Below are 72,089 nucleotides of genomic sequence, written 5' to 3'. Positions count from 1 at the left end.
ATGGTAAAATAAATAAATAAATAAATAAATAAATAAATAAATAACATGGTAAGAAAAAGAAAAACTTGGATAAAGTCAATATATTTTCTTTTTCCTCTTCAGTTTTCAAAATTACGTTTGATGATAGAAGAAAACTTATAACACTGTCTGATGCAGTTCTAAATGTGAATACAGGAGATATTTTAGGCAATGAGTTAGAAGTGAGAGAAGGTACCTACCTAGTAAATGAGTTCAACAAGGGTATAGGATATAGGATCAACATACAAAAAATCAACCATATTTCTATACTAGCAATGAACACACAATCATAGTGAAAATACAATACCATTAGCCATCACTCAAAAAAAAAAAGTAAATAAATTGCATTAAATCTAGCAAAACACGCACAGGGTTTATTTGATGAAAACTACAAAATGCTAAAGAAAGAAATCAATGATGATTTAAGTACTTGAACAGGTACCACGTTCATGGACTGGAAAATACAACATAGTAAAGATATGCATTCTCTCCAAACTGATATACCGGTTTAACAAAATTACTATCAAAATCCTATCAAGATATTTTTGCAGATACAGAAAAAATAATTCTGAGATTTATTTAAAAAAAAGAAAGAAAAGAAACTAGAATAGTTAAAACACTTTTGGGGAAAAAAAGAATAACATGAAAAGAATCATTTTTTCCCAATTTCAAGATATTGTATAACTATAGCACAGGCCTCTGTGATATTGGTAAGGGGTAGATATACAGATAGATTGTCTAGAGAAGTTGGAACTAGATCCACATAACTTCACCCAGACGATTTTTGAAAAAGTTACAAAGGGAATTGAATGAGGGAAAAAATAGCTTTCTCAACAAATAATACTGGGGCAAGTAGACAGCTGTAAACAAAAACAAAAAAATCTCAAACTAAGTATAACAATTTATACAAAAAATGAACTCATAGCAGATCACAGGCTTAAATATAAAACTACAAACTATATAGAGGAAAAAAGAGGAGAAAATCTTCAGGATCTAAGGCTAGGAAAAGAATTCATTAACTTAAATACCAAAAAAAAAAAAAAATCCTTAAAAGGAAAATGTGGTTAATCGGAGTTCAACAAAACTATACAATTTTGCTCTGCAAAAGACTCTGTTAAGAAGATGAAAGGCAAGCTTTAAACTGAAGAAATTATGTGCAAACCACACATCTGACAAAGAACTAGTATCTAGAGAAAAATAAATTCTCAAATAACAGTAAGAATAGAAACAATCCAAGTAGAAACAGGCAAAATTCCCCAAAGATATTTCACTGAAAAGGATGCACAGATAACAACTAAGCATATGCCAAAAGTTCAACATAATTAGTCGTGAAGCAATTGCCTCCTAAGACAACATTGGGATATCACTACACATCGCCAGACTCACTAAAGTAAAAAATAGTGACAACACAAAATGCTGGTGAGGATACCGAGAAACTGGATCATTCATACATTGCTGGTGGGAATATAAAATGTTACAGCCATTCTGGAAAAGTTTCTCAGTTTCTTTCCAAATTGAACATGCAACTACTATACAGGCAGGGAACTGCACTCCTGGGCATTTACCTCCCCAATTTAAAACTTATGTTCATAAGAAATCTATAGATGAATGTTTATAGCAGCTTTTTATATTAGCCAGAAACCAGAAACAACTCAGATACACTTGAACGGGTGAACGGTTAAACTGTGATATAAACTATGATATATTCGTGAACCATGAATACGACTTAGCAATAAAAAAAAAAAAGAAAAAAGAAGAACTATTGATACACACAGAAAACAGGATGGCTCTCTAGAGAGTTATGCGGAGTGGAAAAAGCATAAAATCCTGAAAGGTTGTGTACTTACTGTTTGATTCCGTTCACGTAACATTCTTGAAATGTCAAAATTAAAGATATGTAGAACAGATTAATGGTTGCCAAGACTTAAAAAGCAGATACAATAGGAGGGATATGAGTGTGGGTAAAAAAGTGCAATTTAAGAAATGCTAGCGATGATGGAAATGTTGTGTATCTTGACAATAGAAACTTCAATATCCCAACTGTGATACTGTACTATACATTTGCAAGATATTACCATTGGGGAACCTGGCTAAGGGGCTCAAGGCATCTCTCGGTGTTATTTTTTTACAATTGTATGTCAATCTCAAAATAAGAGGTTTAATTTTTAAAAATCTACTTGGGAGAATACGTAAAACTTTAACTTTGACCACACACTGCAAAGAGTTCTTTGTGGGGACAAATCATAACACAAAGTATAAACAATATATTACCTATTTTTTGTACATTTTATCGATCACTATGTCTTTGTGTACATCTCATTTATCCCCATGATTGCCATATAAAATGACGGAGGAGGGTCATTTACGCCCATTTTAAATTTAAGGAAATTGGCCCAGATTGAGAGAAATTGCCCAAACTGAAAAAGCTACGAAATAACTAAGTTCATGGGATAGGAAAAATCTTAAAATCTCTAACCAAGAGTACACTTGAAAGTATCAGTGGTTCCATGGAAATGTCTCAGGACCATCACTGTGGACAAGCAGAGCATCAGTAAGAAATACTCTTGGAACTCAGCTCCATTTGCAAGAGAGCAATGCTTAAAAACAAACCTAGGGGCGCCTGGGTGGCTCAGTCAGTTAAGCGCCAAACTTAGGCTCAGGTCATGATCTCACCATTTGTGAGTTCGAGCCCTGCATCGGGCTTGCTGCTGTCAGTGCAGAGACTGCTCTGGATCCTCTGTCCCACTCTCTCTCTCTGCCCCTCCCCTGCTCACACGCTTTCTCTCTCTCTCTCTTTCTTAAAAAAATAAACATTTTTTAAAAACTACATTACATAATAGGCTTTGTGTAATGGTTGAATAAAAGACTTCCTGCTGAAAATGTACTACGCTACCGTGTACTAATGTAAAGCAGCTGTTTTCTGAGATTCCTATGCTGCAAAGTTTTATTCCAGCAAAAGTAATAGTCACGTCAAGAACCCTGCTTTCTTGTCACCAGTTTGCCTTCCAAACACATGCCACAATGAAGATCTCTGAATTACACCTGGTAGCCAGGGTGATTACTGAGGAAGTCTTCTCACTGATTTTAACCATCGTTGAAAGATTTAAATTTCAAAAGAAAGAATAAATAGCATTGCCAAGGAGTTGCTCTGTAGCTTATGGAACTATACACTTTAAATACTGGCATCAAGTCAGACATTTGGGGATCGAATGGACATCACGTATGTCCCGGTCATCATGTACATTTGCCTTTTGCTGAACTTCAACCTTTATAACAAGGAGAGGCTTCCAACATGCACATACAGACAGATTTATAGCAAGCCAACAAAGAGTTCTGTCCTACCAGCATATTTGCATTCAGGCTCCAGAGTATATGAAGTTCACAGTATATAAAGCATATTAAGTTCAACAAGACCAATTTCTTTCCAAGGTGATTCAAAAATGTTTAGTAATAGGGGCACCTGGAGGGCTCAGTTGGTTGGGCATCCAGCTTCAGCTCAGGTCATGAGCTCAGGGTTCGAGCCCCGCCTCAGGCTCTATGCTGACAGCTCAAAGCCAGGAGCCTGCTTCGGATTCCGTGTCTCCCTCTCTCTGCCCCTCCCCAGCTCATGCTCTGTCTCTCTATCTCTCAAAAATAAATAAAAACATTTTTTAAAAATGTTTAGTGGTAATTATAACTAATATTTCTTAGGCACTTCCTTTGTGCCAGTGTTCCAAGCACTTTAAATGTACTAAGGTATTTAGTCCTTACCATAATCCTACGTGGGAGGTACTATTAACATTTATTTATTTTATTTTATTTTATTTTATTTTATTTTATTTTATTTTATTTTTTGCCATTGAGGAAACTGAAGCTTTTGGGAGCCAGTTTTCAAACCCAGGCAATCTAATACCAGAGTCTGCGATCTCAACCACTAGACTAAGGCAAGAGAATGCCTTTCAAAATTCATTAGATTTCATTAGAATGAAGTTCAAAACTGTCACAACAATTAAAAATCACCTGTTATTATGTAACCTTATTTACACAAAAGCTAATGAAGCACAGAGTTGTCAGACGACACAGGGCACATACTGTAATTTTTGTAATAGTGCATATCAAGATCAGTGGATGAAAAACATGAGGAGATTTGGCTCATAGTAAACGGACAATTTGTTTAAAGAAAAATCAACAATCACAATGTTACACTAGAAAGAAACTTATGAAGCTCCAAGTGACTCCCATGCTATTTTCACAGTAGGTTTTGCTTCAGTAAAGAATGTTTGCCATTGTTCACTTGTGATGAGCCCTGCATGTTATATGAAAGTGATGAATCACTAAATTCTACTCCCGAAACCAATACTACACTATATGTTAACTAATTTGAATTCAAATAAAAATCTTGGAGGAAAAAAGAAGAATGTTTGCCATTGTTGTTAGTTCTCTGCCTAAACAGATTCCTTCCATAAACACTTTTATGGGAAATAAAAACAACTAATTGATTAATGATCATAATTAAAATTAATGGTAACAACTAGTCTCTATTGAATACTTATTAGTGCCAGTATTCATTGAATCTATTCCCTAATTTTAACCTAATGAGAATTTTAGACAGTATATACCATTATTCTCTATTCCATTTTGTGGATGAACTTTTCCAAAGTTTTTAGAGTAAATAATTTCCCCAAGATGAGAAATCTAATAAGCAGAAGAACGTAAATTCTGTGATCTAAACCATGGTACTTCTCATTCAGAGGGCTATTTCTTAGGTATCACCTTTTACCCTCCCCACAAAACTCTTCAAAATACATTGTTATGAACAGGCCACCAAATACAACCTTATACAAACAAGTCCACTTTATACAAATACTATTTTTGTACAAGGCATTGATCTAGGCGGTTGTGTTTAATTTTTTTTTTAAAAAAAGAGGGGCCCCTGGGTGGCTCAGTCCATTAAACACCCTACTCTTGATTTCAGCTCAGGTCGTGATCTCACGGTTTATGGGATGGAGCCCCACCACTGAAAGAGCCAGCCTGCTTGGGATTCTCTCTCCTCTCTGCCCCTCCCCCACTCATGTGCTTGCACTCTCTCACTCTCTCTCTAAAAATAAATAAGTAAACTTTTTAAAAACTAGTGAGAACATAATTAAAAACAAAAGGCAACCAGTAACATATTTTTCTTTAAATATACATTTAATCCAGTGAGGGACATAAATAACCACAGAAGACCATTAGTCCTTGCCGTTTGCAGCTTTTGACTCTTTATACAGAGTTCCAAAAGTTCATGATGTGTAACCATGTTTTGGCTCTATTCTAACAGACTGGGTTCTCTTCGACATTAATTTGTACGTATGAACTACTCAGATAGTGAGTAAACCTAAGTGTCCTTCTAGCACACGCATCTCTTAAAAAAAAAAAAGTCCAAAGAAAATCAGCTGCTAGGGTTGTGATTAAAGGGCACAAAAAGTACAGAGGTCTAAAAAAGCTCCCCCACCTCCACCCTTTACCAGGAAATAGACGTTTGAAATAAAGTACTAAATGGTAAATTGATTGAGAATATGGATATCTCCAGGGGCGGCTGGGTGGCTCAGTGGGTTAAGTGTTTGACTTCAGCTCAGGTCAGGATTTTGTGGCTCATGAGTTCAAGCCCCATGTCAGGTTCTGTGCTGACAGCTCAGAGACTGCAGCCTGCTTCAGAGTCTGTGTCTCCCTCTCTCTGCCCCTTCCCCCACACGTGCTATCTCTCTTTCTCTCAAAAAATTAAATAAACATTAAAATAGTGGGGTTTTTTTAAATCTTAAAAAAAAAAGAATATGGATATCTCCCATTATCTTATGTGGAAACAAGAAGAAAGAAAATTTGTATAGTATCTTCAATCACTACAGCTGCAAAAGAAAAAATTGTAAGCTAAATTGTGTTTACACATTTCATGACTTTTAAAGCCCTAGGATGTACTTTTCCTGAATGTCAAATGTCATTTACAGAAAAAGGTTTTTTTGTTTTGTTTTTAAGTGATACAATGTGCTAAAGGATCATACAAGATAAAAGAAATACTTCTGACTCAGGAGATATCTGGAAAAACCACAGAAGGGAAGCACAATTTGAGCTGACCTTTAAAGATAAAAGAATTTTGACAGAACCAGAAGTTTCTGTTGTTTATTTGTTTTCTGGGAGTACAATCCCAGAGTGTTAATAAAGACACTATTCTTCAGAGGTTAAAATAATGGAAAATAAGAGTAAGTAAGTAAATGGAAATCACATCAGTCCATGTCATAAAGAGCAAAAAATAAATAAATAAATAAATAAATAAATAAACTAATTTAATAAATTCTAACAAGGAGATAGCAGTAAGCTGGCTATAGAACAACAGAGTTCCCCACAGATCCCTAACAAATAAAAATAAGTTCAGTGAACTAGAGAATGTCACCAAGATTAAAGACACCTTTTGTGCTATTGGTAGATAGCTCTCCCTAAAAGAAAACACACACACACACACGCACACACACACACGCACACGCACACATATCATGAAAGAAAAAACTATTCAATTATTTTAGAGATGAATGAAAATAAAATACCTAGTATATACATCTTTCTCTGCCTTACATTAAAACCAAACTAATTGTGACTTTGATAATAAATGAAACAAATATACCCCAGAGAAAATTATTTTTTATTTTAGGTAAGCAACTGAGTATTCGTTTCACCGTGCTAAGTGTAGATGTGGTTAGCGGTAGAAGGAAAGTTTCTAGTGAGCAAGTAGCTTTGAAATCAATGGCAAAATGAGCTACCATCAATCCTGTGTAAAACAGAGGCTGTCCACATACACTGCCTCCCTTTACTGTCAATCCACCACATGCTGTTCTCGTGAGAGCTCCTGAGAATAAAATCTGGAGCTGTTTAAGAATGGGTTCAGTCAGGGGCGCCTGGGTGGCTCAGTCAGTTAAATGTCAGACTTCGGCTCGGGTCATGATCTCACTGTTTGTGGGTTCGGGCCCCGCATCGGGCTCTGTGCTGTTAACAGCTCAGAGCCTGGAGCCTGCTTCAAATTCTGTGTCTCCCTGTCTCTCTGCCCCTCCCCTGCTCACACTCTGTCTGTGTGTCTCTCTCTCTGTCTCAAAAATACATAAATGTTCATGGGTATTGAGGAGGGCACCTTTTGGGATGAGCACTGGGTGTTGTATGGAAACCAATGTGACAATAAATTTCATATATTTAAATAAATAAATAAATAAATAAATAAATAAATATTAAAAAAAAAAAAAAGAATGGGTTCAGTCAGAGCAGGAAGAAAGAAAAAGGCTATTAATGCAGAGGCAACTTGGCAGAGCTGACCCCAGAGGATCCTTGCTGGAGACGACTCTTCCTCTCCCATAGGCTTCAAACTCCAATGCAGTCCCCAGCGGATGCTGAAGAAGAAAATTGACAAGTCCTTCCTGTAGCTACAACCCAACACAGGCCCCAGTTTCCTTGTCAGAGCCAAATGTGAGTATTTGGTTTAAGAAAATACAACACACATTTCCATGACTACTGTGCTAATTTATTTCTTGTGGTTGTTCTTGTGAAGTTTCTGAACCTTTCACTACAAAGACCAGATCTATTTTTGACATTTAGATCTTCCAACGCTGAAAATGAATAGCTAATCTAAGTAAACAATTTTCTCTTCCTTTCTTTCCATTGGCATTTTACTTTTGCAATCACCAAGTTGAACAATCAAACTACTTTTAGTCAGCCCTATAGCCAAATTCCTCCAACCCCCCCAAGGACTTCACCATATTCATACTGATTCTTGAGCTGGTTGTAAACCACTTCATTCAAAAGAGTTTCTCACAGCAGAGCTTTTGGAGATTTCTTACCTATTTCACAGACTTCCTTCTTCCTGTTAACATCAACATTTGGGAAAGAAAGGGAGTGTCTGGCTAGGGGGATAGCAATGCACAGCCTGACCTTATTTCCCTCTAAGAACCAGGCCGTGCTGGTCAGTCTGGCTCAAGCTCTATGGCTCTGTCCTTTGTCATTACTCACAATGACCCTTTTGGTTTTCTTCCTCACGAGCTGGTTTTCCTGTCCCACAGTATGGCTTTCTTAAGGGCCTCATCTATCCAAGGGCAAACCCCAATTGTGGAACAGGGTGAAGCCCCTCAGAGCTCCTTAAACTCTTCCAAATTTGGACATGTGTCGGGCCTCTATATTTGCATGTTCGAACTTTCCGTGACTGCCAAACATTCTTTCGGGACATGATCTGACAGATAGGAAGCTCATCCACCATTGCAATCTGCTGTTCTCTAAGAGGCTGCTTATTAAATCCTTAGACTGACACAGACCAGTAAATATACCCAGCCAAATCTGTAAAGGCTAGAATATTCCCAGTGAACTCTTCTGAAAATGGCAAATTCGAGGTCAGAAACTGCATACAAAGTATTCCCAGTTTCTCAAAATGATTGACTCTAATAATTATCCCTTCTAATTCAGCAGCATTGAGTTTTGCAATTACCAATTATTCTGACCCAAGCCTGACCCTTCTAGTACTCAACATTATAAAAATAACACCTCTGCAGGAGGTACATCTTAGTCTAAAAATGAGGTGGCAATCAAGAGAAAACTAGGAGATCAAAGGCCAACAGGGGTTCACACAACTCAATTAGGTCCATAAGTTGTGGAAGCAGATCAGAGCAGTCTGCAGGCATCCAAGAAAATGCAGCATATAAAGAGCTTTGTTAGTTTTATACTCCCATACTGTGTTCCAAAAGTTTATACCTCTATTATACTAATGCGCTACTCTGGTATTCTCCTATCTCTAGCCAAAGGCTATTTTTCTATTTTTCTAATAGAAAATCTTTTTCCAATTCCTTGTGCTTAGCTCTCCCACTATTGTTTAGACTGATTTTAATTTCTGGGTCAACCTATCTATATTTTTCTTCCTTTGATCTGAATTTGTTCAAAATCTACTCTTACACACCAGGCATTGAGGAAATCATAACAAAAATACAGACAGTGTGACTGCCCGCAATTGGCAACCGACAGAATGGGAGAAGATATTTGCAAATGACCTATCAGATAAAGGGTTAGTATCCGAAATCTATAAAGAACCTATCAAATTCAACACCCCCAAAACAAGTAATCCCGTGAAGAAATGAGCAAAAGACATGAATAGACACTTCTCCAAAGAAGTTATCCAGATGGCTAACAGACACATGAAAAAATGCTCCACATCCCTCATCATCAGGGAAATACAAATCAAAACCACACTGAGATACCACCTCACACCTGTCAGAATGGCTAACATGAACAACTCAGGCAACAACAGATGTTGGCGAAGTAGCAGAGAAAGAGGGTCTCTTTTGCATTGTTGGTGGCAAGGCAAGGTGGTGCAGCCACTCTGGAAAACAGTATGGAAGTTCCTCAAAAAATTAAAAATAGAACTACCCTAGGACCCAGCAATTTCTCTAGTAGGTATTTATCCAAAGGATACGGGTGTGCCTTTTCAAAAGGGCACATGCACCCCAATGTTTATAGCAGTGCTATCAACAATAACCAAAGTATGGAAAGAGTCCAAATGTCCATCGATGGATGAATGGATAAAGAAGATGTGGTATATATATTCAATGGAGTATTAATCGGCAATCAAAAAGAATGAAATCTTGCCATTTACAACCATGTGGATGGAACTAGAGGGTATAATGCTAAGCGAAATTAGAGAAAGACAAATATCATACGACTTCATTCATATGAGAACTTTAAGGTACAAAACGTATGAACATAAGGGAAGGGAAGCAAAAATAACATAAAAGCAGGGGAGGGGACAAAACATAAAGACTCTTAACTCTAGAGAACAAACAGAGGGTTATGGGAGGAGTTGTGGGAGGGGGTATGGGCTAAATGCGCAAGGGGCATTAAAGAATCTACTCTTTAAATCATTGTCACACTATATGCTAACTTGGATATAAATTTAAAAATTAATTAATGGATTAAAATATATTATATCTACCACCTAACAAAGAATACTGGTAAGTCACAGACAGTTGTTAATAATTGCTGTGATGAAGGACACAGTGACATAGAGCATGGCCACATATCGAATGACATATGTAGCACTTAACCTGGACTGCTTGCATCAGCAACTCCTGTGAAAAGGACTGGTTTATGCTTTCTATGTCCTTGGAACCTACTGTGACTTCTCCCTCTCACAAGTAGTTTAAATTGAGGACTTGAGCATCAGAGTGTATGTGTAGCTATTATTATACTGATGGAAAACAAGACTCGCCTTCTGCCTTTAACAATTCCACCATTGCTAGGGACAATATTTTTACTGCTTATGTGGTGTGATAGTCCATTGTGTGTGTCAACTTGACTGAGCCACAGGGTGCCCAGGCATTTGGCCAAACATTATTCTAAGTGTGTATGTGAGGGAACCATGCCTAATACACGTGGTTCTGTTGAGACAGAATGGTGTGCTCTTTTCTGCCTCCAAGGTAGTCTCTACCTTTTGAAGAATATAAAATATTTTTATGATCATTATTTATATTCCCTAACCCCTACTTCCCACTGACCAGTATTGGAATGATTGTATTAATGAAAATATACCCACTATGCTACTTGGTTGCTTTTTTGCTTGAGGCAAACAGAATTCTGGACCCCAAATGAAAGCAATTAGATGGGTCTTTGTTTTGGTCATGCAGCATCTGTCATATTTATTTTCAACCGCATGGCATAAGCCAAAATACCCTTTTGTTTTAGGCAGCCTAGATCAGAAAGATAATCAGCAGCAAGATCAGAAAACTAAATACTGTTGTGACATGATGACAATTCTATGAGACAGAATTGTACTCCATATGTAAATATTTAATAATAAACATACTTGATCCATCGCTGCTGGAAAAAAAGAATTTGATCTGGAAAACAATATTTGATCACTTTTAGAAGACGCAGTTATATTTGTAACACTCAGTTTTTTCATTGTTAAACTTTTTCCCAGTTTTATTGAGAAATAATTGATCTGTATTGCAGCATAAGTGTAAGGCATACAGCATTATGGTTTGATTGACATATATTGTGAAATAAATTATTACCACAATAAGTTCAGCTAACATCCATCTTCTCGTATGGATATATTAAAAAGGAAAGGCAATTTTTTCTCCTTGTGATGAGAATTCTCAGAATTTCCTCTCTTAACAGCTTTCCTATGTATCATAGAGCAGTGGTGGCCCTAGTCTTCATGTTTTACATTACATCCTGAGTCTTTATTTATCTTATAACTGGAAGTTTATACGTTTTGACCAACTTCCTCCAATTTGTTTTTAACCTTTAAAAGATTTCAGCTGCATTTATTTGTTTTGTTTCCAGGTAAATACTAATACTAGCCTTTTCTATTCATAGAAATTTACAAAACAAAAAATAATAAAATAAAATGGGAAGAAATAAAATAAAATAATAAAATAAAGTAAAATAAAATAAAATAAAATAAAATAGTATCCCTTGAAGGCACACTATTCCTTGAAGTCAGGCAGAACACTAACTTTTATGATTTCCTGTCTTCATAACACAATTCCTAGAGGTGAAATGAATTCTGCAAACCAAGAGAAAATTTGCATCTATAATATCTTCCTTTTACCTAAGAAAGCTTTGCCAATATTTATCCTTACAGTGGAGATTTTTCCTAAGAAAAGTTTCAAATGGAACTTTGATGGTATCATTTTGACCAGATAGCGGTCCACTCATATCAAATTTCATTAAGTACAATCTTTTGATTATTCCACATCCTAAATCATTGCCTACATCTATGCTTTTGCACCTCTACTAAATGAAATACATCCAGTGCTAAAGGAGTACACACTGGGAAAAGCAAATAGGAACATGCACATGTTCATTCTAATTTAATTTTTTAAATTTTTTATGCCTACGTAATTCCATAATTCCTTAATTCATGAGTCCTGACTTCACTTGTGGCTTTAGTATGAAAACTAAAGATTCATCTTATGAAGGAAAGTCATCACAAAAAATGCTTACTAACTTTCAAAATAAATTTATACTTTCAAGTGTAAATTCTGTTGAATTTTCATGCTAAATATTCACTGAACTGGAGCAAATATCTGCATACTACACTGAGAGAGCAGTGCAAAAATAGCAAGATATTTTTCTCCTTCTTTCTGAGAACTTTCAATATTTTTGCATTCCACAATGCGCTTTTCACATATACATGCAAATGTTGCTAATAACCTTATAAAACTAAAACCCAAAAGTAAAGAAGCAAGCACGTATTATTTTAATAGTATTTTTAGAGCTACCCTCTGGAACCAACACATCAAATTCAGAATGCATCCCCACCTTGAAAAAGAATAAGTGAAAATAAATAAAATTCATGAAATAAAAGTGTAAATGGACTTTCAGCTATTCAGTCAAATGTCTGTTTATAGGGTGATATTCAGTGATCCAGAAAAGCCTGGCTAGGAGCTAATCCCCTGTGCTGTACCCACTCTCCTCACGCTTTCTAGAAACAGCTCAATAGGTTAAAATTATTTGCCTGTTGGAGATGCAAAGACTGTGTAAAGTGGCAAAGCAGACTCTTGCTTTCAAGAATGACAAATCAGAACAACTGCTTCTAGAACGTTGGAAGACTCCATCGCCTCAGGAACCAGCTCTCTCTTCTTAGCACTAATTTAGAGGGATTTCCTTGCAAGAGGAGGTAGTTTAGTGTGTGCTTTAAGAAAACCTGCTATCGGGGCGCCTGGGTGTCTTAGTAGGTTAAGCATCCAACTTTGGCTCGGGTCATGATCTCACGGTCCATGAGTTCGAGTCCCCCGCCGGGCTCTGTGCTGACAGCTTGGAGCCTGGAGCCTGCTTCAGATTCTGTGTCTCCCTCTCTCTGCCCTATTCCACTCATACTCTGCCTCTCCCCCTCTCAAAAATAAATAAACATTAAAAAAATTTAAAAAAAAAGAAAACCTGTATTAATAATATACATAAGCACTTTATGACAATCTCTATTCTTATCCCGCCAAGAGTACCAAACTAGCTTCCCCATTTCTGCAACTATCCATTGGCAAAACTGTGTTCATTTTAACCATTTGTTAAAAATGTCACCAGCTTTTCATTTTCCCTTTCAGTCTGTCTTTTGTACTCATTTTCCAGATATCTAATAAGCTAATAATAATATTTGTCTAATATTTGGGAGGATTAAAGAGTATTTTGAGATTCCATGCTCTCTGATGTTACAACAGTTACAAATACCACTAATTGAGTTTCTCATCTTGGAGCTGAGTAGTATCAAATACTGGGTAATGCAAAGAGAGACTTGTAGTTTATGTTCAGTCTTAACATTTGACACTCATTTTGCAAAAATCTTGTTTCTTGCCCATACTACAAGACCTTGTTTCCTTGAATTTGAACTTCTGTTGGAGCTATTTCTGACAAGGTGGCCAATTTAGGTAAGTAAAATTATCCCTGTATAAATAGCAGGTGCAGTGAGAGAGAAGGATAGATGATAGTACCAGTCATCACTCACAGGGTTGGGATCCCTGAAGGTGAAAACAAATATATAACACAGAAAGAGAAATGGATATTAGCGTATCATTCTACAAAATTATTTCTACCTTCAAAAAGAAAGAAAGGAAAGGGAGGAAAAAAGGAAGGGAGGGAGGAAGGGAAGAGAGAGACAAAAAAAAAGAAATGAAATGAAAAAAGAAGAGAAAAGAAAAGAAAAGAAAAGAAAAGAAAAGAAAAGAAAAGAAAAAAAGAAAAGAAAAGAAAAAACTCTTTGAAGATAAACATGGCATAGGGATAGATCTTACATCTTTTTCTATACAGCATCGATATGGAAATTTTTACAAAGAAATTTTCTAATACATATCTACTTCAACATAATGATTGAGAAAAAATAAGGCAAGCAGATTTTGTGAGAATCAAAAATTAACCTGAACCCTACAATAGAATGCTTGAATCCTATCCTTAATAATTGATAACAACTACCCAAGGTCTTCAGCATCTATTAAATGAATTTCAAAACTCTAATTAGACTCAAAGCAATTCTTCAAATAAATGGCATTACTTCAACATTTGATCATAAAAATGGTTAATGGAGTGTCTGAAAGTCATGTGGATGGTAGTGAAAAGTAAAACCTAACTTGATCATAGAAAAAACTGAGGATATTCTCTTACAAAATACCAACGTGAATATCTGGGGTACATATTAATGAACAGGGATTTCTTAAACCATACCATCCCTGAGCTACACACCAAGGGAATGTTTAACGAGGTTAGATTAGAAATTAACATGGTTGGGAGGGAGGGGAGAGTACCGGGAGGAAACACTTAAGCTGAGTTCTGAATGACAAAAAGGAGCCAGTCATGCCAAATTCTAGAGAAGAATATTTCAAGCACCAAAGAACTCTCTGGAATTGGGTAAAGTCCCATGTTTCAGTGAGGGCTTGGGTTACACAGGTGTATGCATTTGTCAGAATGCAAGGATATTTCTGATTTTTTCCTGTTGGTTTGACAAATGAATGAGTGAATGATGATTCATTCATTGTCTGTCTTTCCCACTGGAGTCTAAACTCCATGAGAACAGAGACCTCAACTGGCTTCCTCACCACTGTATCTCCAGCAGCTGGCACAGAGATGATAACACTCAGTAAATACTTACTGAATGAATAAAACTCAATTCAAGGTATTACGCGTTAACATCTTATATAAAAGCCTCTAATCCAATCTTCAGATTATAAAAATCTGTTTACTCAAATGGAAAAAAAAAATGTTTTTCCCCCTTATCGAGTCTTGACACTATAAAGAAGCAGTATGATCCAATACTTAGCTAGAAGGGAGAAAAAGCAAATCTTGTGTTATAGGTTGAACATTTGTGTCCCTCCAAAATTCATATGTTGAAATTCTATCCCCAAGAATGATGGTATTAGGAGGTGGGGATTAGGATTAGATGAGGTCATGAGGGTAGAGCCTTCGTGAATGGGATCAGTGCCCTTGTAACAGTTGAGAGACTTTGCTTCTCCTCTCTAGTCTCTTTCATATGAGGATACAAGAAGTCCCAGGTCTGCAACCCAGGTCTAGCATGGCATTGATGCTTCTAATAGAAGAATCTGTTTTTAGCTTAGACTTCAATCACAACTACCATTTTGCTAAGGAAAAGATGTGCTTCCCTCCCACTTACTGTTTTTCAGACAGTACAGGCAGGTCCATGGGATATATAGTGTTGCAGAAAAGGAAAAGTGAAATCGAAGCCTTTCTCAAAGTGGATAAACAACAAGCAATGTTCAGAGTGTATGTGAAGGAGAAAATCTCCGAAAGGGAATTTATTGCTACTCTGCTTTGAATTTCCAACTTGATTTCTTAATTTCCTAGTGGAATATTGGCGTAGAAATTTAGCCTTTGTTGAGAGAGAAAGAGGTTTTCTAAATTCCAAAGAGAGTTTCTTTTACAAGGACAAAACTTAGAGACAAAGCGGAGCACACAATGTCTCTTGTGATGACACAAGAGAGACCCCTGACTCACAAGAAGTAGGGCAGGCTTCCAGCAGTGGTCTGGGGAGCGGTCAAGGGCTTTGCTCAGGAGGAATGAGGATGGGAAACCACAGGGGAGCTGGTTTCCTATTTCCATTTGATACTCTGGGATTTTTTCCTGTCATTGGATCAGCAGGAATAGTTTTACCAATACAAAATATACGCTTTAGAGAAATTAAGGAAATTAAAATTTTGCCCCATCTGAGGTAAACTCTGAGCCTGTTTCTTTGATATTGATGACCTCTTATAGTTTATCTCCAGTGGATTGTTAGGCTTACAAACTCTATCTTTTCTCCAACTTCATCTAACCTTGTCCTCTTATATCCACTGCTTTGGGACAGGGCACAAAGCATTTTGGGTTAGTACTTTGCTCCAAAGTAAAGTTTGTATCAGTTTCCCAAGCGCTGCTATGAATATGTGCCACAGTCGAGGTGTCTAAAACAACAGAAATTTATTGTTCATGGTTCTAGAGGCTAGAAGCGGAAATCAGGGGGCCAGCAGCACCATGCTCCCTCTAAAGAGAAGAATCCTCTCTTGCTCCCTCCTACCTTCTGGCAGTTTGCCAATAATCACTGGGGTTCTTTGGTTTGTAGTTGCAACACTATAATCTCTGTCTCTCATTACATGGTGCTCTCACCTCAGGTGTCTCTGTCTCTACATGACATTTTCCTATTATAGAAACATCAGTCATATGGACATAAGACCCTGATGACCTCCCTTTAACTTCTTATACGTGTAAAGACTGTATTTCCAAATAAGGTCACACTCACCCACACAGGGCCATTAGGGCTTCAATAAATTTTTTTGGTGGACACAATATGACCCATAAGAGGTGAAAAGGAAGAAAACAGTTCACATACCTCCTAGAGGTGTCTCTAAAGACTGCAGTAATGGTAGTAACACTTCCTCCTCCATTTGTGACGGACGAGAAATTGGTATGTAGCTTTGTACAGAGCAGAGCAGCTTCCTGAGAAGAGTTGCTAATTTCTCCAGAAATACCTAGCTTTTCTATGGGTCAGAGTAGACAGGTGGATAGATACAGTAACACCAGCCCTGGTGAGTTATCACTTGTATCTACAATCAAATACCCATCCCTTTTCTATCTACAGTTCCTACAATACTCATTCTAAATAAACCTTTTATATTAACTAGTGTAAGGTTTACAAAAAAGAGACCACTGTTTGTGTGGCATTGAGGAGTATTTCCCCACCCATGCCTGAATTTAGAGACAGCCTCCAACGCAGTTCCCTAGAGACCCCTACCTCCTGGTATTTATGTTCATTCTTGAGTAGTCTGGTCCATGTTGTACCAGAGTTGGTCTATGTCACCAAGAACACACACCAAAAGTGGCACTATGTCACTTTTATGTTTAGTTTATAAAAGACCTTGGCTTCCACCATGGGCTTCTCCTCTATTTTGGAGGTCTCACTCTGGAGAAAGAGAACTACCATACTGTGAGCAGCCATATGGAGAGGCCCAGGTGGTGAGAAGCTAATTTTCAACCAACAAGCCTGCCAACAACTATAAGCCTCAGTTAAGCCTTGAGATCAGTATGGCTCTGGCCAACAGCTTGATAACAACCTCTTGAGAGACCCTGCACCAGAACTGGTCAGTAAATCAAGCCCCGCATCAGGCTTTCTGCTGTCAGTGTGGAGCCCACTTCAGATCCTCAGTCCCCCTCTCTCTTTGCCCCTCCCCTGCTCACTCCTACTCAAAAATAAATAAACCTAAGAAAAAAAACTTATGAATAATCCCATTGATTATTATTTTTGTTCTGATATAGTTGTGATTCACCAATTAGGAGAATTAGCTATAACTCAAATTTTTGGTGAAAAATTTATGAGCTAGCGTTAACTGGTTTAGTTAGGAACCTAAATTTATGTAGGTATAAACATAAAATAGTTATATTTTTATAGTAGTGTCATAAATTTCATTCTTTCAAACCAAGTCTTCCTACTTGATTGGAATCTCAATTCAATTTACACCCAAGTTAGTTAACATATAGTGTAATAATGATTTCAGGAATAGAATTTAGTGATTCATCACTTACATATATCCAGTGCTCATCCCAACAAGGGTCCTCCTTCATGCCCTTGCCCGTATAGCCCATCTCCCAATCCAAAACCCCTCTAGCAAACTTCAGTTTGTTCTCTATATGTAAGAGTCTCTTAATGTTTATCTCCCTCCCTGTTTTTATATTACTTTTACTTCCCTTCCTCTATGGTCATCTGTTTTGTATTTCAAGTTCTACACAAAAGTGAAGTCATATGATATTTGTCTTTCTCTGACTGACTTATTTCTCTTGGCACAATACGCTCTAGTTCCATCCACATGGTTGCAAATGGCAAGATTTCATTCTTTTTGATAACTGAGTAATATTCCATTGTATATATGTACCACATCTTCTTTATCCATTCATCAGCCCATGGACATTTAGGCTCTTACCATAGTTTGACTATTGTCGATAGCACTGCTATAAACGTTGGGGTGCAAGTGCCCCTTCGAATCAGCACTCCTGTATCCTTCAGATAAATACCTAGTAGTGTGAGTGCTGGGTCGCGGGGTAGTTCTAATTTTAATTTTTTTGAGGAACTTCCATGCCGTTTTCCAGAGTGGCTGCACCAGTTTGCATTCCCACACATAGTGCAAACAAGATCCTCTCTCTCTGCATCTTCACCAACATCTGTTGTTGCCTAAGTTGTTCATGTTAGCCATTCTGACAGGTGTGAGGTGGTATCTCATTGTGGTTTTGATTTGTATTTCCCTGATGATGAGTGGTGTGGAGCATTTTTTCATGTGTCTGTTAGCCATCTGGATGTCTTCTTTGGAAAAGTGTCTATTCATGCAACCGACTTGATTTCGACTCAGGTGATGGGATTGAGCTCTGCGTTGAGCCCCACGTCAGGCTCCTTGCTGGGTGTGGAGCCTGCTTGAGATTCTCTCTCTCCCTCTGCCCCTCCCCTGCTTGCACATGTATGTGCACTTCCTTTCTCTCAAATAAATAAATAAATAAATTTTTAATCATCTTTAATTCCTCTAGGGAGTCAAGAACATGAAAGGGAATAGTGATCCTAATGTCCATTCTACCATTCCTTAGCCATGCCATCTCCCTCTAGTATTCATATCTTTTCTGATAGCACCAAAGCAGTTGAGGTAAACCAGTAATGAAACAAAAATCCACCCTGGAAACAAAACTCTACTTCCCTCTTAATGTGTCACCCCACACTTGATAAAACATCTTTCTTAGGGCTCTTAACACTCTATACACTCCAAGGGCATGAGGGAAGCCACACTTTACAAATATTGTACTTGTCCAAAATCTGATTTCTTTCCCTTCCCACATCTTCTGGAATCCTGATGAGACATAGCAGGAGTGGATGTGTCAGTTTAACTAACTGACTTAACTTTTGCAGGTGCCAGCAAGGCTAAGATACTAACTAGTATCTTCCAACAACCCTTGCACAAAGTTAAAAAGACAACTGTTGGTGGGTTGTCTGAACCTGAAATATATGATCCTTGGTGTCTTTCTTAATTAAACATGTGAATAACCAGTTCTTGTGTTATGCACACAACACCATGCAGTTTCATGGTAAAATCCCAAACTGACCCAGACCCAAATGTAAGGCCCTCTTGATTCAATCTGATGGCTCACTCCTACAACATAGTCACCTCTCACTGTCTTCTCTACATATTTAGAGAAAGTCCATCTGACAATATATTTTTGAAATCCCACGTGACATGATACAATGTACAAATGTCCCTTCAACAAGCTGCTTCACCTGGAAGTTCCTTCAGAAAGTTTCTTGAGATGATCATGCTGATAATCTCACACAGTATAATCTATACTGTTTGGCTAAAACATTCATTCTTAGATATTACGCCCCTAGCAATTCATAGCTCAAATCAAAATCATCTCTCCCATATCCTTCCAGGAGAAAGACTGCACCCACGTAGTACCATCCTACTCCTCTAATCATTTGAAGTCAAAGCAAGTGTGACCTAGCCCAGTCAAGCATGTACATGCACATGGCCATGCACATGACCCAAACTAGCTCCCAAATATTCAATAAGTAGTGTAAAACCAGGAAAAAAGTGATATTAAATAACCAGGCATATTGAAAGAATCTAATCATTCTTCATTTTTTCCCCTCGAGTTTCCAGTGTTCATGTACAGTTCACCTGAAGTAGACAGCAGGGAGTTCTCCATATTTAAAATACAACCTTTGCAGGGCACCTGGGTGGCTCAGTCAGTGAAGCGTCTGACTTTGGCTCAGGTCATGATCTCAAGGTTCATGGGTTCAAGCTCCACATCGGGCTCTGTGCTGATGGCTCACAGCCTGGAGCCTGCTTCAGATTCTGTCTCCATCTCTCTCTGCCCCTTCCCCACTCATGCTCTGTCTCTCTCTCTAAAAAAAATAATAATAATAATAATAATAATAATAAAATAAAATAAATCCTTTGCTTCTTCTTCCAGCCATGGTTTACCTCATTCTTACCCTTTGCAAATAGTTCTGCTTCTTATTCTTAACCTCTGAATCACTCTCCCAGAGTATCAGTCACAGTTGATCTTCCACAGAGAAGATGGAGAGAAGATAAAAGCCTTCAGATTCCACACATTGTTGGGAAGGAAGGACCTTCAGAAGTTGTTGGAAAACCTGATCAGGCCTTGGGTGTAGAAAACTACAAGAAAATTTCTTGCTAACGTGCCTACTCTTATAGTCCAACTTCAGTTCGTTATTATGTGAAGACTATCTATTTCATCCATCTTCTACTGGACTGTCCTCCTAACTTTTATCCTCGTTGTTTTTCCAGGGTAAACTAAAACCCCAGAGGAGTGGGGAGGCGAATGTCCCACCTAAGGAAAGGTATGAGTGGAGAGAAATATTCTACAAAACAGACAAACCTAGCATTTTCATCACAATTAAGAAAAGCAGATGCCTTCTGGTGCCTATTTCAATTCTACCTCAACTATAATGTCTTTCTGATGTTTTATTAAACTACAATGTGAAAAGAAATTGCAACTTTCGAAGTAGTCTTTTTTAAAAAATATAGTTGTGCTGAATGCAAAAGAAATTAATGAGATTTGTCTTATGCTTGACTGCCAGGTTGATTTTTCAGTATACATATTGGTTTTCTAGCTGTAATACCTATTATTTGCTTGAAAAGCTTATCTATTTAAGGGCAAAGTATATAGAAATAATACGCTAATAAGAAAAAATTTTACCAATGAATGCAATATTCAACTATATAAAAATAAATTAAGTAATACTTTTAAAGTATATCTGGCAAGGAACAGTCCTCTTGGGAGAGTGAAATGAGAACAAGAAAAAAGGAGGTACTAATGGGAAAAAAAACAAAATCTGAAAGTGAACCAGTGACAGCTATCTCGGGGAAAAGAAAATGCAGTCTGTCTACCTGACAGCAATCAGTTCTTTGAACACATGCCAACAAGGTCTCCAAAAGTACTCTTTGCCAGCAATATTCAAGTTGGGTGCACTTGCCTAAGGAAACAGGATGCCTCCTCTGTCCCAGGTATCTGCTGTTGCCCGAGGAGTTGTAAGGAGAAAAAGGAGAGAAGATAGGAAAGAACAAATGCCTTTAAAAAGGAATATACTTTGTTAATAACCATTCCTCAGTCCAGTGGTATAGACAAGAATAAGACTTAGGACAAATAGGGACAGAATACAGCTCCTGATAGCACATGCCTAAGGTAACAAAGTCAACAATCAAAAGAAATATAAAATGATGAACTGGATGGTGCTGCTTGGAAAAGCTGAATAATTGAACTAAAAGAGACCCTTCTGATTTAACCATCCTAGGGATGTAAGACTCAATCCCTGAAGAATTTTTTGAAAGTCTCAGAGATTAACATCAATTATCTGCAGCAGATTTTTGAGGTTTCAAATAGCAGCATTTTAGAAGTAAAAGTTCTTCCCTATTACATATATTTGATGGAAAATCTATAAATTATTTTCTTAACTATAATTATAATGCATATAGGTATGTACACACATATGTCTTGTTTTAGAAAAAAGTCAAGGAAAATTGTATGTGACTGTGTTAATAACATCAGAAAAATACCAACTCTTGAAGGAAATTCAACTGAAATTAGATTTTTTACTGTATATCTCTAAAAGACAAAAGTCTTGAAGAACAAATTATGGTAAAAATAACGGTGAAAATATTACTCTCCTGAATTTATTATTTCCTTTAGTAAACTAACTTAGTATAAATAAATAGACTTAACTATCTTAGTTATAGTAAGTGAGGTTGCAAAGTTCAACCATACACAAATATTTTTGAGCAAAAAAAAAAGGTACAATGCAAGGTCTCAGGACAAATCACTGTCCCTCCAACTTGGATGCTTTATAAACCATAACAGAATGCATACTTGCTTGATTTATGTATCTTAATTCATCATATGATTGTATGTGATATTTCCCATGCACTAAGAATGGTACTAGATATAGAAATTCAAAGAAAAATAAGGCATTTTTCTTGCCTTTAAGAAACACACAATCAAAAGAAGTCAAGCCAAAAACAGACTTTGCTGTGCATTCTAATATATGTGGTAATGGTGATGAAGAAGAAGAAGATGATGATGATGATGATGATAATGATGATGATAAAAGACAATTACAAGCTGATTCATTTTTTTAATTCAGTCCTGGCTAGAAAAGTATGACCTAAATGAGAAGCAATCAACCTCAAAAGTTTGTAAGAAACACTGAAAAACAGGACTGTCTAGGAGCAGGTGCTCTATTACCTTTTGTTAGAAAGATAAAGAAACATTGAAAAGTTTATGGAACAGTTAATACAACATATAAGTTAAAACCATACTTCTTCTATTTTTTATCCTAAATTTATGTTTCTGTATGTGTTTGTAATGAGAACAAAGAGCTTTTCTTTTAACAAAATAATAGTACAAATATTTCCAAATTGTGTGGGCTAGTAAGTTTGATATAATTATGCAATTATATAACTAATAACATTTTGTTAATAAATTATATATCTAGGAGAAAATGTATGCTGTTAGGACAAAAGATATAAACAAATTTATCTTGGGGAAACCTGGATATGTGGTCCACATAATGAGAGGTGTGAGGGAAGAAGCATCAGGGGAGGTTCCCAACCTTGGCACCTAAATGGTTGGCACCTAAGCTGAGTCTACTCCTTATAATACATCCCAACCAGGCTTTCTCACAGTTCCTAAAATTCCATTTTTCACTCTTTAGAGGGAGTTTTTGATGATTCCTATAGCCTGAGAATTATTTGAGAAATGCATCATACCTCCCTTAAATATACTAAACATCATCACCTTGGCTCAAATTTAAGGCAGATTGATTACATGATCAAATGGCAAAAGCCAGAAAGATAAGATAGGTAAATATTATAGTCAAGGATTACAGGGACCATTTGGTATATCAAAGATGGCAGTGACATAATCAGAGTTTTCCACGACCAGCCCCTCCTGAAAATATTCTTGCCCATTGTTGTCATTAAGGACACTCTCACAATTACTACATTCTGTAATCATTTTCTTTAATGGAAATATATTGCCATATGACAACCAAAGATGGAGGAACACAGTGGGCAACTCTGAAGAAAGAAAAGGTAAGGGGAGGATATACACCTCTTTGGGAAAACGCCCATTGCAAGGGAGAAGAGCATGATACTAAGTACATGAGGAGTTGGTCACACTGACTTGTAACCAGTGAAATGTAAATCAAAACAACACTGAGATTCTAGTCCTAACATTCTAGTCCTATTAGTTTGGAAAAAATTAGAAAACAGAAGAATAGCATGCATTAAAGGGATACAGGGAAAAGTGACCCACTACACAGTAAAATTGAGAAGCTGTAAACCCCTTGATGTGGTAATTCCACTCTCGATCCTCAAGAAATTCTCACACAGTCATGAGTGAGCAATGTAATACGTTATCTGCAGCAGTCTTGTGGGGTGAAAACTATGAAGGTCATCATGAGGAAAATGGATAATAAAATATAGTAGATATACATCATGAAAAACTATGAAGCAATTAGAATGACTGAATAGATGTAAATGGATCTATCTTATAAACAAAGTTGAGTTTTATTTAAAAAAAAAAACAGAATGAAGTATATAACATGATACCATTCACATGAAATAGAAAGACCCCAAAAATACTATTTTTTTTTCGAAACTATGTATTCAAGGGGTACCTGCGTGGCTCCATCAGTTAAGCGTCCAACTTGACATCGGCTCAGGTCACGATCTCCTGGTTCGTGAGATCGAGCCTCGCATGGGGCTCTACACTGACAGCATGGAGCCTGCTTGGGATTTTCTCTCTCCCTGTCTCTCTGCTCCTCCCCTACTTATGCATGTGCTCTCAAAATAAATAAATAAACATTAAAAAATACCTATTCAGGGGTGCCTGGGTGGCTCAGTCGGTTAAGCCTCCGACTTCGGCTCAGGTCACAATCTTATGGCTTGTGAATTCGAGCCCTGTGTTGGGCTCTGTGCTGACAGCTCAGAGCCTGGAGCCTGCTTCAGATTCTATTCCTCCCTCTCTCTCTGCCCCTCACCCACTCAAACAAATAAACATTAAAAAATTCTTTTAATACATATTCAATATTTCATTCATTCATGCCTTCTTTCATTTAATATTTATTAAATTTCTATTGTGCATGCTAGTTGCTGGGAATATGCTGATAAACAAAAAACAGACACAAATCTATATCTTCTGGTAAATTCAAATCTAGTGGGCTGTTGAAAGCTGAATTGTGTCTTCCCAAAATTCTTATGTTGAAATCCTAATCCCCAGTACTTCATCGTATGGCTGTATTTGGGGATAGATTCTTTAAAGATATGATTAAATTACAATGAAGTCATTATCATTGGCCCTAAAGTATTATGACTGGTATCTCTATAAGAAGAAATTTGAACACAAAAAGGAGACACCAGAGGTGTGCATCCCCACAGAGGGACAACAATATGAGGAGGCAGCAAGAGGACAGGCAAAGGCAACAAAAAAAAGACTAGGTGGTATCTCAAACATTTTCATAATTTTTTAAATTAGTGTTTGAAACATTTTTAGTAATTTTTTTGTGTTTCCTCCAATATATACCACATAGAGAAATAGAGAATAGAGAATTTTATTCCCAACAAAGGCAGGACTTGCATTAATAAACTCTCACAGAAATAACAGAATTCCAGAATACTTATATACTAAAATAAAATAGCTAGAGACATTAGATAAACAAAATCAGGCCGAAGATGGAGGGAATTTGACACCTTAATCAGGGATCTACACTAGATAAGACTAGCATTTACCTAAGATCATTCCTCAGTCCATTCATAGGACACGCTGTAGTCTTAGTGGCTCAAGGAAACAGAATGGATTTTAAAGGGAGTCAGATAGCTAGAAAGTAAGGGGTCAAGAAAAAATATTAGAAATGGAATCCTTAAAATCTATGCATAAAATTGGCCCAAAGCCATGACTGACCTCTTAACTGTATCTGCACAGAGAAGACTATAAGACTATAGGTTCTAAGAAAAAATAGCCAGAAACCTGGAAGAAGTGAACAGATTTCAGATGCTGCCAAAGCAAGAGACAAACGTTGAAGTCTGAGTTCAACTATGCTAAACTCCTATTACAATAAAAACTATACTCTTCAAGAGAAGAAAACAGAACTTAGAATTTCTGTAATGTATAAACCCCAATGTCCATTATACAATAAAAAATTACTAGACAGCCAAAGAAACAGAAAAATGAGAGGATGAAAAATAGACAATAGATCACAAGATGGCTCATATAATGGAGTTAGCAGACAAGAATGTTAAAATAGCTCTAGGACTTAAAATAAATCCTATTCAATGAACAAATGGGGAATCTCAGCAGACATATGGAAACAGTATAAAAGAATACAACTTGAATTCTAGTACTAAAGCAGAACAATACATGACTTAAAAAAATGTTCTGGATTTCTTTTCACTTATTCTTTTTTTTATTGAAGTATAGCTGACACACAATGTTACATTAGCTTCTGATGTACAGCATAGTGATTCAACTTCTTTATACATTATACTAGGCTCACCACAAGTGTAGTTACCATCTGTCAGCATACAACACAATTACAATACCACTGACTACATTCCCTAGGCTGTACCTTCCATCCCCATGACTGATTCACTCCATAAATGGAAGCCTGTATTTCCCATTCCCCTTCACCCATTTTATCTATCCCTTCACCTCCTTCCATCTGGCAACCATCAGTTTGTTCTCTGTATTTATGGTTCTGTTTCTGCTTTTTGTATGTGTGTGCTTGTTTGTTTATTCATCTGTGTTATTTTTTTCAAATACACATATAAGTGAAATCATATGATATTTGTTTTTCTCTGACTTATTTCTCTCAGCATAATACCTTCTAGGCCCATTTATATTGTCACAAATGGCAAGATTTCACTCTTTTTTATGGATGAGTAAGATTCCATTGTGTATATATATATATATATATATATATATATATATGTGTGTGTGTATATATATGTGTGTATATATATGTATATATATATGTATATATATGTGTGTGTGTGTATGTATATGTGTATATATATGTGTATATATGTATGTATATGTGTATATATATGTGTATATATATGTGTATATATGTGTGTATATATATATATATATATATATATACCACATCTTCTTTATCCAGTCATCTGTCCATGGACACTTTGGTTGCTTCCATGCCTTGCTCCATGTAAATAGAACTGGATAGACTCAGTAGCAAAGTGCAGATGGTTAAAGAAAATGCCAGCAAACCTGATAATAGGTCAATAGAGACTATCTAATCTAAAGACAGAGAAATAAAAAAGACTACAAGGAAGCAGTCTAGCTTACAAATACTTGGATTGCCAGAGAGATAGAGACAGAAGAAAATATTTGGAGAAATAATAGATGAGAATTTCACCAAATGGTTGCAAACATACATGTACAATTACAATAAGCTCTGCAAAACCCAAGCAATATAAACACAAAGAAAGCTATACCTCGGCACACCACAGTTAAACTACTGAAAATCAAAACTTAAGGGAAAACTTGAAAGCAGCCAGAGGAAAAAATAATAATAAATTACATCAAATGCAATAGAGGTCCAAAGACAACCAAACAATATCTTTAAAGTGTTATACTCTCTCCTGCTTTCCTCCTCTTTGCAAATTCTATTTATTATATTTTGTTCCCATTTTGCATACCATTTTCTCCCTTCTAGTCCATGTGAATTCATTCTTCAAATCTTAGCTCACACACTTCTTTTCATAAATCCTTTCTGACTTTATAGTGTTAAAATGACCTTCCTTTTTACTAATTTAGCATGCATTCAAGTCTCAATTATAACCCTAAACTCAATCCAGTGTTGTTGCTGTTTTTTGGTTGTTTTTTTTTTATATTTTCCTTCCCACTAGTTTTTGAGCTTCTTAATGGCAGGTGCTGCCACTTTTATTTTTCCTGCTTTCCTAGTACCTTGCCTGACAGTAGTAGCTGCTTAACAAACTGACTCAGCCATCCACCTTTAGTGCAAGATGCTACAAATTAATAGGTGACCAATATATGTGCCCGCTCCATCCATTTACAATCTAATGGGGAAGAAGATATTGAAGAAGTCAAACAAAATTAAAGATAATATCACGAACTGTGACAAGTGAAAGAAATAAACTGTGATACAAAGGAAGAGAAGAGGAACAGGAAGAAGAAAAAATCAGTAACTAATTTAGAGTTGGAGTCGCGAAAATAATATCTTAATTGCTACCTGGAAATCGATGTTTTTAATTATTGAGAACCATTTGTTTTGCATCATTACTCAAATTTATGCCCTTCAATTGAGTTTTAAAGGACATCCAGACATTTGACAGAGGAACATACTGCTTCAATTTTTTAAATTTTTCTTGAGATCCTATTATAACAATGAATTATTAATAAAACCAAGATTTATTTGCTATTTTAAAAAGTCAGTGCAGTGACAGTGGTGATCTTTATAATTAAAATAATGAGGAAACTAGTTTTTACATTTTGATGAATATGCTTCAACAATTCAAATTGGGTCTATAAGACACAAAATTTGTCACCAAATGAAAAATGTTAATGATTTGAATTGAGCACAATAACAATCTAATCTTTTTGTATATTGCTATGGTCTGAATGTTTATTCGCCCTAAAATTTTTATGTTGTAACTTGAACCTCCAAACATGATGATATTAAGAGGTGAGACCTTTGAAAGATGATTTAACCATAAAGGCAGAGCCCACATTAGTGAGATAAGTGCCTTTCTATAAAAGGCTCACTTGTCCCTTCTACCGTGTGAAGACATGAAGGTGCCTGCTGTAAACCATGAAGAAAGCCCTCATCCAACCAGGCTGGTACCTTGATCTTGAACTTCCCAGTCCAGAACTGTGAGAAATAAATTTCTGTTGTTGATAAGCTAGCTATTCTGTGGTATTATGTTAGCCTGGAAGGACTAAAACATATATTAGTGGTATAAATGTTAAATACAAGACAAGAGGAAGAGAAGTAGTAAAAATAAAACAAATACTTCAGGGCAATAAATGTTAATAGCGAAGAAGTTTTGAAAGAAAACTAACTGAGCACCCTACTTACGAAAGGCACTAAGTTGAAAAATGAAGGCACTTAGCAAATTAAAAGATTACATGAACAATAAATAAAACAAAACATTATATTCAGTCAATAGAGCAAATCTGGGTTTGTCACCATGTTTATAAATAGATAACATTGAGAATAGAGGTGGGAAGAAACTGAAATCATAAACAAGGAGGAATAAATGTGAGAATAATCTAATTTAGCACTTCTAGTTCTGGTATCATCAGGAATTACAAAACATTGAACGCTACACTTGAAATTACCCAAACACAGTGAATAAGATGTGTGTGTGTGTGTGTGTGTGTGTGTGTGTGTGTGTTAAGAACACTGGACATGAAAACAAAACAAATGAACATATGGGGATGGGGGTGGGAAAGAGAGAGGGAAATAAACCATGAGAGACTCTAAAAGATATAGAACAAACTGAGGGTTGATGAAGGGAGGTGGAAGGGAGATGGGCTAGATGGCTGATGGGTATTGAGGAGGGCACTTGTTTTGATGAGCACTTTGTGTTGTAAGTGATGAATCACTGAATTCGATTCCTGAAACCAATGTTACACTAAAATTTAAATAAAAATTTGAAAGTCAATGAATTAACTAACTCCCCTCCCCCCCAAAATAAAGAACACTTAACATGAAATTTACCCTCTTTACAAAACTTTAAGAGTACAGTACTTGTTAACTGTAAGCACTATGTAGTACAGCAGACCTCTAGAACTTTTTCATCTTGCATATTGAAACTACTTTCTACCCATTAAAGGCTAGTTAAGAGGTTAAATCCCACGTTAGGTGTTTTTTAAAAACGAAGGCAAGAGGACACTTTGGGAGGTGATGGATATGTTTGCTACCTTGATCGTGGCTTCATGAGCAAATGCTTACTTCCAAATTCATCAAAGTGTATACAATTAAATTTTTGTGTATCAATTACACCCCCATAAGGCTGTTTTAAAATAACAACAGAGATATTTAAAGATTCTACTTGAATGAATCAATACACCAGCAGGAAACTAAGGAATACTTAGAGCTAGGAATTAATGAATACTTAGAGCAGAAATTGAAGGCAAGTGAAAATATACTTACTAATTCAATAAATACAGTTATAAGTTATAAATGCTCCACAGTTTTTAATGAGAATCACATGAAATAAAATTTATCAGAATTTTTGCGTTTTTAGGGTACAAACATAACAGTGATTAAGCCACAGCTATTCCTGTGTGTGACAATTCATGTTTTATTCGCACCAATGTATTGGATGGCATCTTAGCAAATCTGACACATTGGCCCTGACAACTCTGATGGCGTTAAATGACATTCAATGTCGTGCTAACACAGCAAAACAGCCTTAGGAAACAAATTTCCAGATGACAAAACACACACATGTTCATCAATAATGCAGTGTATTCAGAATAAAAGTAATCTGAATCCACAATCATATAGCTCAGTAAAACATAGAAATTTCAAGATATGCAATTTGTGCAAAAAAAGGACACACCCGAAGGTCAGTAGCAGCTTCATTTGGTGACTGCATTAACTTGATATGCACTGTGGTCTTTCATTATGGTTTGTTACAATGAACCATAATTCTATTCAGTTCTGTTATTGAAAGACAGCTTATTTTCCTCAAAATCAACACTACACGCCCAATAATTTTTACAGAAAATCATGTAGAACAGACAATTGACATAATTAATGCTTCTCAAACTGATATCTTTTTAATCCAATAATCAAAATGTTTTGAAAGTCTAGCTAGCCTACTGCAAGACTAAAGGCTACATAACATCATTTTTTCTAAACTATTTTCAATAAGAAACTTCTTATTCAAATGTGATGAATTCTCAGACCAAAATATCTTGACACTCCTTAAAGGTCATGAAGATTCCAGAGAGCATGAGAAATTTACGTTTACTTGGAATGTATATAAATCAAATAATAACAAACTAGGTCAACATCTTGTCAAAGAGTCAAGAAAGAGTATTCAGTTGACATACATTTACTCACACATCACCACATGAAATACTACCGTGGCCAACACTGATCTGATGGTTATTATACATAACTGTTTTAATAGAAAGTATTTGCAGCTATTTTAATATGTTTTTTGCCATACCAATATATGACTTTATTCAGCACAAGCACAAGCATGGGATGCCTATAACCTACTAAAGAATAATTTTGTCTTTTGTCAAATCGAAAAGTGAAAACTAAAAACTACAACATCCTTTGAATGGATTAATATGTACAAAAAATATGTGCCTTCAGAGAAATAAACAAGCGATATCTACAAGATTTTAAGTTGTTGGATAATTTAATATTTCCTATATATACATATATATATGCAATACACATGTTTTCTTTCCAATTTCATCTTTGAAATATTTTATTTTTATTTTATTTTTTTAACGTTTATTTATTTTTGAGACAGAGAGAGACAGAGCATGAACGGGGGAGGGGCAGAGAGAGAGGGAGACACAGAATCGGAAACAGGCTCCAGGCCCTGAGCCATCAGCCCAGAGCCTGACGCGGGGGGTCGAACTCGCGGACCGCGAGATCGTGACCTCAGCTGAAGTCCGACGCTTAACGACTGAGCCACCCAGGCACCCCATGTTTGAAATATTTTAAACACACATGCACTTTCACTGTTTTAAGAAACTAAGATCTATCCATTATAAAGCTGATTAAGCCATCCAACATTTTAAGAACTTTAACAGGTATATGTGAAAACTCAGAGGAGAAATCCAAATATACAAAGGATGCAGAGTTGTATTAAACAAGTTACTCAAATATACTATTTTCATTGCATTAAAAAACATGTTGGCGGGGCACCTGAGTGGCTCAATCAGTTGAGCGTCCAACTTCAGCTCAGGTCATGATCTCATGGCTCATGAGTTTAAGCCCTGCATCAGGCTCTGTGCTGACAGCTCAGAGCCTGGAGCCTGCTTCAGATTCTGTGTCTCCCTCTCTGTCTGATCCCTCCCCCACTAATTCTCTCTCTCTCTCTCTCTCTCTCTCTCTCTCTCTCTCAAAAATAAATAAAACATTAAAAAAAATTTTTTAAAACATGTTGGAAAGTCTTAATAAAACAAGTGGTAATTATAAGCTGATGACAACATGTATGAATATCTTCTTATTTTGCTATCTTTAAACTAACTCATCAAAGGGCAAAAAAAAACCCTCAGATATAATTTAATGGAATATGAAACAAAAGTAATAAATGTGAGCAATGGAACAATTACTGATTATTCTGATTTAGGGAGGTACATAAAACATTTTTTTATTTCATTCATCAAGAAATATATTTAAAGGAAAAGAAATCAACAGTCTCCTGGATTTTTAGAATATTATTATTATATTTATATGAACATATTTTTATTTTTAGAAGTTGTGAAGAGCACTCACAAAGGTGGTAGAGCAGTATGGAGACCCTGAGCCTATCTTGTCCCAGAAAGACAGCTAGATCTGCACCAAGCGATTTTGCACACCTAGGAAACTGATCTGAGGATTAGCACAGTAATCTGCATAACTTGAGCACAGAACTTGGCAGGTACATGGTGTTGAGAGGTGAACAGGGGGAGAGAAAAGCCACAGGTGGTGGGGAGCCATTTTCATGGAAAGAGGACAGAGAAAGAGAAAAGGGATAGTGAGGCACATCGGGATTATGCAAGAAAAGCACTCACACCAAAAGCCCCTGGAGAGAAAGAGAGAGAAAGGGTGAAAATACTCACAGAGGACCGAACAAAAAACCTGTTCCCCAAAACTACTGATGGGGAGAAAGGAGAGGGTTTTAGTACCACCAGCATTCTATAAACAGTGGAGTGCAGAGTTTTGAGTTTGAAGTTTTGGAGCTGGTGCCTGGGTTGCCCTGGTGAGGAAGTACGGAGAATCCCCAGGAGAAGACAGAACAGTCTGGGGGTCTGTGTGCCACACGGGGAGAAACGGTTACCCTACTTGAAGTGCATTTGGTATAGGCCATATGGCCTCCCCACAGGCAAAGATCCCAGCAGAGAACAGTCATGTTTGCTGGTATTGGGACAAAGAAGCCAGAGCACGGTGAAACCTGGTACTGGCTGTATGTTGTGATTTGCCATAATCTCTGAACCTCTGCCAACACGTGATTGCATGAACATTTTCTGAGATAAGCCAGCACTGGCTATTGCTCAGTGAGACCCTCCCCCAGAGATTCATCACAGGTCCAAGCCACAGGGGTCTCTGAAGTGTGGAGTTTTGAAACACAACCCCATCTGGAGGGGGAGTGGAGGGAGGTGCCACCTGGCAGGCGGATAGCTTAGACAAAACAGGGTAGAGGCAGGGAGTGGACGGAGGCCTGAAACAAAGGAAGGGTGCTTGGTGGGGGGGTCAGTGAGAGCATGAAGTTCTAGAGAGAGACTACCAACTAGGGAGAGACCAGGGAGAGACTAGGAGACTAGTCTAGAGACAAGGGAGACTAGGGAGCTGGATGAAGACAGAGACTAGGGAGCTGGGTGAAGCCATTTTCACCTCTCACACATACACACACACACACACACACACACACACACACACACCACACACACACACACACACACACACACACACCGTCACACTAGTGGATCCACCCCAGTAAGCTAACCAGTGCCACCTAGTGGAGAAAGGAGCCATTACACCAGGCCCTGCCCAGCTGCACCCTCCAAGAACATCCCCCAGAAGACCAGCACAAGTTCCCCACCCCACCCCCCACCTGCTTAGGGTACAGACTAGTTTCAGTTCTAAGGGAAGTGGATGTAACTTCATTCAGGTTTCATTCTGTTTGCTGTTTCATTTATTTGTTCGATTTCTTTGCTGTTGTTGCTTTTTTTTTCTTTTTTCTTTTTTCTTTTTTCCTTTTTTCTTTCTTTTCTTTCTCTTTCTTGGATACAGAAAGAGAAAAATTATTTTTATTTTTATTTTTTTACTTTAAATTTCTTATTCCATTTCATTTTCTTTATTTTACTGTTTTGTTATAGAATTTTTTTAATTTTTAATTTTTTTCCTTATTTTTTTCTTTCTTTTCCCTTTTTTCTCTATTCTATCAAGCTTCTCTCCACAAGCAGACCAAAATACAGCTAGGCTCTAGCTTCCTTTATTTGATTTCTTGCTTTGTTTTCAACTTATTAATTTTTATTTTTTATTTTATTATTTTTTACTTCCTCCAAAATGACAAAATGAAGGAATTTACCAAAAGAAAGAACAGGAAGAAATAGTGGCCAGGGACTTAATCAACACAGATATAAGTAAGATATCTGAACTAGAATTTAAAACTGATTATAAGAATACTGGCTGGGGTTGAAAAAAGCATAGAAGACACTAGAGAATCCCTTTATACAGAGATAAAAGAAATAAAATCTAGTCATGCCAAAATAAAAAATGCTATAACTGAGATGCAATCTCAAATATATGTCAGGACAGCAAGGATCGACGAGCAGAGCAGCAAATCAGTAATATAGAAGATAAAATTGTGGAGAATAATGAAGCAGGATAAAAGAGGGAAACAAAGATAAAAGATCACAAAACAAGACTTAGAGAACTCAGTGACTTATTCAGAAGGAATAACATGCGAAGCATAGGAGTCCCAGAAGATAAAGAGAGAGAAAAGGGGGCAGAAGGTTTATGCAAGGAAATTATAGTGGAAAATTTTCCTAATCTAGGAAATGAAACAGACATCAAAATACCAGAAGTACAGAAAAGTCCCATTAGAATCAACAAAAACTGACCATCACCAAGGCATACCAGAATCAATTTATAAAATACACAGACAAGGAAAGAATTATGAAAGCAGCAAGGGAAAAAAGTCCTTAACCTACAAAGGAAGACAGATCAGGTTCAAAGCAGAACTATCCACAGAAACTCACCAGGCCAGAAAGGAGTGGCAGAATATATTCAACACTCTGAATAGGAAAAAGATGCAGCCATGAATTATTTATCCAGCAAGGCTGTCATTCACAATAGGAGAGATAAAGAGTGTCCCAGACAAACAGAACTAAAGGAGTTTGTGACCACTAAACCAGCCCTGAAAGAAATTTTAAGGGGGACTCTATGAATGGAGAAAAAACAAAACAAAACAAAAAAGACCAAAAGCAACAAAGACTTAGAAAGGACCAGAAAACATCACTGGAAACATCACCACACTACAGGAAACACAATGGCAGTAAATTCATATCTTTCAGTACTCACTCTAAATGTCAATGGACTAAACACTCCAATAAAAAAACATTGGGTATCAGAATGGATAAGAAAACAAAACTCATCAATATGCTACTTACAAGAGGCCCTTTTTAAACCTAAAGACACCTGGAGATTGAATGTAAGGGGATGGAGAACCATCTATCATGCTAATGGTTGTTAAAAGAAAGCTGGAGTAGCCATACTTAGATCAGACAAACTAGATTTTAAAATAAGACTGTAACAAGAGATGAAGAAGGGTGTTGTATCATAATTAAGGGGTCTATCCACCAAGAAGATCTAGCAATTGTAAATATCTATGCCCCCAACGTGGAAGCACACAAATATACAAATAAATTAATCACAAATATAAATGCATTAATAATAATACCATAATAGTTGGGGACTTAAAGAAAATCAACAAGGAAACAAAGGCTTTGAATGATATACTGGACTGGATAGACTTAACAGATATATTCAAAACATTTCATCCTAAAGCAGCAGAATACATATTCTTCCCGAGTGCACATGGAACATTCTCCAGACTTTATACTGGGTCACAAATCGGACCTCAACAAGTACAAAAAGATCAAGGTCATACCGTGCATATTTTCAGACCATAATGCCATGAGACTCAAAATCAACGACAAGAAAAAATTTGGAAAGATCATGAGTACTTGGTGATTACAGAACATCCTAGTGAAGAATGAATAGGTTAACCAGAAAATTATAGAGGAAATTAAAGAGTATGTAAAAGCCAATGAAAATAAAAATATGACTGTCCCAAATCTCTGGGATGCAACAAAGGCAGTCATAAGAGGGAAGTATATAGCAATCCAAGCCTTCCTGAAGAAGGAAGAAAAGTCTCAAATACACAACTTAACTTATACCCAAAAAGACTTGGAAAAAGAACAATAAAATATAGCCCAAAACCAACAGAAGAAGGAAAATAATAAACACTAGAGCAAAAATCATTGATATCAAAATAAAAAAAATCAGTAGAACAGATCAATGAAACCAGGAGCTGGTTCTTTGAAGTAATTAGCAAAATTGATACATCCCTAGCCAGAGTGATCAAAAAGAAAAAGGAAAGGACCCAAATGAATAAAATCACAAGTGAAAGAGAAGAGATCACAAACAACACTGCAGAAGTACAAATAACAGTAAGAGAATAGTATAAGCCAACAAGCTGGGCAATCTGGAAGAAATGGACAAATTCTTAGAAACATATAGACTACCAAAACTGAAATGGCAGTAAATATAAAATTTGAACAGACCCATAACCAGTAAAATTGAATCAGTAATCAAAAATTTCCCAACAAAGAGGACTCCAGGGCCAGATGGATGGCTTTCCAAGGCAATTCTACCAAATATTTAAGGAAGAGTTAATACCTACTACTTTGAAGCTGTTCCAAAAAATAGAAATGGAAGGAAAACTTCCAAACTTATTCTACATTGCCAACATTACCTTGATTCCAAAAACAGACAAAAACCCCACTAAAAAAAGAGAACTACAGACCTATTCTCTGATGAACATGGATGCAACAATTCTCAACAAGATCCTGGGAAACTGGATCCAGTAAGACATTAAAAGAATTAATCATCTCTATCAAGTGGGATTTATTCCTGGGATGCAGGGCGTGTTCAATATGAAAAATCAATCAATGTGATACATCACATCAGTAAAAGAAAGAGTAAGAATCACATGATCCTCTCAATAAATGCAGAAAAAGCATTTGACAAAAAAACAGCATCCTTTCTTGAATAAAAACACTGAAGAAAGTAGGGATAGAAGGAACATACCTCAAGATCATAAAGGCCATATATGAAAGACTCGCAGCTGTCAGCATCTTCAATGAGGACAAACTGAGAGCTTTCCTCCTAAGATCAGGAACACAACAGGGATGTCCGCTCTATCACCACTGTTATTCAACATAGTGTTGGAAGTCCTAGCCTTGGCAATCAGACCACACAAAGAAATAAAAGGCATCCAAATTGGCAAGGAGGAAGTCAAACTTTCACTCTTTGCAGATGACATGATACCAAACATGGAAAACCCAAAAGACTCCAAGAAAAAACTGCCAGAACAGATGCATGAATTCAGGAAAGTTGCAGGATATAAAATCAATGTACAAAAATTGGTTGCATTTCTATACACCAATAATGAAGCCACAGAAAGAGAAATCAAGGAATCTAAACCATTGCACCAAAAACCATAACATACCTAGGAATAAAGCTAACCAAAGAGGTGAAAGATCTATACACTGATAATTATAGAAAGCTTATGAAATAAAACTGAAGACACAAAGAAATGGAAAAACATTCCATGCTCATGAATTGGAAGAACAAATATTGTTTAAGAGTCTACACTACCAAAAGCAATCTACATATTCAATGCAATACCCATCAAAATAATAACAGAATTCTTCACTGAGCTAGAACAATTTTAAAATTTGTGTGGAAACACAAATGGCCCCATATGCCAAAGTAATGTTGAAAAAGAAAACCAAAACTGGAGGCATCACAATTCCAGACATCAAGCTCTATTACAAAGCCGTAATCATCAAGACAGTACATAGTGGTACAAAAACAGACACATAAATCAATGGAACAGAATAGAGAACCCAGAAAGGGACCCAAAAATGTATGGCCAACTAAATTTAAAGAAGAAAAGAATACACAATGGAAAAAAAGACAGTTTCTTCAGGAAATAGTGTTGGGAAAACAGGACAGGGATATGCAAGACAATGAACCTGGACCACTTTCTTGTACCATACATAAAAATAAACTCAAAATGGATGAAAAACCTAAATGTGAGACAGAAAACCATCAGAATCCTAGAGGAGAAAACAGGAAACAATTTCTTTGACCTCTGCCACAGCAACTTCTTACTTAACACATCTCCAGACGCAAGGGAAACAAAAGCAAAAATGAAAATGAACTATTGGGACCACATCAAGATAAAAAGCTTCTGCACAGGAAACAATCAACAAAACTAAAAGGCAACTGACAGATTGGGAGAAAATATTTGCAAATGACATATCAGATAAAGAATTTATCAAACCAACACCCGAAAAAGAAATAATCCAGTGAAGAAATGGGCAAAAGACATGAATAGACAATTTTCCAAAGAAGATATCCAGATGGCTAATAGGCACATGAAAAGATGCTCAACATCACTCATCATCAGGGAAATACAAATCAAAACCACACTGAGATACCACCTCACACCTGTCAGAATGGCTAACATGAACAACTCAGGCAACAACAGATGTCGGCAAGCATGCGGAGAAATAGGATCTCTTTTGCACTGCTGGTGGGAATGCAAACTGGGGCAACCACTCTGGAAAACAGTATGGAGGTTCCACAAAAAATTAAAAATAGAACTACCCTACAAGCCAGCAATTGCACTACCAGGTATTTATCCAAAGGATACAGGAGTGCTGATTCAAAGGGGCACACGCAACCCAATGTTTATAGCAGCACTATCGACAATAGCCAAAGTATGGAAAGAGTCCATATGTCCATCAATCACCATACGCATAGTGGAATACTACCCAGCAATCAAAAAGAATGAAATTTTGCCATTTGCAACAACATGGATGGAATTAGAGTGTATTATGCTAAATAAAATAAGTCAGAGGAAGATAAATATCATATGATTTCATGCATACGTGGAATGTAAGAAACAAAACAAATGAACATAAGAAAACAGAAGCAAAATAAGGTAAAAACAGAGAGGGAGACAAACCATAAGAGACTCTTCAATACAGAGAACAAACTGAGGGTTGCCAGAGGGGTGTTGGGTGGGAGGATGGGCTAAATGGGTGAGGGGCATTCAGGAGGGCACTTGTTGGGATGAGCACTGGGTGTTATACATAAGTGATAAACCACTAAATTTAAATTCTATTCCTGAAAAAAAAAAAAAGAAAAATTGTGAAGAGTAAATCATGGCTTAAAAAGCACAAAAACTTATAGTATGTTGTGAGAAAGACATATTGCATCCTGCATTTTCTAAAGATGGCTACAACTGTAATCTCCTGTCATGTGCTCTTCTCCAGTGTGACCTTTTCACTCCTATCATCTTGCGGAGTCTTCTTCCCTTCCTTGTGAACATAGGAGGGCCATAGTGACTTTTTTTTTTAATTTAGTATATGACTCACAATGTTACATGAGACTCAGGTGTACAACATGGTGCTCCAACAACTCTATACAATGTGCTATGCTCACCACAAGTGTAGCCACCATCTGTCACCATACAAGACTATGACAATATCATTGACTGTATTCTCTGTGCTGTACCTTTCATCCCTGTGACCAATTCATTCCATAACTGGGAACCTGTACCTCCCACTCCCCTTCAGCCATTTTGTCCATTCCCCCACCCCCTCCTCAAGTTTGTTCTCTGTATTTATAGCTCTGGGTCTCCTTTCTGTTGATTTGTTTAACTTACTTGTTTTTCACATTCCACGTATAAATGAAATCATGCAGTATTTGGTATTTGTCTGACTTATTTCACTCATACCCTCTAGGTCCATCCATGTTGTCACAAATGGCAAAAATCTCGTCCTGTTTATAGCTGAGTAATTTCTTGGATAATCCAGTTAATGAAAAGGAATGACACTTGTTTGGAAAACAATAACATTGTGACCAACTGGTTAATGAATGTGTTCAATTCAGAGTATCTAAGATTCCACATCACAAGAAAATCACAAAGGCACGGAAATCTTATACCTCATATACATTAAAAAAAAGTTGAAATCTGTTTTCCCAAATTTTACAACTATTAACAAAATGTTCAAGATTACTTTATTTAATTACACATTTATATTAAATATAAATGTTTATAATTTAATGAGTATTATTTTTCAGAATTATATGGTGTTTGAGACATCTATATGCTTTTCAAAATTCATAATTTGCTTTGATTTCATTCTTATTTGAATGAAAAGTTCACTTTTGAACATAAATTTGTGTTCATATTATTTCTTATTCCTAAAGATGGTCATAATACCCCACTCTCAACAGTGGATAGATCATCCAGACAGAGAATCAATAAGGAAACAGAAGATTTGAACAAAACTGTAGACCAAATTGTCCTAACATTCAATCCACCAAACATTCAATCCAACAGCAGAATACACATTGTTCTGAAGGACAAACAGAACATTTTCTAGGATAGATCATATGTTAGGTGACAAAACAAATCTCAACAAATTCAAGAGGATTATACACAAAAATAAATTCCAGGATCATAATTTGAAAAGGAAGGCTGGAGGCGCCTGGTGGCTCAGTCGGTTGAACGTCCAACTTCGGCTCAGGTCATGATCTCGCAGTCCGTGAGTTCAAGCCCTGCATCAGGCTCTGTGCTGACAGCTCAGAGCCTGGAGTGTGCTTCAGATTCTGTGTCTCCCTCTCTCTGTTCCTCCCCCACTTGTGCTTTGTCTCTGTCTCTCAAAAATGAGTAAATGTTAAAACAAAATTTTTTAAAGGAAAGATGAATATAATTTTAGAAGGAAATTAGGAGATTATGACATCAAGGCAAAGAAACAAATATAAAACATAGTACCAACTACAAATGGAAGTATTAATACATTCTAATGCACTGAAATTCTGTTCCTGAGGAGATATCATAAAGACAATGAGGAAATAAGCCACATATTGAGACAAGATATTTGCAAAATACTCAGTAAAGTGGGCAAAACATGGCATTTTTTATTTTTACAAATAAAGAACCACAGGTTTTCACAACAAAACATTACAAGTTGGGGAAAAATCAAGTCTTGAGATTCAGAACAATAGGAAATCTCATTCCCAACTGGTACAAGTGTACATTTGAAGCTCTTTGGAGAACAATATGGCATTACCTAATACTGAACATATATTTACCCTCTAGCTCTCTAAGTCCCATGCACCTGGTTCCAGCCATGCTTGCACAGAGGTATTTCTTAGCTGACTTTGGTGATAACACTTTTATTAATTTCAGTCACACAGCAGTTCAGACCACAGACCCTCATTGTCCGTTTTTAGTTGAGTTGAGTAGAGGCAAGGTATGATTGCTGTTACCATCTTGATTTTTTTTAACTTTACTGATTACACTTGGGGCACTTAAAAGCCTCAGACTTATTTCTGAGTTCACAATTTGGGAGTTTAAATAAAGGAAAATCAGCACTAATTAATAGTAAAAACATAAAAAGAGCATAGAATTTATAAGGAGGCCAGATGATGCACATTCTAAAACCAGAAGGAAGCAGAAAACTGTTTTACTGATGTGGGCCAATGTCAGTAAAATGTGTTACAGCTTTGAATTCATTGAAACAGGTGGATTCTCTCTTGCATGGCATAATTTTTAGCTTCTTTAGATTTGATCAGCTCATACACAGCTTTTTATGTTTTTAAGTGTATCAATTTAGGCTGGGGGAAAAACCAAATAACTAAATAATTTGTATTTTTTAGTAGGTACTTTAAAACTAGAAGTGAGCAACTCTTCAGTCTCAGCACTTCGTCTCAAAAATATTGATTCTTCTTAGTCTTCTCTTATTTCAGATATTGAAATCCAATTTTTAAAAGAAGTGAATAATGGGAAAAGAGAGAAAACATGGAATATCTGACCACCTTAACATTCAACAGTTCCAAGTTCAGAATAACCTAATGTCTATTCCAATTTCAGTGTTCAGTATCTCCAGAGTCTTTCTTTTCTCCTACTCTTTCACTCTCTTTTGGTTTGTTGTCTTCAAGAGTACAAAGTCAAAAAAATAAAAGCTATAATTCATTTTTTTCCCTTTCCTCACCCTTCACATCCAGTTTCTTTTTTTTTTTTTTTAGTTTAGTTTATTTATTTTTTGAGACAGAGAGAGAGGGAGAGAGAGAATCCTAAGCAGGCTCCACACTGTCAGCAAGGAGCCCTATATGGGGCTGGAACTCACGAACAGTGAGAACATAACCTGAGCCAATCAAGAGTCAGACGCTTAATCAGAGCCACCCAGGAGCCCCCACATCCAATTTCTCACAAGACACCATCTAAATATAGCTCAAGGTTGTCTTTTTAAGTTCCGACATTGACAAACCATTTGCCTGAACTATGGAAACAGTGTATTAATTTGCCTGCCTAAATCTGGCTTTGTTCCCATAAAATTCATGAAAAACACTGCCACCCAACTGATCTTTTCAAATGCAAAAAAAAAAAATAGTGTTATTCTCATGATTAAAATGTCTGTTGGCTTCTCATAATCCACAGCAAAATGTGTGAGTTCTTAATCATCACATTCGTCACCTGGTCCCTGCTTGTACATTCAGCCTGTTTCAAGCCACTCTCTGGCTCAAAATATACACATCAGTTTTCCATAAATTGTCCTCCCTTCTTCTCCCAATCACCATCCCTCACATTCTCCAAAAGAGGCTCAGATACTTCTCTGCTAGGAAAAGGTATTATTTTTCTGCCCAGCCCATCTCTCTAAACTGTCTCCACACCCCCTTCTTGTGTCATCACACATTTCTGTCACTGTCTATCTTTTGCAGGTGGCATCAGTTACAAGTTGAGAAGAGCTGTCATCAGATATTGTTAAATATTACCAACGTTTCTCACTAAGCATTCCCAAATGCGTACTGGGTCACGTGTCATATGTTGCCTCAGGAAAGAAATACTAGAGCAGAGAAAAGGCTCATGAGTTCCAAAACTCTGATCTGGACCCTTAAAGGGACTCCATAGATAGAAAAATAACCTCTTGAATCAGAGCAAGCATTATGGTCAATAGAATGATAATAGTAAGGAAAAAGAATAAGAGAACCCAATGCAACTACACCTAAAGCTGTCAAACCCAATGAGAAAGGTAAAAAAGAATATACAAGTAACTTTGTGTAATCTGATTGCAAATGGGATCTGTGTTCCACCCTCCCCACCAACCAGCTACCCGACAACCAAGTAGAATTGTAGGAGATGTTAAGACTCCCAAACAAAAACAGGAAAACACTGAAGAGGTGCCTTTGCAATATGCACAAACCACTAATGGATGTCCAAAGGAGAGAAGGTCAGCAAATGTCAGCAAGGACTAAAATTGACTAAGGTCAGACATCAATGGTTTAGAATCAAAGGCAAGCCCGGGATAAAGGGGAAAAAACTCTGAACTGATATGAAGTAGGGGATTGAAATATGAAACAGAGTGTAGAAACTAAAGTTGTGTTTCCTGTGAACGCAACCTTGTGGACAGAAATTTATACCTACTAAGGGCCAGATTTGGGGGTGGGAAAATTGCAAGACCTGAATTATATAGATGCTTTTGTTAATGCCACGTGCTCCTCTAAGGTTAGCACTGAGAAGGCCCTCTGGAATGCTTCATGCCCCATACTGTAGAACACACAGTGGCTGATTACTTGTGCTAATTTTATTCTCGTATAATCTTCACTTTCCATATTTCCACCAAGAGATTTAACTGATTCATTTTAATTCCTGTTAATCTGATAAGTGGATAATGGTAAATTAATTGTGATTTTGACTGTATTTTTAAATTAAAAAATGAAATTGAAGCTTTTAAAGGTATTTTTGCCCATTTTTTATTTTACCCAACTTTGTAAAATGCCTTATTATATAATTTGGCCATTGTTTCCATCAGCTTATTTTTTCCCAATGATACATAAGGATGTTATATATCAAAATTTTTTGGTTTCTTATATGTGACAAGTACTTTTTCCCAAAGTGGCTTCATTTTTCTTTTTCCTTACTTTGACATTGACATTATGCAGGCTTATTATTTTTTATTTTTGTCATAATAAAGATTAAATTTTCACAGGTCGAATTCAGGAATCATTTCATTTCGGATTTCTTGGTTTTATAGCATAATCAAAAAATGTTCTCCCATTAAAAATATTAATGCATGTACTTTTCTCAGACTTACATGATTTTAATTTTTAAATTACATGTTAAATGTATTGTGATATAAGGAATAAGTATAGAGCCAGCTTCCTTCTCTTTCCTATTATTTTGCTGTCATGATACATTTTACTGTGTTTGCTGTTCTCTACTCTGTGTTAGTCCCTCCCTCCTCACCCTCCGTGGCTACTCATTTATTTTTACTCTTCAGGCAAACTTTAGAATAATTTTGTGAAGTTTCACTCACCACTCTGAAAAGTCTTGGTATTTTTACTGGATTTACATCTCGCCTACAGATCCTTTTAAGGAAAATCCATATAGTTAAAATATGGAGTCTTCAAGAATGAGGCAATTTCTTTAATTTATTCAAATCTTCTTTTAAGTGCCTTAGTTTATTTCAAAAATTGTATTTACATTTGGTTCCCACATATTTCTTGTCAATTTATCATTAGGCATGTTATTGTTCATACTCTTAATGCAAATATGATATTTTCTTCTTAATATTTTCTTATTAGCTTTGTACTGGTAATGCTTTGATTTGAGATATTATTGATATAACCTGCTATATATATTTTTTTAATGTTTATTTATTTTCGAGAGGCAGAAAGACAGAGCATGAGCAGGGGAGGGGCAGAGAGAGAGGGAGACACAGAATCTGAAGCAGGCTCCAAGCTCTGGGCTGTCAGCACGAACTGACACAGGGCTCGAACTCATGAACCACAAAATCATGACTTGAGCTGAAGTCGACCGCTTAACTGACTGAGCCACCCAGGTGCCCCTAACCTGCTATATTAATTAGGCATCTTTCCATGCTTTTCCATTTTCACTGAATTCTCTTGCAATTCGAAATGTTCTGTCATATAAATTACTGGTGATTATATTTTTCCTCTGAGTTTCCATTATTTATGTCACTCATTCTCTTTTCTAAGTGTGTTTATTAACTGATATTTCAGGGACAGTATTAGGTACTTTTTGAGATAAAAGAAAAAGTCAGAAGCAGCTTCATTTCCAGTTGTTTATCTGTAGCATGAGAGAGGAATGCTAAACTGAGATTTCTGTTCCTGTTTTCTCTGGGTCATCAGTATCTCTACCAGTTCTTAATTTTCTTATATCTTTGTCTTTGCTTTCTCCATTCTCTGACATCTCTGGATGTTCTGAAATATAGAGACTTTTTACCAGGCCACTCCCACTTTCTTCCTTTCTAGAGAAAAATAAGCATGATAAACCCTGAAATTCCCTGACCGAGTTAAGTGTTCTTCACCCAAAATGGTGGACTAGGGCTTACGTTTTTCATTTGTCCCTGCTCTGCCCACTTACTGCCACTCTGTATGCCTATCCTGAACTCTTCCTTCTAAATTTGTTATTGTAGGAGTTTTCAGAAATGTGTCCACTTGCTTTGTGCCACTATATTGTTTCAGAAGAAACTGGGGAGGAATCACTCAATAATTCATGGAAAACTCTGTCTTTGGATGACAATTTTCAAAATTTATAGAATGAACTTGTACTCTTTCTTTCATTTGTGTTCTACTGCTTCTATTTATTTTGGTTTACCTTATCGAATTTTAGGAAGGAAGTTTATTGATCTGTTTTATGTAACTGTATTTCCCCAGAGAATGAGGTTTTCATTGAGGAAAGATAGCCAGCTCCAAGAGAAAGACTGTTGACCAGGAGACTAGTCAAAAGGTTATTGCCATAAACCTAATGAGAGATTATGGAGCAGACAGGGAGGAGCTGCATGAGGGCTCATCCAGATTGAATACATACAAAATAAATGCATATCTGGTTCAGATACTATATACTAAATACATTGTTATATATTATACAACATGCCACCAAAAACTATTTTTGATTTTACGCAAAAACCCTGTGAAATAGTTAATAGCATCTATAATTCTAAATTAGTGCCCCTAATCCTCCAAAAATTTAAATAATTAATTCATGTCCTCATATAACTTCCTAGATTTTATAGCAGCTTAAGCCCAGGCCTCCAAATAATGGGAAATATATTATTTGAACCTTAAGACTGGTACATTTTCTCCAATTAATTGTTTTGGCAGTCATCATTTTTAAGGGCTGAAAATGAACATTTCATTGTATCACATTTTCTTTTGTTCCTATTAGTACTCCATGGACTTAGAGGAAGTCAAGAAATACTCAATAATTTTGAAACTATGTCATCGAGAGATGGTTTCCTAGCAACTGACAATGCCTAAAACTTCTTCCCTTTGTTTCAAACATGTTTACAGCCTATGAATATTTTCTCTGATATCTTTGCATCCTCTACACTTATCTTTTCAAAAAAATTTTATTTTAGAAACTCAATTATTAATCAACGTCTAAAATCTTGGATTTAAGGTCATCAAATCTGTATATAGCCTCATAGGAGATAATATATAAAATGAACTAAAAATTCACATATGAGAAGAAAATATTTGTGCCTGAGGTTGAACTACGTGTGTAAAAAATCTTGAAGCTGCTATTAGAATGAGTAACACAAGACAACTCCAACTGATGCTCCCTTTGATTCATAACATGAAATAGACACACAGTAGCAGGGACCCTTCAGCCACCAGACAGAGAGAGAATAATGAAAAGTGTACACTTGAGATTTCTAAGAAACAGAGCTGACGACTAGGGGAATAGCTGAGCCAAACTAGAAATGGATGATAGCATACTACCTGAACACACTGGGGCCAGGAGCCCAGATCTGAGAATCATACAGACCTAGTTTCCAATCAAGGCTCTGCCAGTTAATGAACTGTGTGTCTTGTGGCAGCTTATACAACCATTCTGGGCTTCAATTTTCTTACCTGTAAAATGATCCCTGGTTGTTCGTTTAGGCTGCTAAGCATCGAAATCTTCTAAGCTTCATAAAATCCCCCACCATATGAATCTGGATGGAACAGAGTCCTCCCGTCACTGTAGAAGCTTAAAATGTCAGCTACTACTCGAATTTGATGAGGCACGTGCTCTGGTCTAAAGATCTCGGATAATTGTCTCTGAGAGTAGAGGCAGTTACAACCAAGTCCCATTCCTCAGGCAGCAGTGCCTAGAGCACCAGCCACACAGGTTGCGATAGCTATTGAGACGGCCGTTTTCCCGCTGGACCAGTTATCTGCTATTATCATAGGAATTACGGATGCTTAAGTTTTATTCCTACATATATATCCTCCAAGACTGGATTGCTAGCCATCTGGGGAATTCTGTTAGCTTCCCATCATCACTTCAAGTCATTTATTTTTTGCTTAAGTCAAACAAAATCTACTTAGGAGGTTTAGACCTAATAATTCAAAATTTTCTCTTATATAACACCATTACAAGTACTGAATAAGATAATACAGGTTATATAATTAACACAGGAACAGGAAAACAGCATGTGCTCAGTATATATTAATGTTGTCATCAATTAATATGGTATTATTCCTTGGCTGCTTAATTATTTTCCAGGAGATAAAAATGTCACTCATATATTGGACTATTTTGATACCCATTCTTCCAAAGTTTTATAGCAATAGAGAAAAGCCAAAGAGTAAGAAAATAAAAAGGATCAAGGTGACGTAACAAGAAAATATAACTCATAACATCAGACCATAATAGAAATAGCAGCTATTTATGTTACCCAAGTGTTTCAAAACTTTCCAAATAAACAGTACAGTGATAAAATTTTGCAGCTAATTCTTACACTAGCCAGACAATATTTTTATGATTAGTAAGTAAATCTTGAGATGAATCCTTAAAATACCAGTGTTCTGTGTGATTTGGGTAACTAAATTAACCACTGAGACTTCAGATACTTTAAAATAAAGGGATTAGCGGGGGGGGGGGGGCGCCTGGGTGGCTCAGTCGGTTGAGTGTCCGACTTCGGCTCAGGTCATGATCTCACGATCCGTGAGTTCGAGCCCCCCGTCGGGCTCTGTGCTGACAGCTCAGAGCCTAGAGCCAGTTTCAGATTCTGTGTCTCCCTCTCTCTCTGTTCCTCCCTTGTTCATGCTCTGTCTCTCTCTGTCTCAAAAATAAATAAACATTAAAAAAAATCTTAAAAAAATAAATAAAAATAAAATAAAGGGATTAGACTAGGAAATATCTACCCCCTCTTATGTCCAAAAATCATATTTTTAAATATAATTGCTATCAAGTAGCATTTTGGATTACCATCATGAATTTTTTATGTATTCTCAGTGAACAAAATGATAAATGAGTTAAAATAATCAGGAAGGACATAAAATAGAGACAGAAAGTCGCAGCAACTCCTAAACTCCTCTCTACTTAGAAAAGAAATTTTGCTTGATTAGAAACTCAGGAAAATGTGAAAGAAGTTTATTCAATGAAAATGCACATCTTGAATCCTAGAATGTGTTATTCCCAACACCTGGCAGTCATAAACCCTGAACCCCCACAGTTTTTGAGTTTGACAGTGTGTGTGTGTGTGTGTGTGTGTGTGTGTGTGTGTGTGTGCGTTCTATTGACCTATAATATTATATCAGTTTCAGGTGTACAACATAGTGATTCAACATTTATAAATGAAATGATCACCACAATAAGCCTAGTTACCATCTGTCACCGTACAAATTTATTACAATATTATTGACAATATTCCCTATGCTGTATACTACATCCCATGAATTTTTTTTAATAACTGAAAAATGGTACCTCTTAATCCCCATCACCTATTTCACCTGTATTTCTGCCTCCTCCACCCCATCTAGAAACTGCCAGTTTGATATCTGTATTTGTGAGTCTATTTCTGCTTTTTGCTCATTTGCTTTGTTTTTTAGATTAAAGTGAAATCATATGGCATTTGCCTTTCTGTATCTACTGTGTTCATATTGCTGTAGAATCATTTAATGGTCCTCCACTTCCTGTAATCCTTCTATGAATCTTATTCCCGATTACTCTCAAACTCTAAGGGATATATTTTTAGAGTTCTTCCTATGCTGGGACATGTATGGCTAAGAAATCCATCTCAGTTCTCCTAAATTCCTTCTACAGTAGCTACTAAACAGCCTCATAGATTCAAAAGCAAACTCTTCTATTCTTATTCGTATATTTTCTTTACTGTTGCTTCTCTTCCAGGATTCCGAAAGCATTTCTGAGCATCTCTGACCTTAACAAATGAGTGTGAAGAAAATAAATGGCTATACAAAAGTATAGATTTTTAAACGTCTTAACGAAGTTGTAGAAAAAAGTGCCTAACGCTCTAATTTCTTATCATTTTCATTCTGGCATTGTTAGAACACTCTCGGATTTGACTTCTGATGTCAATCTGCAAACTGTGTATAAAACCACAGCCCAAAGCAACAGAACTCAGACCATGGCATTCCTGGCGGATTTGAAGTCAGAGCTCATTAGTAGCCCCAGGCCATTGGTGCTTTGAGGCCCCCTGGGTGTAGTAACAGGCCTTGCCCACCATCAAGTTGCTACAGGTTGCTAAAAAGAATCTACTACTCTTGGCGAGAAGTTTGACTTAACTTGCTTTGTCATCTAGACTTTCTTCAAATAAACTGCCAGCAGAGACCTCACATTCAACGTTATTAGCCCATGCCGATCTTTTCTTTCTTTGACATTTCCTCCTAAGAAATGTGCTCCTGAATTTTTTTTATATTGCCTGTTTTACTCCAGTATTTACTTTATTTTTCCTGTATGCGGGAAGGTCAAAATCGGAAAAGATATTGTACTTCATATTCTGAGCATTGCCTTTTATTGTTTGCGCCTTTTTACTTCCTTTCTATTTGACTCTCACATTTTTCCTTCCGCCCATCACTACCTCAACCACTTGGGTTTAATCACGTTTCCTTTCCCTCGAAGTCTCATATTCTTTTGAGAGGAAACTTAGCTCATTTTCTTTATTACAAATCTGCCTTAAAAAAATACTCACAATCTCACTCCTTCCCGAAGGCAGCCTTTTCAGAGCTCATTTTACTTGACTAGTATTTTTGGAGTGGCAGCTGAGGGCCACTACAAGGCTGCTACAAGGGAGCCATAAAATGTCACGAGAAAGAGTGAGTGTTCTAGTACAGATGGCTTCTGAGTGCGTGTCAGGAATTTTGCAGCAGACTGTATTATTTTATATCTTCGTAACCTACAAATAAGTTTGAACTAAATGAGCACTCTTGAAGAGAAAATATGTTTAAATACATAAAGGCCACTCGCTGCGTGTCGGCACTAAATGTAAAAGGACAAAATGGTGTATCTGACCCAACGCTTCCGTCCTGTCCTCCCGGCTTCATCATAGAACAACTTGCGGAGTCTGGTCGTTGTTTTTAGAGGTTACACAAACTTACAGTTTTGATGCTTTCGTGACTCCTGTGTCACGGCCAAATACATGACATTACACGTGAGGAATTTAAGTGAAAGATGAGGTCTGTTATGGTTTGTTTGCAATTTTTTTCTCCTCTGCTTCTCTCCAGTTTTGTCAGTCTAAATAAATCTGGCTTCTAGCTGAAGCCACACTCACTTGGATGCAGCTTCAGATTTGGGACAGTCACCAGTTTGTTTCTTCTGAAAACTCAGGCCGGGCATTTGAATTCTATTCTTAGATCAGTTACCTTTTCTTTCTTAGGGAACAAAAAGCAACTTTCATGAAACATAACATTATTTTGGCCATTAACTTTGTATTATTCTGGAGGGACCATTTTCTTGTTTCTGTCAAGTAAGTGTTTTCTGAGGAAAGGACACTGAAATCTTGGTTAAAAACAAACCTGAGGGTTGCCTGGGTGGCTCAGTCAGTTGAGCATCTGACTTTGGCCTAGGTCATGATCTCCCCATTCCTGAGTTTGAGCCCCACGTGGGGGTCTGTGCTGACAGCTCCGAGCCTGGACCTTGTTTCAGATTCTGTCTCTCTCTCTCTCTCTCTCTCTCTCTCTCTCTCTGCCCTTCCCCCATTCATGTTGTGTCTCTCTCCCTCAAAAATAAAAATAAATATTTTTTAAAAATTGTCTTAAATAAACCTGAAATTTAGAGGTGATTGAACAGCCACAGACAATGAGAGATTTAGAGTCTGTTCACTTTTCAAGTGGGGAATGAAACTCTGATCTGCAGAATCCATCATTTACATTATTGGAGGATTGGAAAGGACTAGGGAGCAAAGGTCTCACTTAGGAGGGAAAGCAGACAGCATGTAGCCTATAGGAATTAGCAGATTCATAATTTCAGGTTCCTTTTCTGCAGTTACAGGTCCCTGTACTTACTGCTTTAAGTAATAATGTCTCATATCCAGAAAACCTTATGCTCACCTTCAGGGTAATACAAATAAATGTAGATGTTAAAAACTCATAAGATCTGTGAAAAATTATCTTTTAATTTATGACTCAGATTGAGCCAAACACCCTAAGTTTCAGTTGATTTTTAAGAAGAGCAAATATGATAAAAATATTCAGAATAGGAAGATTCACATACAAAGATCAACATCCTCTTTGTGCTGTTGAAACATGCCTCAAGGTTAAAAACCACAAAACGGAATTTAAGAATTTCATCTTCCATTTTCCAGTTCTATAGGAAAGTAAAGAAAAAAAAACCTTGGTGATAATCATTAGTAGGAGTCCACAAATTAAAGTATTACCTTACAGCTTTAGAATGGCCAGAATCCCAAACACTGACAGCACATAAACACTAGTAAGGATATGAAGCAACAAATGCTCATTCATTGCTTGATGGAAATGTGAAATGGTATAGACACTTTGGAAGACAGACAGTTTCCTACAAAATTAAATGTACCAGTTGCCATTCAATTCAGTAACTGCACTCCTTGGTATTTCCCAAAGAGGTTAAAAAACATTTGTCTATGCAAAAAAAAACTGCACATAGTTGTTCATAGTAGCTTTGTTCATAATTGGCAACACTTGGGAGCAACCAAAATGTCCTGCAGTAGCTAAGTGGATGAATAAACTGTGGTGCGTCCAGACAACAGAATATTATGCAGTGCTGAAAAGAAATGAGCCAGCTAGCCATGAAAAGACACGGGAAACTTAAATGCATATTACTAAGTAAAAGAAGCCAAACTGAAAATCTATATGATGTATGATTCCAATGAATCCAATGAAAAGTTATGAAGACAGTAAAGGGATAAGCTCTTGTTAGCGGCTGGGGGAGGGAGGAAGGGATCAATCAGCAAAGTACAGAGAATTTTTAGGGCAGTGAAACTATTCTAATGACTATAATGATAGGTACAACACCAAGAGGGAACTGTAGTATAAACTGTGGACCTTGGGTGATGATGATACGTCAGTGTAGATTCATCAATTATAATAAATGTACCACTCTGATGGGGAATGTTGATGGTGGGGGGAGCTTGTGATGTGGGGGGGGGGGGCAGGGAGTGCAAAGGAAATCTTTGTACCTTCCATTCAGTTTTGTTGTGAACCAAAGACTACCCTAAAATATAAAGCCCACCTAAATTTTTTTAAGTTTATTTATTTATTGTGAAAGAGACCAAGTGGAGAAGGGGCAGAGAGGAAGAGAGAGAATCCTAAGCAGACTTGGCATTGTCTGTGCAGACTCCAACACGGGGCTCAAACTCATGAACTGTGAGACCATGACCTGAGCTGAAATCAAGGGTCAGTCACTTAACCGACTGAGCCACCCAAGTGCTCCACAAAGTCTACTTTAAAAAAATCTGAGCGGCGCCTGGGTGGCTCAGTCAGTTGAGCATCCAACTTTGGCTCAGGTCATGATCTCACGGTCTGTGAGTTCAAGCCCCACATAGGGCTCTGTGTTGACAGAGCTTGGAGCCTGCTTTGGATTCTGTGTCTCTGTCTCTCTCTGCCCCTCCCCTGCTTGCACTCTGCCAAAAATAAATAAACATTAAAAACAATTTTTTTTAATCTGAAATCTTTCTCAATTCATTTATTCAGCAAGGAAGCCTTTTATAGAGTACCTACTCTATGACAGATACAACAGCCTCTGTCTTTGATGAATTGCTACTATAAAGCAGGGGGGTGGGGGGGGACAGTAAACCAGATGGATTATGGTAGCTATTATTATAGAAAAGAAATCTAAGCTATTCTACAGAAGACAGTCTCCAAAATTCATAACCACAAAGATCGAAAGTTTTGTGGTCTAATCCAGAGACATCCTTTCTCTGTTTCTGCAGCAGTTCTCTGAAGCTATCCCCCTCCATAAAAGGAAAAGTATTATAATATCACATCTGATGGTTAACTGTAGAGTGGGAACATGTCGGTTGACAGTACAGTTTTATACTCATATCTTGTTTGTAGAGTTTCAACCCATAACAGAAGTGAAACTGGAACGTGGGGATATAAAATTCTATGTCTGTATTCCATATTAAAAACCCTAAAATGTGACACCCTTGCAAAATGGAAATTGTAATCACATCAGTAATTTGCTTACAACCTGACTTGGAGTTAACACTCATAATCTATGGGCAATTAATTTTCCTGCCTTTATTCTTTGGATACAAAATCTATAAATATATTTGTAAAATATCAAAGTTTTGTTGATACTGGATATTGTAATGTTAGTCAATAATTTACAATGTAAAAGGAAACAATGATAAGAACTTGACCTAATTTTAAAAAAAAAAGAAAAGAAAAAATATCTTAAAGCTAAACCAAGGAAAAAAAGGAAGGAAATAAAGCTACTGAGAGCTAGAGGTAGGGGGTAGAATTAGAACTCAGTGTAACAAGAAAAATGCAATACTTCTATAAATCTAGTAAAAATGTTCTACTGAAAGATACAAAAGTAGTTTTGAATAAGAAATTCTTGAGGTGCCTGGATGGCTAAGTCACTTAAGCCTCCAACTTTTTATTTTGGCTCAGGTCATGATCTCATGGATCGTGAGACTGAGCCCCAAGTCAGGCTCCATGCCGACAGCATGGACCCTGTTTGGGATTCTCTCTCTCTCTCTCTCTTCTCTCTCTCTTTGCCCTTCCCCTTTTTTGCTCTCTCTCTCTTTCTCTCTCAAAAGAAATAAACTTCAAAAAAAGAAATTCTTAAATAACACTGTGTACCAGACCATAATCTATGTAAATATTATATTATTTAATCCTGACTACTGCCCAAGGAGTTACTTTCATTCCACCTTTTATAGATGAACAAAACTAAGGCACAGAGAAGCTAAGTAGCTTAGATTCTGTTCCTAACTGGGGCACAGATCACGAAGACAGGAAGCGATAAAACCAGGATTTGAACTTGAGCAGTCTGTCTCCCGGCTCCTGCTCTGGGCTCAACATTATGCCACATAACCCATGTTTCTGCATTAATAAATATAAAGTAATTTCAAACAAGTACCCAAGTCATATTTTTGGACTTGAAAAACTAAGTGTAAATTATATTTTAAGAATCTTCAACAATGTTTTGATTCAGAAGAATAATAGAGATTGATTTTACCACCAGTTATTATGGAACATATAATTAGTAATACTATTCTACAATTAGACTACGTAAATCATTGTAACATAACATAAAATCACAAAATAAACCTTATTAGAAGGAAATACGTGCAATGATAAGATTTAAATCAGTGGTAAGAGGATTAGTTAGCAAATGGACAAACAGATATTAGAAAATATTCCTATGTATATAATGAATTACAGAAAGATTTAATAGTTAATCTGTTTAAATGAGACAACTGTAAAATATATACATGGATACTTATCTGATCTTGAGTTGGGTATTGTCTATATATAAGAAATGAGAAATGGATAAATTAATAGATTTAAATATAAAAAGTTATGTCAATATGGCAGAAATCACAAAAATAATTTAAAAATAACCTGAAAATTGAACTATATTTAAAATATATACAAAAAAGAAAACATTTGGTAAGAGTATTCTACCAAATAAGTTAAATAAAATAATAAAAATCTGATTGTAAAACATAAAAGGCAATTCTAACAGTTACTCCCTAAAAAAGGGAACATAAATGATTATTAAGTATGCAGTAAAATAATGAAACTTGTTATCAACGACACAAAATAAAGCAACACTAAAGCACTATTCACATGTTATCAAATTGTCAAATTTTAAAAACTTGAAAATAGTTCCTTGAATCAGTTACTCTTGTGCACTGTTGATGGTCATATAAATTGGTACAACCTTCAGTGAATGTTAATTTTATGGAAATAAATGAATGTATTAAAGCATTCATGAGCACTTTTGAAAGATCTTGTGCTAAGAATTTTTTTTTATTTGGTGTAGGGTGTAGAAGTGGTGTCATGATTTCTAAGCTTCCATCCTATATTCGGTGTTTTTCTACCTATCTATCTATCATCTATCTATCTATCATCTATTATTGATCTATTATCTACACACAGACACACACAATATTCAAGATAATACACATATAGAAAGTAAAATGCATAAAGGAAAACTGTAGCCATCCAAGGGCTTGCTTCAAAAGGAGAGAGTAAGAGAGATTCTGCCTCTAGCAAGCATGAGTGCATAGTGCATAATTTATTGTACATTTCCTTCCAATTTTACATAATAGCTTGCATTGTTCAGGCACCAGTGTTATCTACACCAATTTGATTGCTTTTTTATGGCAGAGAATTACAGTGCTGCAAAGTCCATTATTTTTTATATAACATTTAAAAACAATTCATTTTAGGGTTTTGGAACCAAAGGAAATGAAAACTATCTCTTGCAGATGGGTGATCCCAATGACTTCTATATATAAAGGAAAATGAAGCCTGAATACTTTGCTTACTCAATTGACTTTAACAACTACTGTATATCACTGGCTATGCTTTCAGATGCTCACCAGAAAATCTTACTAAAACCTGAATGCTTGAAGAAGTTGAGAAGAAAATCATAGAGCCAAACTAGGAAAGGGTAGCATAAGAAATGTCAAAATGGCAAATCTTCCCCTAAATCAGAACTTTTTTTTACATGATATTTACATCAAGCTCACATCTGATTGATAAATTGTACCAGTGGATAGAAAATAAAAGAAGGAAAGCAAAGAAAGGCCAGTGTAGAAATGTTTGCATTGCTAGATGACCCCACATTTCAATGCAAAAGAAAACAACATCCAGAGTATTTTCTCTAGATGCTGTGAGCTCCTAAGCTAATTTGTAGCAGAGATTTGTGATTTTAAGGTCTTTGGGAAGAAGGAAGGATGTGTCTAAGGGATGTTATTTGCTCCTGTTTTTCATGACTGGGCCTTCTCCTTTCTGTCTTGATCCATTTTGGCTGGTTAGTGAAGGATGGAGTGGCTTTTGTTATTTCAGTCTGTTTGGGTTAATCCACTTAATTAGACTTATAAAGGATTTATTATTAAATCTATGATTCAAGAAATCATTAATCTGAGTAGGTACTTATTGCTCTTCAAATGATATATTTTGGGTAATAGTTTTGGAATGCTAAATATATTTTTAAATGTAATAGGGAGACAAATATGTAAAAATTAATATTTTATTATTTTTTAATGTTTATTTGTTTTTGAGAGGGGGAGAGAGAGAATCCCAAGCAGACTCCACACTGTCAGGGAAGAGCCAAACAACCGTGAGCTCACGACCTGAGTTGAAATCAAGAATTGGACATTTAACCAACTGAGCCACCCAGGCACCCCAAAATTAATATTTTAGATTAGAATGAGAACAAGTAGAATCATTCGTCATTTCTCGGAGAAGCAAGGTTATATCTTATACTTTTTTCCATTTACAGAAATTGCTCAGAGATACACAGCATATTTAACATGATTGATAGATTTCACTGTCTGTCCAGTGTCTAGAAACTGAAAACATCTCTTCTAGCTTTAGACAACAAAGCAACATTTGTCTCAGTCAATTCTCCTGAAGTGAAATAGAAATGGTTTTATGAAAATGTTTTTCCCCTTTTGGTCTGTGAATGGTTTGATATTCAGGTTTGAAGTTACTTTTAAGTACTTACATTCCTTAAATTCTATAAATCTATTTTCCTAGCAATGTCACTTTCTCAACTTCGTGCAGGGTGGCCCAAATAAAAGCATAAGATGAAGCAGTGGTTTCCAGGCTCATCAAAACCAAAAGAAATAGCCTACCTATATTCATTCCCCAGGGCTGATAACAAGGTATCACAAATTGGGTCTTAAACCAATAAATAAACAGAAAATTATTCTCTCCCGTTCTGGAGGTTCTACAATTGAAATCAAAGAAGTCACTTATTGCTAGGGTGGCCAGTGATGCAGACAGCAAAGAACTGCACAAATGAGAGCAACAAGCAGGACAGAGTTATTCACTCTCCAAGGGAGGAGAGGGGCCAGATATCAAGAGAGATGTCAGCACCGAGTTTCTGTCAGGCTGGGCCTTTTAAGGGGTTTTGAAGGATGTGAGAGGGTTGCAGATGTGCCCATGGTAGAGGGATAAGGACCTGGGTAGGGGGTCGACTCTTGGCCAGGTACAGCAGTACGTGGAAGGTTTTTCAAGGAGCTCTGTCCAGGGCTCGTCCAGGATGTGGGTTGTCATCCAAGCCAGAGAAAGATATGTTTTGTAGTTGTGGTCTACCTTCCAAGAATGGAAGGCACTGTGACCTAGAAAAATAAAGAGTTAGGGCCAAGTTCAGACACCTGTGAGTTTTTACTGAAAGCTTGGCTGGGGTATGGGGGTATTTTGAATAGATTCCTTTCACAGATCATGCTCCGTCTGAAGCCTTGGGAGAAGGATCCTTCCTTGCCTCTTCCAACTTGTTGTGGCCCACCTTCACTTGGTTATCTTCTCTCTGTGTTGTGACTTTGTAAATTAACATTTGTTAAGCAGAGACTGGGGCATTGAATGGCTAGCCATGGTTCAACAAAAGACCAAAAGATGGAGAGACAAAATGAAATAACGAAGTTTATCAATCACAGATCCTGGAAGAAGTATACAACATGCCTTGGGGGGTCACTTTGGGAAGTCAAGGCGAATGCAGACAGACAGTCAGGACCTGGGGCACATGCCTTTATTAGGGCCTATGGGTAAAGTGCTTTGGGTTCCCCAGCTAAGGCCAGGTTGGCCAATTCAAATCTGGCACGTTGGTATTCAAAGGTATTCAATTCAAAGGGTGGCGCATTGGTAAGCTTCTAGGGGGTCTTATGAAAGGGATACAGAAGGGGAAGGCCCTGAGAAGTAGGGGAGACTATTGTTTACATGGGCTGCTGGGGAAGTCTTACCAGTAACTTAAATTTGCTTGTGACTCTTCTCTGAGCTTGCAGAAGCTGGAGTCAGTTTGACGTTCCTGTAGGCCATTTAGCCATTCAAAATGGGTGCCAAGACAGCAATACCATGGAGTACTTTGGCCAAATTCTCTACACTCTGCCTTCACATAGTCTTTCTGTAAGGACTTTAATAAAGATTAATAGCACCAGAGTAAAGTTTCTCAGTGTACCTCCCTTATAGTTCTGAACCTTGTAAATTAATATGATTTAATATCAGATATGTTAAGTAAATTTAGTATCCATATTTGTCTTGGGTTTCCTGGAAATATGTAGTTGTCTGAGTTTTTCTGAAAACTGAGCCACCCAAGTGCCCCTATCTTTTGAAGATTGGAAGCCAGATACTGACTTCTCCTCTGCAGCTATGAAAGTCCTAGATAGCATCTTCTTCCAATAGAAGGCTGTTTAGTCTACATTGAAAATTTGTTGTTTAGCATAGCCAACTTCATTAATTATCTTAATTAGATCTTCTGGATAACTTGCTGTAGCTTCTATATCAGCACTTGCTGCTTCATCTTGTACTTTTTTATTATGGAGATGGTTTCTTTCCTTAAACCTCAAGGACCAACCTTCTGCAGCTACCTTACCTCTCCCAATCTTCATAGAATTGAAGAAAGTTAGGGCCTTGCTCTGGATGATTCTTTGGCTTAGGAGTATATTATGGCTTGTTTGATCCTCTCTCCAGACCACTCATACTTTCTCCATATCAGAATAAGGTGTTTCATTTTCTTATCATTTGTGTATTCACTGGAGTAGCAATTAACATTTCCTTCAAGAACTTTTCCTTTGTTGGGGCGCCTGGGTGGCTCAGTTGGTTAAGCATCCGACTTCGGCTTGGGTCATGATCTCACAGTTCATGGGTTCGAGCCTGCATCGGGCTCTGTACTGACAGCTCAGAGCCTGGAGCCTGCTTCAGATTCTGTGTCTCCCTCTCTCTCTGTCCCTCCCCTGCTTGCACTCTGTCTCTCTCTCTTTCTCAAAAAATAAATAAACATTAAAAAACAAAAAAAAACTTTTCCTTTGCATTCACAACTTGGCTAACTGGTGCAAAAGGCTCAGCTTTTGGCATACCTGGGCTTTTGACATGCCTCCCTCACTAAGGTTAATCATTTCTAATTTCTGATCCAAAGTGAGAGGTGTGTGACTCTTCTTTTCACTTGAACACTCAGAGGCCATTGTAGGGCTATTAATTGACTTGTTGTGTCTCAGGGACTAGGAAGCCCAAGGAGAGGGAGAGAGAGAGAAAAAAAAATGGCAAGTGGAGCAGTCAAAACACACACAACCCTTACTAAGTTTGTTGTCTTATATAGGTGCAGTTCATAGCGCCCCAAAACAATTACAATAGTAACGTCAAAAATCAGTGATCACAGGGGTGCCTGGCTGGCTCAGTTGGTTAAGCATCCAACTCTTGATTTCGGCTCAGGTCATGATCTCATGGCTCATGAGTTCAAGCCCCACATCAGGCTCCACACTGACAGTGCAGAGCCTGCTTGGAATTCTCTCTCTCCCTCTCTCTCTGTCCCTCCCCTGCTCATTTGCACTCTGTCTGTCTCTCTCTCTCAAAATAAATAAATAAAATAAAATAAAACTCTCCTGGGAGAATCAGTACCCAGGTTTGATACAATACATTATTTAAAATGTCTAATTTTGAACAAAGAACTATAAGTCATGAAAAGAAACAGGAAATGTGTCCATTATACAGGGGGAAAAAAAACAACAAAAACCGCCTGTGACAGGGCCCAGAAGTCAAACTTAACAAAAACTTCAAAGCAGCCATTATAAATGTGTTCAGAGAACTGAAGGAGTGCTTAAAGAAATAAAGGTTAGGGGCGCCTGGGTGGCGCAGTCGGTTAAGCGTCCGACTTCAGCCAGGTCACGATCTCGCAGTCCGGGAGTTCGAGCCCCGCGTGGGGCTCTGGGCTGATGGCTCAGAGCCTGGAGCCTGTTTCCGATTCTGTTTCTGATTCTGTGTCTCCCTCTCTCTCTGCCCCTCCCCCGTTCATGCTCTGTCTCTCTCTGTCCCAAAAATAAAATAAAACGTTGAAAAAAAAATTAAAAAAAAAAAAAGAAATAAAGGTTAAAAAAATTAATCAAAAAAATAATAAATAAATAGAAGAAATAAAAGAAGATATGATGACAATATCTAATCCACTAGAGAATATCAATAAAGAGATGGAAATTATAAAAAGAATCCAATAGATGTTCTGGAGTTGGAAAGTATAATAACTAAAAAAAAAATCAGTAAACTTGAAGATAGATTGATAGGGATTATGTAATCTGAAAAGCAGAAAGAAAAAATATTAAAAAAAAAAGAAGACTTCAGTATAAAAACCAACAAGTGTACCAATATATGCACAATAGTAGTGTGGGAAGAGAGAAAGAGAGAAGATAAAAGATTCAGATAAATAAAGACTAAAAAGTTCCAAAATTTTATGAAAAACATGAATCTACATATCCAAGAAGCAGAATCTTAAAAAATAAATGGGAAGACAGCACGTCAAACACATCATAATAAAAATGCCAAAAACCAAAATCAAGGAGAAAATTTTGAAAATGATAAGGAAAAAAATTAAGCAACTGAGTAAATAATGCTTTGACTGAATTTTTATGGCTTAGAGATACTTATACATCGTAACAGTGATTGACACAACTGTTGCCTATGTTTTGCATCCTTTAGATACTTTTAATTTTTCAAAGTGCCCCCAAAATTCTAGCATTCAAAGCCAAATCTAAGAGCAAAAAGAATAACAACCACCGGGATCCAAGAACAGACAGGTGGACTGAGTGAAATTCAGTATTAATGTTTTTTTATTTGATCCTGGTTAATAACTTCTATGTAGAAATCTTTAAAAATCATTTAACTTTGGGGTGCCTGAAAGACTTAGTCCATTAAGTGTCCAACTTCGGCCCAGGTCATGATCTCAAAGTTCGTGAGTTCAAGCCCCATGTCAGGTTCTGTGTTGACAGCTCAGAACCTAGAGCTCTCTCTGCCCCTCTCCTGCTCGCACTTCTCTCTCTCTCTCTCTCTCAAAGATTAATAAACATTTTTTAAAAAATTTTTTAATCATTTAACTTGGCTTTATTCATGAACTGATAAACTCCTTCATAAGTAATATGTAGCTACCATTCCACTTGCAGTACAATGCAAATCTATCAAAAATTTTAAATATGCAAAATAATGTAAACAAGAAAAAAAAACTTGTACAACTGTTGAATCACTGTACAGTACACCTGAAACCAACATAACACTAGAATTTAAGTTATATTAAATTTGGGGTAGGGGCGCTTGGGTGGCTCAGTCGGTTGGGCATCTAACTTTGGCTCAGGTCATGATCTCGCAGTCCGTGAGTTCAAGCCCTGCATCAGGCTCTGTGCTGACAGCTCAGAGCCTGGAGCCTGTTTCAGATTCTGTGTCTCCCTCTCTCTCTGACCTTCCCGCATTCATGCTCTGTCTCTCTCTGTCTCAAAAATTAATAAACGTTATTTTTTTTAATTTGGGGTGCCTGGGTGGCTCAATCAGTTGAGCACCAGACTCTTGATTTTGGCTCACTTCATGATCTCATGGTGGTGGGATCAAGCCCACACCAGGCTCCAATCTCAATCTCTCTCAAAAAAAAAATTATCAACTAATTGATTAATTAATTAAACTAAGTTAAAATCTTGTAAACAATGTTTTAAAGTGATCCAAGAAAATAATATTTTTTTGTTTTGCTTATATTACCTCTAACAGTATTTATTAGGAAAAAAAAATATCATCTAAGGAAAGAAGGTAGAATTTGCTATTTGAAGATCAGATTTTAAGTTCTCACTGACTTTTACCAGCAATATATATTTGCTCACTTGAATCAAACTCTGTAAGTCTTCATAAAAATATTTTCTTGATACTCAAGGAAACAAGTCACAGTAAAATGTACTGTGAGATATGAAGCATTTATAGACTACTTTTATGCAGGTTGTGTTATGGCTCTTCTACTTTTCTAAACCATAAATTCTGTGAAGATAGATGTTATCAGCTCTGTACAACACCTAATCTATGAGACTCACTGATATATACTTGACAAGAACTGATACTTCTGTTGTAAACTGAAAGCACTGGAAAGTAGTGTGTGTTTGAAATACAAATGCTGTTCTCAAAGTTGTGCTTTCTTGAACTATAATTAAAGATGTAATTTCTTATTTAACATATATGACAAGAAAATGAAATGTTCAAAGCAATGAGTAATGAATCATACAACACCAACACGCAAAAACTGAAAGGTACTTAGTCTGGTGAAAAAAAATTGTTTTACAAATTATATTTCTGTCTCAGATTACTGATTTTGCCTAACTCCACTTTCTTCCTATCTCATGCAGAAGTACATATTCTTAATAAAAACACTAATATCTGTAATCTTGTATTTTGTTATCCCATTCATATAAAAAGATACATATGTATAATACATTAAAATAACATCTTCTGGGGCACCTGACTGGCTCAGTCAGTAGAGCATCTGACTCTTGATCGCAGGGTTGTGAGTTTGACCCCCATGTTAGGTGTAGAGATTACTTTTTTAAAAAAGAGTAAAATGACATCTTCTTTTATAAGGGAGTATATTATTGGGGTGCCTGGGTGGCTTAGTCGGTTAAGCAGCCGACTTCGGTTCAGGTCATGATCTCACAGTCCGTGAGTTCGAGCCCTGCGTCGGGCTCTGTGCTGACAGCTCAGAGCCTGGAGTCGGCTTCGGATTCTGTGTCTCCCTCTCTCTCTCTGCCCCTCCCCCATTCATGCTCTTTCTCTCTCTGCCTCAAAAATAAATAAAACCATTTAAAAAGAAAAAAATAAGGGAGTATATTATCTTATTATTTTCAATGGAGTTATCTTTTACTGTAAAATTAAATGGGAACAAATGAGCTAGAGTGCCTTTTAAATTTCTTTGCCTCCTTTCTCCATTTCCTTTTATTTACCCAACTTTCCCCAACTCTACCACTCAGTTCTTAAGGAAAATCATTAATATTGTGATGGCAAGAGGTTTTGTTTTTAAGAACTATGTTCAACAAGAGTTAAAGCAAAATAAATCCATCAAAATTAACAAATTAGCCAAATAATTGCCATCTTTATAAGTATTCCCTTCAATTCTGTAAGCAACAATGATCTTTGATAGATCAGGATTGATTCTAATTCTGTTGTTCATTATCTATGCGGCCACCAATTATTTTTTATTAACTTAGTAGGCTATGATGATATGTCAGGCACTCCACCAACTGCCTTGAATATTTTATCTCATTTTTATACTATTTTACTGAAAAGAAAATGGAGACTCAGAGAACTCATTTGCCCAGTATGGTAGAATGAGTAAGAAGTCTGACACTAGATAAGATTGTTGGTCTTTAATAACCGGGCAACCACTAGTCAGGTATAGGAAGTTGAATAACTTATTAAACATTTCTTGCTCAATATCACCCTCTTTACAATAAGGGCAATAAAGATACCTATCTCATTAAATTATCATGCTTATTAAGTGAGATGAGTTTATGTGAACACATTTAGCAGAGTATTTGTCACATAATAAGCAAACCTTAATAGTTAGACACAGGACCTCCCCCAAAATGTATCACTCATATAAATTTCTAAAGTTACAAACCATCTCTAATAGAGATATCCCTCTCTCACCTATTATTAATTTACATTGTACTTGTTCAGAAGGAAAAGTAAATTTGACTATGGTTAGAGTGATGATTTCTATTCTAAATTATAGAATCTACTAATCCTTTTTCTAGGCACTAATAATTTGATCTTCAAAAGCATTGCCTATACAGTCCTGAAAGAGAGAATTCTAATTATTGTTTTATAGAACTAAGAGAACGTTTTGAAATATTTGTTTCATTAAGATTTTCCCCTTCAGTGGGGTGCCTGGGTGGCTCAATCGGTTGAACGTCCAACTTCGGTTCAGGTCATGATCTCACTGTTCGTGGGTTCGAGCCCCATGTCAGGCTCTGTGACGACAGCTCGGAGCCTGGAGCCTGCTTCGGATTCTGTGTCTCCCTCTCTCTCTGACTCTCCCCCACTCAAGCTCTGTCTCTGTCTCTCTCTCTCTCTCTCTCAAGAATAAATAAACATTAAAAAAATGAAAAGATTTTCTTCTTCAGTAATAGAGAAATTCATGAAGCCTAGAAGATAAAAACAGAGTGCTTGACCAGAAACCAAAAATTAAACTCCAATTCATACAATTCTAATGTAGTAAATAATAATACAATAAACACATCATTTTTATGATATTTCCAAGAAATATTCTAATTGCATTGCCTTAAATTAGCTCATTTAATCTGAACAATAACCTATGAGATGGATATTATTATTATTTCCAGTTAACAAGTGAAAAAACTGAGCATAAAAATATTAAGTAACTTCTTCAGGGTCACACATCTAATGAGTGTCAGAGCTCCACAGATAGAGCACCCCTGGGGAAGTTATTTACCCCATATCTGCCTCTGTTGTCAACTGTGAATAGAGAGGTTGAAGATAATACAGAAGGTTGGATTTTAAATCACCACTTACATGAGTCACATCTCTTATCCAGTGTCATTTTGTATTGATAAATCAATGGATAGTGGTGGCTGTGAAAGTTAGGCAAATGTGGAAACTTCTGGCATTATCAAACTAGCTGTCTGGGTCTTTTCTTGATGTATTAGAATATACATCTATCTAGAATATACTCTTGATATATTAGAATATACTCTAGAATATACTCCAGATTTAATATATGAGGTCTCTAAGTAAACCAAAGAGGGCCTCATATGTACAATGAAAGCTCTTTTAATCATGAAATATCTCTATTTTATAATCCTATAACTACACAGTTCACACTGACATTTTCCAGTGAATCAGGACTCATCAATCCACAGACTCCTGGTTTGTTTGCTGTGAACAATCCAAACAAACATCTACACCCTGCTGAAAACATTCTACAAATAAGAGCTGTCCTTTATCTTTCCATCAATAAATAGCATCAGGAAGCATGTTTACAAGGTGATTTGATCAGGTCATTTTCCCCCTAGAGCCCTAGGTTACTGGAACCAAGTACAGATCATCTGCTAAACCTTTTTTCCTCATGCTGAACTAGATTATGTCCAAAATATCTTTCAAGTCTATTATTGTGCTATTTCAAAGTCAGTTGTGTTATAAACAAGCCCCTCTCACTTAACATATTAAATTTCTCATTAACACTCAAAATAATTTAGTAGGTTAAGGAAATATTAAGTATGGCAAAATCTTATTGCTGGAATTTAATCCTTCAGTATGGAATTTAAAATGTTAAATATTTTTAACATCATGAGATTTTTTTTGCAATAGAATTACTCAATACTGTCAGCAGAAAAAAATATAATAATTCAACAAGCAATTTTTAAACTTTATAAGTGCTTGGTTTTTTTTTCTTCACTTGCCTTTTGTTGAGTAACTAGAGATTCAGTGATAGCTGTCAAGACTCATCATTCATCATATTATTACAGTTGTAGCACATTATCTCTGAAAACCAAGACCAAGATTTACCTGTATCTTTTAAGCTGCACTAAAGTTTTGAGGAAAAATATTGGTAATGAGCATTAATTGGTGACAAGCATAAAAAAGTCTACCCAACTCAAATGGAAATATGCCGTGTAATATTTAAAATATTAAATAAGTAGAAATAAAGAAATAGCTAAAATAATATAAATAAAACTAGAAGTGAGAAAATGAGAAAATACTAACATATAGAATGTCAAATACATCCTAGTATTGGTACGTATGGGTGTATACACATCTTATTGATTACATACTCATACAGATACATTAATATACAAACATATTAGAGGCATGTTTCCCCAATTATTATTTATTTTGTAATATACAAGTTTTCTAATCATAAATGTGGATTTTCCTTTGGGATTTATTTTATTCATAGTTCTAATTTCCCTTCTCATCTAGTTGTCAGAAAAATATTGACTTATTGTATTACAGTGTCAGAGGTTTTATTTTTATACTTAAGTCATGAATCCATCTTGATAAAAAAAAAGATAATGAGAACAAATTCAAGAGCAGTTAAAAATAGAAAACTCATTTACAACTCTACTATTTTCTGAAACAATATAAATTTTCTAGTTAGCTTATAAAGGACTGTAAAGCATAAAATAGGCAAGGATTAAGGGAGCTACTTAAAATTTTCAGGGGCACCTGGGTGGCTCAGTTGGTTAAGCATCCGCCTTTAACTCAGGTCATGATCTCAGAGTTCATGGGTTCAAGCCCCATGTCAGGCTCTGTGCTGACAGCTCAGAGCCTGGAGCCTGCTTTGGATTCTGTGTGTGCATGTCTCTCTCTGCCCCTCCCCTGTTCATGCTCTCTCTCTCTCTCTCTCTCTCTCTCTCTCTGTCTCTCTTTCTCCTTCAAAAATAAACATTTAAAAATAATAATAAAAATAAAATTTTCAAAAAACAAATTCTAAAAATACTATAAAACTCATGGCCTGCAAAGAATATAAGAACCTAGGCACTTGTGGCTGTGTAAACTGCTACAAACATTCAGAACAGCAAGTTGGCAATAGAAATCAGGAGCCATAAAAATCTTCCTCATCAATAACTCTATTTCCAAGAAGAATGCTGCTAAATACTGCTGCTAAAATTTCAGGGGCGCCTGGGTGGCGCAGTCGGTTAAGCGTCTGACTTCAGCCAGGTCACGATCTCGCGGTCCGTGAGTTCGAGCCCCGCGTCAGGCTCTGGGCTGATGGCTCGGAGCCTGGAGCCCGTTTCCGATTCTGTGTCTCCCTCTCTCTCTGCCCCTCCCCCATTCATGCTCTCTCTGTCCCAAAAATAAATTTAAAAACGTTGAAAAAAAAATGTAAAAAAAAAAAAAATTTTTCAAATTTAAATTGACTTACGAATCAAAATATTAATTCTGCCACTAATTAAAATAGTGAGACACTGGAAGAAAATTAAAGTGTGAAAATAGCCTAGTAAATTGAGATATGTATGTAAAGAAAACAATTATAAATATTTCAAAATTTTACTAAAAACATTAATTCCATGGATGTGCTCAAGATTGAAAAATCTATGACACAAAATTGTACATGCAGTATAATCCTTTTCTATAAAAAGTATAAAGTTTCTAATTTACACTTCATACACACATGCACACACAGAAAAATGAACAGAAGAAAATGCATTAGAATGAAAACAGTGATCATCCTTGGGAGAAGAAATTCATGTATGATTTTTATGTAACTTCTTACACTTTTCTGTGTTATCCATTCTAACTTCTTTGTTATGAGTTGAGTTTTTGTTATAACAACCAAATCTGTATCTTAATTAATCCATTTTTGAGGTTGTGAATCTGTCTTTAATAAAATGCAAAAGGATCCCTTTTAAGGGCAATTTATGAAAATACTGAAGGATAATTATTCAGATTTCTGGATCTTAAAAGTGTGACTTTGGAGGGTTCTGCTTGTTTTTCCAAATGAAACTAAGTTTGCCACAAAAACTCTGATGCCTGAGTGGCATCCTGTCATAATTTAGAATTTGCCTTGCTGGCTTTACTCAGGCCAAAAATATCTCATAGACAGAAATACCAAAAAGCCCTGTGTTCCTTTTTTTTTTAATATTTATTTATTTTTGAGAGAGACAGAGTGTGAGCAGGGGAGGAGCAGAGAGAGAGGGAGACGAAGAATCTGAAGCAGGCTTCAGGCTCTGAAATGTCAGCACAGAGCCCAATGCAGGGCTGGAACTCATGAACCATGAGATCATGACCTAAACCAAAGTCAAATGCTTAACCAACTGAGCCACCCAGGCACCCCCAAAGCCCTGGTGCCCCTTGATTGTGCCATGTAGCATTTTCCCAACATACTAGCTATGATCTCCAAGTATCTCCAGTTTAACTTAATAACTCATAGATCTGGTAAGTATGCAAATATGGATTCCATTTTTCTCAACTCTCAAAGAACATTCTCATATCTTTTTATATTTGTTCTATCAATACATAGTTGTAAAATCTTCTATTTATAAGTTTAGTGCTATGTCTTTCTATTTCGTTTGGGGGGATATAATTCTTGATGGTATTCTTATCTGTAAATTTTAATTCCCATTTATGTTTTTGTAAAGTCTGTGTCTTTCTAGTGATGGTAAGAGGGAGCATGATAGGCTACTGGGGAAAGGTGAACCAGCCTGAGCGGAGCACTGAGTGCCCCGCTCCTGCATGTCACCAGATTTCAGGGAAATCTCAATCTGTGTCTCCAACTATAGTGCAGATGCTTACTGCTTCTCTCTGGGGCAATAGAGAGTATTGTACAAAAATAATTTTGTTTACAGGCAAATACTTGGTCAGTATCAGTATTGCAGAGCAAGAGAGTTTATTTCATGCTATCCCATGAAATTAACTAACAACCCTTAGTTAATAGTCCAGATTCCTGTATCACTCCAGTGCCCCCCACATCCAAGCTTGAAACACCCTCAGAGCCACTGTCCTGAGTATCTCTCCGGGGTGGATTTTGGATTATCTTTTTCAAACTCATCCCAATTGCCTTTCTGCTTTAAAGGTGGTTTTTCCTAGTTTCTGCCCCCTTCCAACTTAAAACTCTTTCTGATGGTCATCGTAATTATGATAGATAATTGCTTTAAAACCCCTTAATTAATATAAATAATAGCATATTTTTTAAATCTTGGGGAATTTGGTGGGAAAATACATATCTTTATGAAAGTCACTGTAACAAGGAAAATAGTTCTCTAGGCTTCTTTTGTATTTCTTATAATACTTGTTTTATAAAAGTCAAGCATGCTTTTGCAAAAGTATTTTGCTTTTGATATTAAATTATGTAATTATTTAAAATGATTTCCTAGGGGCTCCTGGGCGGCTCAGTCAGTTAAGCGTACAACTTCAGCTCAGGTCATGATCTCTCAGTTTGTGAGTTCGAGCCCCGAGCCGGGATCTGTGCTGACAGCTCGGAGCCTGGAGCCTGCTTCAGATTCTGTCTCCCTCTCTCTCTGCCCCTCCCCCATTCATGCTCTGTCTCTGTCTCTCTCAAAAGTAAATAAACATTTTTTTAAATTTGTAAATGGTTTCCTAATAGTTAATTGATTCTCATGACATTTTCATTTATTGAATTATATTATTTTTTTGATATATACCTGTTATATACATTTTTCCAAGTTTTCAATATCTCCTATTGTATTATCTAATATTTCAAGGAAAATTTTTAAAATACAGGAGTCAAAATAGTTATGCTGGTATTTTTTCTACCTAATTTACATGAGATAAATTCTGATATTATTATTAGCTTTTTACCAATATATTCTTATACTTCAACCAAATCTTAATTTGTAATTTTTTCTGCTCTATTATTGGAGACCCAAAAATCATGTGACAAGCTGTGACTTTTAAATCTTTATTGTAAAATGTGTGATTTATCACTATTATAAGATACGATTTTTCTCTTAATGTTTTTTTAACTAAATTTATCCTGCTTCTCATATTAATGTTGGGACCTTTGCATTTTGTTTTTGTCTTTTGTTTGAGTTTTCCTATTACACTTCTATCATGTCTTTTATTTCTCACGTTTTTAGGAAGATGGAGAACATATCCACTTCATATTGACATAATTTTTATTTTTATATTATGTTTGGCAAATCTTGGCGTTTCCATTTTTTTACCAGTGATTTTAGCTTTTATATCTAGCTTAGTAAGTGTTATATGTCTTAATTCTTTTGTATAGTTTATGCACAGGAATGTATCTTGTTTTTTTTTAATTTTGCCATATGGCCTACTTTCCTTTGGTGTTTCTCTTTTTTCTCTGTTTTCAAAGTAGGGACCCTTGTTTTGACTTAAAATATTTTTTTATATACAAGTCTTTTAAAATCCTAGTAGAACCCATTTTTGTTTCACTATATAAAGACTGGAATAGTATATACTGACTTTCCTGGATGTGAGATGAAGTCCAAGTCTTGCCACTGTTAAACCACCAGATTTTTGTGTGGCTTCATTAAAAGGAAAAGGAAAATAAAAGTAGGAATACCTATTCATTCAAATGTAGTTTTTTTAAATGTCCAGGAGAGGTTGAGGAGAATGATACGTGTTACATCACACCAGAATATTTCTATAATTGCTCTACAAGAAACTTTTTATCCCATAATTATATTCACTATGCCAATTGTGACTTTTCTCCTTTTTCTCTCTCTCAAGTAAAATATCTCACCTTGTTTTTTTGTCTTCTCTCAAGTCTTCCTCCTTCAACCTTCCTTCCCTCTCTTCCCTCTCACTTCTTCTTTCCCTTATATCTTCCTCTATTCAAATACGCTTCTACACCCTCCCCAATGACCATAGAGCTGCTGTTAGTTGGTCTTTCTCAATTATTTACAAGAAGCATTCCTTCTCTCCTTTTCTGGAATTTTCACTCATTATCACAGTTAACAAATCAAATCATTTTAAGGGATTACTCTCCCCTGAAGAATTAGCAGGTGCATACACAGTTGACCTTTGAACAACACAGGGTTGAATTGCTCAGGTCTACTTACCCATAGATTTTTTTACAGTCCAGTGCTATAAATTTGTTTTCTCTTTCTTATGATTTCCCTGATAACATTTTATTTTCTCCAACTTGCTTTATTATAAGAATACAGTTTATAACATACAAACGGTTTGACTTTATGTCTTTGATAAGGTTTCTAGTCAACAATAGTCTATCAGCAATTAAGTTGTGGAGGAATCAAATTTTATGTGAGGGTTTTTTACTGAGTCAGGGTTGGTGTCCTTAATGCCCTCATTGTTCAAGGGTCAACTGTTCCTGCTTATCATTATCCACCTATAACCTTCTTCTACTAGGAAAATAAGTGACAATCACATACGAAGAAAGAAGCGCTATCTATTTTGTGGCTTCTCTACCATCTTAAAGTTCATGGTCAAATCCTCTCCCCTATTCTCTTTCCCTATAGAGTTAGGCTTAACTCAACTCTGAAGGCTTTAGGATGTTTTTGTCCACCTTAGCTTAACTGTCATCATGAAAACCTAGGAACTAGATTTGTAACTATCTTGGAAATATAAACATCCCTCTTACATCTCAAAGGAAATCATGCTGGTGACCCAGTAACCCCTGTTGTCATTTCTCTTCTTCTGTCAGCATCTTGCCACACTACCACTGCCCATTCTCCTATTTCTTAGGGAAAAATAATATTGGATATTTGTCCTACAAATTTAATCTCTCCCTCTAGGGTCTCTGTATCAAACAACATGGAAAAGTACTCCACATTTATGTAAGGTCTTTTTTCCCCCACATGGATATAGTCCACCATAAGATGTCCCTTGTCCCTTCTTGCTATACTTGAAAAAAACACGTTAGTCATTTCTTTCTCCTTAAGTCCCAGGTATAAACTCATCCATGTGATCATACTAGACAAATTAAGAGAAACAGTCCTAAACTGTGTTGAACAAGTACTGAGGAGCCCCAATTGGAATTGGAGATCCATCTACCACGACTTCCCTTCTTTCCAAATGCATGCCTCCCAAAAAATCTTGCTTACTTTTCCCTGGTCAGATTTTCCAAAATTTGATCAAGTATGGAGACAACATAGGTAGTATGCAATAGCTCTTACTTCCTCTCAGGAACTTCTGAATCCTTCTTCCTCCAACTTCACCACAACCAAGTAACACCATTCAGTTAACTATTTACTCTGCTTTTAGAATAATCTTCCAATTCATAAATCTGATCCTGTTTCTCTTCTGCACAAGAAGTATTACACAATAAAATTCAAACTCTTCAAGATCACACTCATGGTTCTCAGACATCTGGGCTCCACCTACCTCCAGATCTTAACTTTTACTGTTCTTTCTCATTGCTTTTGTACTGCATTCAAACCAGACTGCTTGCAAATCCGTTAGCGGGCCTGGGTTTTCATGCTTTTTTTTTTTTTTAAGCTTTTTACTTGAAATGCTATCAACACTTGCAAAGCTACTCATTGAGTCTATAATTTAAAATCTTATCAATCTCAAGTCTCATGTTCATCATGGGCCTACATTATTCCCTATTAGAGATAATCCCTCCTGACTTTTTAATCCCACTAGAAAACAATAATCCACTCTCCCTTTTTATTGTAGTTACAGGTATATAGTTAACTGCTACATTGCAGTCCGATGAATGCTGCCTTACTAAAGGCATATTCACACTCTTCATGTCTTATGTTATATTCATGTTCTCCTACAATGCCCCTGGACTTGGCAACATCACTGGTCATAAAATGGGACTTACGCAGATGTGATACAAACAGAGATTTTTTGTGTTTGAACATTAGCCCTTATCTTCTTGGAACATTTCCTCTTAGAATATAAGAAGCTGTTAAACTAAAAGAATTTCTAGACTATTCTTCTTAAAGAGGGCTCATGTAGAGAAGTATTGGAAGATTATATGCCAGATGTAGAAAGGGACCACTTAAAGAAAAATGAAGTGCTCTAACTTATGGTCATCACCAAGACCCAAACACATGCGATACAGCCTCTTCAACCTTTTAGCCCAGCCCATTCACCAGTTTCCTACCACCCAGAGCAAAACAATGATCTGCTCAACTCACAAAATCATGCAAAATAAGCCATTGTTTTAAGTCACTAAGATTTCAGGTGGATTGTTATGCATTCGAGAGATACCTGAAACAGTATGTTTTTCTTTTCCACTGGATTGAAAATGCTTTAAATGGATTCGACGTGGTTTTACTTTGTTGAACAATACTGAGCATAGTTCTTTATAAACTATGTATATTAAATAAATATCTAATTTAATATGTAATAATGTTAAACTCATTAT

Source organism: Felis catus, chromosome B1 (assembly GCF_018350175.1).
Source record: "Felis catus isolate Fca126 chromosome B1, F.catus_Fca126_mat1.0, whole genome shotgun sequence".
Lineage (NCBI taxonomy): Eukaryota > Metazoa > Chordata > Mammalia > Carnivora > Felidae > Felis > Felis catus.
The sequence above is the reverse complement of the archived record's forward strand: the minus strand, read 5'-3'. Positions refer to the sequence as shown.